A 69,893-nucleotide genomic window follows, 5' to 3' on the forward strand; every position below is an offset into this window, starting at 1 on the left:
TTTTAAATCACAACCATGTGGTGCCACAGTCTGCTCAGTGATGTCACAACCCACTAAGTGATATCACCCAGACCACAATGTGATGTTATAAAGCCACACTGCAATGTCACACCCTGCTTTCACACATTCCTCTCTCTGATGCCATAGATGCTCAGTGACCTCACACAACAAACTCTGGGATGTCACAGCCCCATCTGTGACCTCACACAACCCACTCGGAGCTGTCACACAGCCCCTTTCTGACATCACAGCTGCTCTGGGGCTCCAGGACACAGCCACAGAGGTGCTGCTGTGACACAGCCCCCTCTGGCACATCCCACAGCCCCTGCCAGTGCTGAGCCCCTGGCAGCTCTGTCTGGGCCTGCTCTCTGTGTCCCTGAGCTGCCCTGGCAGGGCCCCAGACCTGCTGGGCTGTGCTCAGGAGCTGCTCCTGGCCAGAGCTGTCTCTCTGCAGCGCTGCCCTTGCCAGGAGCTGCCTCTGGGCCAGGAGCCCGGCCCAGCTCAGCAGCACAGACACAGCACCAGCACTTTCATCACCCTCTCGGGCCTTTGGGGCTCTTGGCATCACACTCAGTCCCTCAGAGTGTGCTCCAGAAACTCCTCAAGAGCTCCAAGTCAGATGGAAACACTGAAGTTTCTTGTAGTTGAAATGAGAGACACGAGTGAGAAAGCGTCCCCAGGTTCCAGGCAGAGCAGAAGACTGGAGGCCCTGATGGCAGCTGGGGACAAGCAAGGGAAAGGTGTCTGTGGTGCTGAGCAAAGCTGGATGTGTTTCAGGAATGGCAAGGGCCAAGGGCTGAGCCCCAGCCCCTGGCAAGGCAGATGCTGTCCCTCCCTCATTGCTCAGGGCTCTTCCCGGGCCACTGGCATGTGGGGATGTGCAATGCCAAGGGCAGCACCATGGGGCGGCCCCTGCCAGGCTGCTGGGCAGGGACAAGGAGGCAATGAGGCCCCAGGGCTGCCAGGGTCACTTGTCCCCTGCTGGCCTCAGGCCCAGGGCCAGCAGCCATGGCCAAAGGGCTGCACAAGTTGCCTCTGGCAGGGCCTTGCAGCTGCGCAGCCCAGAGCCCTCAGCCTCTACCTGCTGCTTATGTGATGAGGCCTCCAAACCCCATCCTGGGAGATTTTTGGGTCCTCTCCAAGGTCTGTGAAGATGGAAACACTGGTCAAAGTTATTTCCTCACAGATCTTGCAATGACACAACAAGGATCAATATCTTTAAAGTGATCTAGAGTGGATTTGGATTTGTTAGAAGGAGGAAATATTTTACAATGAGAGTGGCACAAAACAACAACTGCTTTTCCAGAGAAATGGATGCCCCATCCCAGAAATGCTCCAAGAGCAGGAGCTCTGTGCAACCTGACACAGTGAAAGCCCCTCCCCTCCCCAAGGATGGAATTGCTGTTGTGTGGGTTCTCTGATGTGCTGGGTGCCCTCACAACCCTCCTGGCCAGAATGTCTGCTGAGGGCCAGGCAGGCTGCTGCAGTGGCACTGACCTCACAGCCATCACCATTGCAGCCATGTCCCCTGGGCCTGGCTCTCCCCTTTCCTCTGCCCCTGCCTTGTCTCTGCTGCCATGAAGAGTTTGTTCATTATTATCTTGTCCCCAGGGTGCTGGGGCAAATTGCTTCCCAGTCAGGCTCCTGGAGCAGCAGTGGCTTTTCAGAGCCCAGCCAGAAATGAGCCCTGAAGCAGCAGCTCTGCAGTGCTGGCCACCAGGCCGGGGTGCCAAGGGAGCCTTCTGGCCATGGCCTGGAAGCAGCTGCTGCTGCCAAGGTGCCTTTGGTGCCTCAGGCTGTCCCTGGCACAGCTCCCAGCACGGCACTCTGCACTTGTGCCCGAGCCCTTCCCTGGCTTGGGGCTGGCCTGGGGCTTTTCCTGCAGCAGGATCTGCCCTGGCCATGGCACAGGAAAGGCAGTTCCTGCTGGAGCAGGAGGCTGTGCCTGGAATGGGCTCAAATAACTCCAGCAAAGCCCTGTTCACTTCAAAATTGTTTCCTAGAGCACTATAGTCTAATAATTGTTATAGCTCCTGTACTGTGGAGTAAATAACTCTTTTTCTTCTCTGTGGTGTAAATAAATCTGTCTAATCATGCCAGAATCAGTCACAGTGGCATTTGTATAAATATATCTGATATTCCATTGTTAATCCTGTGGGGAAAATTGCATTATGGTTCAATTCCACCTGTCCAATCAGCACACATAAACCTTTAACAAACTCTGGGGCTGGGATTGAATCCAGCTGCTCCCAGTCCCCTGCCTTAGAAGGAATTTAAAAGTCTAGGTGACCTGAAGGGGTTTGGGGATCCCTGGTGGCTGCTGGGTGTCATTTCTCCATCTCATGACTCAGCAGGAGTTTCTCCTATAAAGAAATAAAGCATTTGACTGAAGATCCCACTTAGCGCATGAAACAAAGCCCTGGGAGTGTCTGTGACATCCCAGCACTTTGGCAGCCTGGGGACTCCTGGGATGTCACCGTGGAGCCCCCGGGAGTGCCTGTGGCAGACGGTGCCTTTGCAGCCCAAGGTCCCCTGGGATGTCACCATGGAATTGCTGTGACTGTGTCTGACCACACGGCTCTTCAGCATCCCCAGAAATCCCTGGGAGGTCTCCATGGAACCTCTGTCTCTGCCTGTGACATTCTGGCTCTTGAACAGCTTGGAGTCTATTGGAATGTCTCCATGGAGCCCTTCTGAGGGTCTGTAACAAATCTGATCCTTAGCAGGCAACCATCACCAGCCCCCTGTTGCTATGGTCAGTCACTTGGCAGCTCCATGGAGACCCCATGCCAGGGGTGGTTGCCATGGACACCAGCGCAGGCCTGGAGCCTGAGCCCGTTGCCATGGCAACCATTTCCAGTCCCATCCCCAGGCTCATGGGATCCCAGAGCCACAGAATTGGCTGAGTTGGGAGGGAGCCATGGGGATCCTCCAGTGCAACTGCTGGCCCTGCACAGGACACCCCAACAATCCCAGCCTGGGCCTGGCAGCGCTGGCCAAACGCTGCTGGAGCTCAGCCAGCCCTGGAGCTGGGAGCCTTCCCTGGGGAGCCTGTTCAGTGCCCCAGCAGCCTCGCGGGAAAAACCTTTTCCTCACATCCAGCCTAAACCTGCCCGCCTCAGCTCCAGCCGCTCCCTCCACTCCTGTCCCTGGGCACCAGAGGGAAGAGGTTCCCGCAGCCCCCAGCCAGGGACCCGCTCCCAAGGCTGCTGCCATGGCAACCAGGCCTGGCACCAGCTGGGATGCTCGGTTTCCACAGGCTGGGCTTCAGGAATGGCATTCCTCAATTCCCTGCTCTCGTTAAAACTGCACCACCGCTCTCTTCCCTCCCATCTCCCATGGAAAGCACAAAAGGCAAAGATCCCATGCTGGGATAAGAACAATTTATTGAGAACAGCAATGGGATAAGGAACAAACAGACACAGAAACAATTCTGGTAAGAGAATAGATAAGAAAAACTATTACAGGGAAAAATAAACCACCACAGACTGTCTCTTCCTGGCCACATATTTCCTCCTGCCTGGAAAGGACACGGTCTCCACTGGTGAGAGAGAGGGAGTCCTTTTACTGCCCCTGGCAATGACCTGAGATGGGATTAAATATAATGACAAGGACATGGTCAGACTCTCATGTTCTTTGATCTCTCATCATGTCATTGCCATGGGCGGGAAAAGGTACAGGTGTCTTCCCAGCATGGATCCCAGGGAACATGGATCAACAGGTCTCTTCCTAACCTCGGCCCTCCAAGGCGGGATGAAGCTTTAGCAGTGCACAAAGCTCTTCATTTACTTGGGGCACTCGCAGGGCTTACCTTACCAGTGGCTCCGTTGATGTCTGCCAAAGTTAGACCTGTCTGAGAAGCTCTTCCCACACTGGGGACACTTGTAAGGCCTCTCTCCAGTGTGGATACGTTTGTGGATATTGAAGTTGGACCTGTGTCTGAAGCTCTTCCCACATTCCCCACACTCATAGGGCCTCTCCCCAGTGTGGATGCACTGGTGGATGATGAGTTTGGACCTGCAGCTGAAGCCCTTTCCATATTGCCCACACTCATAGGCCCATTCCCCAGTGTGGATCATCTGGTGGCGGATCAGGCTGAAGCTCTTCCCACACTCCAAGCACTTGTAGGGCTTCTCCCCATCCTGAGGCTGCTCATGGACCACCAGCTCAGAGCCCTGGCTGGATCTCTGCCCGCCTTCCCGGAACAGGGTGGGTCTTTCCTCCTCAGAGCACCCTGGGATGGGTTTGGAGCCCCTCCTCCTGCGGGATCTCTAGGGCTTTTCCTCCCTGTTGGATTCCTGTGCTGTGGAGCCGCTCAAAACAGCTTCTTCCATGAGGTTCTGCCGTGGGGATTTGTCCTCCCTGGTCTCCATCCTCAGCTCCTTGTCTGGGGGAGGAAGGACAAGGAGAGGATGGGATTTGCCTCCGTGCCAGAGGGAAGGGGAAGGAGATCCCCCCAGTGCGTCCCCGGCAGGACGGCGTCGGCAGCGGGGTTGTCCTGCAGCCGGGGGCCAGGCTGGGCTGGGAGATGGAGCAGGAGAGAGGGGGAAAGGGGCACTGACTTCCTCCTCACCTGCCTGGGTGTCCTGGAGCATCTTCCTCTTCCTCGCAGCCTTCTCATCCATCCAGCCAAAGTTTGGGATGGGGAAATCCTGGTTCGGGAGAGAACAAGGAATGAGCATCCTGAGTTTGAAGGTCCCTCTGTCCAAGTCCCTCTCTAGAAGTCACCCGGGCCTCTGGGGTGTCTTGGTTTGAAAGGAAAGGTGTTTACTAAGGAACGCAGAAACCCCCATTCAAATTGATAAAAATGTAAGTAACAGCCCTCTCCAAATTATTATAATCTTGAAATCAAAGTGCTCTCAGATAAAGATATAGGAATAGAAATAATAGTTCTTTACTAAAGGAAGACAAATGAAAATGCAGCAGTACAAAAGAAAAGAAACAACCAAAAAACAACACTCTGAGAGAGTCAGAATACAACCTGACACCCTGTTGGTCAGAGTGTTGGTAGTAGTCTGATTAAATGGTGGCTGCAGTCCTCCTGGAGTGACTGATGTGGTTCTCTTGAAGCAATGATCCCATAGAAGATTGTAGCTTACCTCTGAAGTTCTGGTGCTGTAGATGGGTCTGGTCTCTCCTCTGGGAATCCAGTGGAGAAAGACTGCCTGTGGTGCTTTGATGCTCTGATTATATTCATGCAGGAATGCTTGGTTCCTCCCCCTGGGTGGAGCATCTCACAATGGGATGATGTCATTTTATCAGTCCTGCAGTGAGACTCAATGGCCCATTAACAGAAGATATCCCCCTGGAGGAAGGATGGGTGGTGGAAGAGATAAAGAACACTGCCTCACCTGGTTTTAACAGCTGGCCCATTAACAGATGACATCCCCCCAGTTATGAGGGATGGGTGATGAAAGAGATAAAGAAAACTGCTCCTCTGGTTTTTAACAGATGGTGAGAGAATACATACTTTTGGTTACATCTTGCATTGCAACCCAGGACATGGGGCACGTAAAAATTTTACACCACCAAAATCTGGCCCTGAAAATGCCTCCCAGGAGTTCTAGTTCCATCTCTGTTCTCTCCCTTTTGGTGTTCAGGCTTTCACCCCTGTCCCAGCTGCTGGGGGTCACACTTGTACTGTGGGTCCCCTGTCCACTCGGTCCCTGACCTCTTCTTGCTGCTGTGAGTGCCAGGAATTTCAAAACTTCCTCCCATTTCCATCTCCCCACTTAGGGATGCAGGAAGTTTTTGGGGTCCCAGGGTCCCTGCTCCCCTTATTCCCTTCTTGGGGGTGCAGGGGGACCAAGGAGTCCCCCCTGCCCCTCTCTATTTAATTGAGGGTTCCTCGAATCATGGCGCTCCTCCTCTCTGGGCTCCCCACTTTGGGGTCCTGGGGGACACAGGGCTCTGCTCCTCTAGGCTGCCTCTGCCAGCAGCTGCCACTGGGAACCCCAAATGTCCCCCCAAAGGGCATTTTCTTTTCAGCTTTGGTTTTCTTCATTCTCCAAACATCACCCCCAGAAACCATACCCAGGGACCCCCCCAGGATATCTGGGCCGGGCTCCCCCTCCCTGGTAACCTGTGGGATGGGGGGGTGATGATCCCACGGGTGGGAGGGGGCTGTGAATTCAGGGACGGAATCCCAGTTCGACTGGGATATACTGGGCCTGACATAATAGTGGGATAACAAGCACCTAACTGGGATTACTAGGAGTGTCTGGGAATGGCTATGGACATGTTGAGGGCAGCTGGGATATACTGGGAGTGTCTGTGATCATATTGGGGATGACTGGGAACACACTGGGAACAATGGGAACCATGCTGGGGACAACTGGGAGCAACTGGGAGTGACTGGGTCTGCACTGGGGGCAGCTGGGAATGACTGCAACCTTGCTGGGAGCAGCTGGGATAATCTGGGGAGCGACTGAGACTATACTAGGGGCAACTGGGTGCAACTGGAATCACACTGGGAGGAACAGGGAGCAACTGGAACCATCCTGAGGGAAACTGGCATCCTACTGGGATCACAGTGGGAGCAGTTGGGCCATGCTGGGCAAGACTGGGACCATACTGGCAGCAACTGGGACTGCACTCAGGGTGACTGGGAGTGTCTGGGAGCAACTGGGATCAGGCTGGAAACACCTGAGGAGTGATTGAGAGCAACTGGGATATACTGGGAGAGACTGAAACCACAGTGCAGGTAAATGGGAACAACTGGAAGCACACTGGATAATCCTGGGAGCAGCTGTGCCCATGCTGGGGTCATACTGGGATCCTACTGGAACTAGCTGGGATCATACTGGGAGTGCCTGAAAAGGGGCTGGCTGTGACTGGAACCATACTGGAGGTGACTGGGAACAACTGGGCCCATCCTGGGAGTGACAGGGAGTCACTCTGGCCATGACTGGAATCATACTGGGAGGATCTGGGAGTGACTGGAACCATACTGGGGGTGGCTGGGTGCACCAGCTCATACTGGGGGTGACTGAGATTGTAGTGGAAGTGACTGGGATCATTCTGGAAGTGTTTTTCTGTAGATCTTACGTGTCCTTCTGTTTTCTATTTCTTCTCCTTTTAATCCTATGTATCTGGAACATTTTTGGATAGATAACATCTTAAGGGTTAACACTTTTTAGGTTAAATGAGCTAAGTTTGCAAAGTTAATGCTATGGTAAGAGTTTTATGTTCAGTTGGATGTTGTATTAAACCCTTTGCCAAAATTTCTTGACTGTCTATATTTTGCCAGTAGAATTTTGTGTCATTTTGACTTCTTAGCTCAGTTGGTCAGAGCATGGTGCCAGTATTACCGAGTTTGTGGGTTCAGTCCTTGTGTGGGCCATTATCTTAAGAGCTGGACTTGATGGTCCTTGTGGGTCCCTTCCTACCAAGAATATTCTTTGTATCTGTCCATGCTGAGAAGATCTGGCTGTTGTTTCTCCTGTGCACCAAATTCAATCACAGGAACCTTTGGTTACCACCAGCATTGAAGTGTTCTGGGGTGTTACAGCCCTGCAGGCTCACAGTGGCCTCTTGTTTCCATAAGGCTTCAGACTGTCCCACTGGTCCCTTGGTTCCATGGGCCCAAGAGTGCCACAATGATCCCCTTGGTTCCACAACTTCCCATGGTGTCACACTGGCCCCTTGGTTCCATAAGGATCTGGAGTGTCACACAGGTTTATGGCATTTGTCCTTCCTGCCCCTCACATCCCACTGCCCCACAAAGAGCCCCAAGCCACCCGTGAGGGACAGGCCCTGCTGGGCCAGGCCTGGGCTCAGGGCTTGGCCTTTCTGCTTCCTCCAACCCAGCCAGGGCTGGCTCAGCATTGCAGTTCCCTGCTCAGAGCCTTTGGCTCCCGGCAATCCTGGCCTCCAGGATCTGTTCTCACCAGTGCCTGGGGAGCCTTTGGCAGTCCCTGCCCTCAGCTGGGCTGATTGAAGCTCCAAGGGACTTGGAGTTTTGCTTCTGACTCCTTGAGCATCTTCTTCAGCCTGAAGGAGGGACAAAGGAAGATCAGAGAAAGGAGAAGGAATCACGAGGTCAAGCACTCCCTGAATTCACAGCCCCCCCACCTATGGGACCATCACCCCCATGCCACAGGTGACCGGGGAGGGGGAGCTCAGCCGAGATATCCTGAGGGGTTGGGTTTTTTGGGGGGGATGTTTGAAGAATGAAGAACTCCAAAGCTGAGTGGGAAATTCCCCTTGAGGGGCTACTGGGGTGTCCCAGCATCCCTAAGTGGGGAGATGGAAACAGGGGGAACTTTTCAGATTCCTGGCACTCCCAGCACACTGGGCAGGGGAGGGACCCAGTAGACAGGGGACTCCCAGTACAAGTGTGACCCCCAGCAGCTGAGACAGGGGGGAAACGCTGAACATCAATAGGGAGAGAACAGAGATGGAGAACTCCTGGAAGGCATTTTCAGTGCTGAATTTTGGTGGTCTAAAATTTTTATGGACCACATGTCTTCGGTTGCAATGCAAGATGTAACCAAAAGTATGTATTCTATCACCATTTGTTAAAACCAGGTAGAGCAGTTTTCTTTATTTCTTTCATCACCCATTCCCTCATAACTGGGGGATATCTCCTGTTAATGGACCAACCGTTAAAACCAGGTGGGGCAGTGTTCTTTATCTCTTCCACCACCCATCCTTCCTCCAGGGGGATATCTTCTGTTAATGGGCCATTGAGTCTCACTGCAGGACTGATAAAATGACATCATCCCATTGTGAGATGCTGCACCCAGGGGGAGGAGCCAAGCATTCCTGACTGGATAAAATCTGGGAATCAGAACACCACAGGCAGTCTTTGTCCACTGGATTCCCTGTGGAGAGACCAGACCCATCTACAGCACCAGAACTTCAGAGGTAAGTTACAATCTTCAACAGGATCATTGCTTCAACAGAACCACATCTGTGTCTCCAGGAGTACTGCAGCCACCGTTTAATCAGACTGCTACCAGCACCCTGACCAACGGGGTGTAAGGTTCTGACTCTGTCGGTGGGTTGCTTTTTGTTGTGTTTTTTTTTTTTTTTTGTACTGCTGCATTTTCATTTTCCTTTCTTTAGTAAAGAATTTATATTCCTTTTCCCATATTGTTACCTGACTGCACTTTGGTTTCAAGATTATAATAATTCGGAGGGGATGGGATGCTTATATTTTTTATCCATTTCAGTGGTGATTTCTGCCTTCCTTAGCAAACTCCTTTCAAACTAAGTCACGTCAGAGGCCCGGGTGACTTCTAGAGATGGGCTTGGTAAGAGGGACCATCAAACTCAATGTGCTCATTCCTTGTTTTCTGCCAAACCAGGAGTTTCCAATCCCAAACTTTGGCTGGATGGAGAAGCAGGCTGTGAGGAAGAGGAAGATGCTCCAGGACACCCAGGCAGGTGAGGAGGAAGTCAGTGCCCCTTTCCCCCTCTCTCCTGCTCCATCTCCCAGCCCAGCCTGGCCCCCGGCTGCAGGACAACCCCGCTGCCGACGCCGTCCTGCCGGGGACGCACTGGGGGGATCTCCTTCCCCTTCCCTCTGGCACGGAGGCAAATCCCATCCTCTCCTTGTCCTTCCTCCCCCAGACAAGGAGCTGAGGATGGAGACCAGGGAGGACAAATCCTCACAGCAGAACCTGGTGGAAGAGGCCATTGTGAGCAGCTCCACAGTGGAGGAATCCAACAGGGAGGAAAATCCCTGGAGATCCTGCAGTAGGAGGGGCTCCAAACCCATCCCAGGGTGCTCTAAGGAGGAAAGACCCACCCTGTTCCGGGAAGGCGGCCGGAGATCCAGCCAGGGCTCTGAGCTGGTGGTCCATGAGCAGCTTCAGGATGGGGAGAAGCGCTACAAGTGCTTGGAGTGTGGGAAGAGCTTCAGCCAGAGCTTCAGCCTGATCCGCCACCAGATGATCCACACTGGGGAATGGGCCTATGAGTGTGGGGAATGTGGGAAGGGCTTCAGCAGGAGCTCCCACCTCATCATCCACCAGCGCATCCACACTGGGGAGAGGCCCTATGAGTGTTCTGAGTGTGGGATGAGGTTTCAGAGGAGCTCCAATCTTGTCCTGCACCAGCGGATTCACACGGATGAGAGGCCCTTCCGCTGCCCTGACTGTGGGGAGGGCTTCAAGCAAAACTCCCACCTCATCAGGCACCAGCGCATCCACACTGGGGAGAGGCCCTACAAGTGTCCCCAGTGTGGGAAGAGCTTCTCAGACGGGTCTAACTTGACCAGGCACCAACGGAGGCACCAGTAAGGGAAGCCCTGCAAGTGCCTCAAAATACAGGAAGAGCTTTGTGCACTGCTCCAGCTTCATCCGCCCATGGAGGATCCACGTTGGAAAGAGACCTGGTGATCCATGTTCCCTGGGATCCATGCTGGGAAGACACCTGTACCTTTTCCTGCCCGTGGCAATGTCATGATGTGGGATCAAAGACTGTGAGACTGTGATCATGGTCCATTATATTCAATCCCATCTCAGGTCATTGCCAGGGGCAGGAAAAGGACTCCTTCTCTCTCACCAGAGAAGGGTGTCCTTTCTTGGCAGGAGGAAATACGTGGGCAGGAAAAGTCAGTTGGTGGTATTTTACTTTTCCCTGTGAATGGTTTGTCTTATCCTTTCTGTTACCAAAATTGTTTCTGTGTCTGTTTGTTCCTTATCCCATTGCTGTTATTCATAAATTATTCTTATCCCAGCCTGGGATCTTTGCCTTTTGTGCTTTCCATGGGAGGTGGGAGGGAAGCGAGCGGCAGCGCGGTTTCAGCAGGAGCAGGAAATTGGGGAATGCCATTCCTGAAGCCCAGCCCATGGAAACCGAGCATCCCAGCTGGTGCCAGGCCTGGTTGCCATGGCAGCAGCCTTAGGAGCGGGTCCCTGGCTGGGGGCTGCGGGAACCTCTTCCCTCTGGTGCCCAGGGACAGGAGTGGAGGGAGCGGCTGGAGCTGAGGCGGGCAGGTTTAGGCTGGATGTGAGGAAAAGGTTTTTCCCGCGAGGCTGCTGGGGCACTGAACAGGCTCCCCAAGGAAGGCTCCCAGCTCCAGGGCTGGCTGAGCTCCAGCAGCGTTTGGCCAGTGCTGCCAGGCCCAGGCTGGGCTTGTTGGGGTGTCCTGTGCAGGGCCAGCAGTTGGACTGGAGGATCCCCATGGCTCCCTCCCAACTCAGCCAATTCTGTGGCTCTGGGATCCCTTGAGCCTGGGGATGGGACTGCACATGGTTGCCATGGCAATGGGCTCTGGCTCCAGTCTGGTGTCCATGGCAACCACCCCTGGCATGGGGTCTCCATGGAGCTGCCATGGGACTGACCATAGCAACAGGGTGCTATGATGGTTGTCATGGAAACAGACAATGGCAACAGGTCCTGGTTATAGTTGCCATGGAATCAGACCATCGCTACATGGGGCTGGTGATGGTTGCCTACCAAGGATCAGATTTGTTACAGGCCCTCAGAAGGGCTCCATGGGGACATTCCAAGAGTCTCCAGGCTGTTCAAGAGCCAGAATGTCACAGGCAGAGACAGGGGTTCCATGGAAACCTCCCAGAAGTTTCTGGGGATGCTGAAGAGCCGTGTGCTCAGACACAGTCACAGCAATTCCATGGTGACATCCCAGGGGACCCTGGTCTGCAAAGGCACCGCTCTGTCACAGGCACTACCGGGGGCTCCGCGGTGACATCCCAGGAGTCCCCAGGCTGCCAAAGAGACGGGATGTCACAGACACTCCCAGGGCTTTCTGTCATGGGCAGAGTGGGAGCTTCAGGCAAAAGGTTTATTGCTTTATTGGAGAAACTTCTGCTGAGTCATGAGGTGGAGAAATGACACCCAACAGCCACCAGGGATCCTCAAACCCCTCCAGGCTGCCTAGACTTTTAAATTCTTTCTAAGAGAGGAGACTGGGAGCAGCTGGATCCAATCCAAGCTCCAGAGTTTGTTAAAGGTTTATGTGTAAAGACTGGACAGGTGGAACTGAACCGTAATGCAATTTTCCCCACAGGATTAACAATGGAATATCAGATATATTTATACAGATACTACTGTCACTGATTCTGGCATGATTAGACAGATTTATTTACACCACAGACTAAATAAAGAAAAATAGTTATTTACTCCACAGTATAAGAGCTATAACAATTATTAGACTATAGCGCCCTAGGAAACAATTTTGAAGTAAACACGGCTTTGCTGGAGTTGTTTGAGCCCATTCCAGGCACAGCCTCCTGCTCCAGCAGGAACTGCCTTTCCTGTGCCATGGCCAGGGCAGATCCTGCTGCAGGAAAAGCCCCAGGCCAGCCCCAAGCCAGGGAAGGGCTCGGGCACAAGTGCAGAGTGCCGTGCTGGGAGCTGTGCCAGGGACAGCCTGAGGCACCAAAGGCACCTTGGCAGCAGCAGCTGCTTCCAGGCCATGGCCAGAAGGCTCCCTTGGCACCCCGGCCTGGTGGCCAGCACTGCAGAGCTGCTGCTTCAGGGCTCATTTCTGGCTGGGCTCTGAAAAGCCACTGCTGCTCCAGGAGCCTGACTGGGAAGCAATTGACCCCAGCACCTTGGGGACAAGATAATAATGAAACAACTCTTCATGGCAGCAGAGACAAGGCAGGGGCAGAGGAAAGGGGAGAGCCAGGCCCAGGGGACATGGCTGCAGTGGTGATGGCTGTGAGGTCAGTGCCACTGCAGCAGCCTGGCTGGCCCTCAGCAGACATTCTGGCCAGGAGGGTTGTGAGGGCACCCAGCACATCAGAGAACCCACACAACAGCAATTCCATCCTTGGGGAGGGGAGGGGCTTTCACTGTGTCAGGTTGCACAGAGCTCCTGCTCTGGGAGCAGTCCTGGGATGTGGCATCCATTTCTCTGGAAAAGCAGTTACAGTTTCGTGCCATTCTCATTGTAAAATATTTCCTCCTTCTAACAAATCTAAATCCATTCTTGTTCACTTTAAAGATACTGATCCTTTTTCTGTCACTGGAAGATTTGGTAGAAAATAATTTTGACCAGTGTTTCCATTTTTACAAACCATGTAGAGAACCCAAAAATCTCCCAGGATGGGATTTGGAGGCCTCATCACATAAGCAGCAGGTAGAGGTTGAGGGCCCTGGACTGTGAAGCTGCAAGGCCCTGCCTGACGCAACTTGTGCAGCCCTTTGGCCATGGCTGCTGGCCCTGGGCCTGAGGCCAGCAGGGGACAAGTGACCCTGGCAGCCCTGGGGCCTCATTGCCTCCTTGTCCCTGCTCAGCAGCCTGGCAGGGGCCGCCCCATGGTGCTGCCCTTGGCATTGCACATCCCCACATGCCAGTGGCCCGGGAAGAGCCCTGAGCAATGAGGGAGGGACAGCATCTGCCTTGCCAGGGGCTGGGGCTCAGCCCTTGGCCCTTGCCATTCCTGAAACACATCCAGCTTTGCTCAGCACCACAGACACCTTTCCCTTGCTTGTCCCCAGCTGCCATCAGGGCCTCCAGTCTTCTGCTCTGCCTGGAACCTGGGGACGCTTTCTCACTCGTGTCTCTCATTTCAACTACAAGAAACTTCAGTGTTTCCATCTGACTTGGAGCTCTTGAGGAGTTTCTGGAGCACACTCTGAGGGACTGAGTGTGATGCCAAGAGCCCCAAAGGCCCGAGAGGGTGATGAAAGTGCTGGTGCTGTGTCTGTGCTGCTGAGCTGGGCCGGGCTCCTGGCCCAGAGGCAGCTCCTGGCAAGGGCAGCGCTGCAGAGAGACAGCTCTGGCCAGGAGCAGCTCCTGAGCACAGCCCAGCAGGGCTGGGGCCCTGCCAGGGCAGCTCAGGGACACAGAGAGCAGGCCCAGACAGAGCTGCCAGGGGCTCAGCACTGGCAGGGGCTGTGGGATGTGCCAGAGGGGGCTGTGTCCCAGCAGCACCTCTGTGGCTGTGTCCTGGAGCCCCAGAGCAGCTGTGATGTCAGAAAGGTGCTGTGTGACAGCTCTGAGTGGGCTGTGTGAGGTCACAGATGGGGCTGTGACATGACAGAGTTTGTTGTGTGAGGTCACTGAGCAACTACAGCGTCATAGAGGGGATTCTGTGACATCAGAAAGAGGTGTGTGATGTCACAGTGTGGCTGTATGACATCACAGAGTGGGCTGGGTGATGTTACTTAGTGGGTTGTGACATCAGAGACATGACTATGACATCAGAGGTCGAATGTACATCATTACAGAAAGGATTCTGACATCACAGAGCAGGTTGTGACATGACAGAGCCACCACAGGGTGGATTGTGATATCACTGGTTGGTTGTGAGACATCACAGAACAGGCTGTCAAGTCACATGGTGGTGATATGAAATCCTACAGTGGGCAGTGACATCATAGAAAAGCCATGTGACATCTCAGGACAGGTTGTATGACATCACAGTGCTGACTGTGACATCACAGAATGAACTATGACATCAAATGTGGCTGTGTGACATCACAGAACGCTGTGTGAAATCACGAGGTGATTTTGTGGCATATGGGAAGAGATGTGACTTCACAGAATGGTGGTGTGACATCCCAGGGCAGGTTGTGTGACACCACTGAGTGGGATGTGACATCCCAGGTGGCTGTGTGACATCTCGAGGTCACTGGGGAGGTCACTCTGCCCCGACCTCCCTCACAGTTCCCCCCAGAGAAGTCCAACCCTGCCCTTGCAGCAGCCTGTCTGCACAGAAACACTTCCAGGGCTCTCTGCATTTCCCTTCCCTCACTCTTGCCTCACTCACTCACCTCCCAACAACCCACTTGGTGCTTTCAGCTGCAAGGAGTTCAAAGCTTGTCTGTCCTTCAGCAGCTGCTCTAATTCTGCCTTCAGCCAACTCTGGGGCTGTGTTTATTGTAGAACTCCCTGTGTGTCTGAAACATTCCTTGTGTGGCTCTGCCTTGGGGAAGGGGAACCTCCTTGGTGGCACCTTGGGCTTGGCACACACTTGAGGAGGGTGTCTGTTTTCCATGGGGAAACTCAGCAGTTTTAGATTGCTAAAATCAAAGAAGGAAAACCCCTCTTTGCCTGAGTGCAGCCAGTTCTGTGAGCAAAGCAGGTCCCAGGAGAGTGAGGAGAGACAGGATGGGGCTGGGGAATGTGGAGCAAGGTTGTCCCCACTGGGTCAGACCTCAAGGCACAGCTTCTCTGACCTGGCCACACCTCCTTAGGAGAGACCCTGGATCAATATCCGTCACTGAATGCTGCAATCACCTCTGCTCTAAAGAGAACAGGAATAAAACATACCCTTTTAAATAGGAATACATATTTCTTAGAAGCTCTTTGAACTATTTCTCCAGAACTATTGTAGGAAACTTTCCCAAGAACTGCACCAGACCAGAGGGAAATCAAGGCACAGCCATGGTTTGTTAGGACTTGCTTGATCCTAATGAGCCCCGTGGTGCATTTGGAGCTGAGCCCTTGAACCTCAGGGCCTGAGAGGAGATTGCACAAACCTTTCCAGGAGTCAAAGTCAGAGGAAAAACCCAAAGTTTCTCGAGGCATTAATGGGTCCCACTGAGGCCCATCCCCAACACAGGCTCCTCAAGGACTCCTTGGAGGAGAGAACTGGAGGCCAGGATTGCACAAAAACCTCCCAGAGACTCAGTGTGGGAAGGAAAATCCAAAGTAGCTGAAAACTCCCTGAGTATCTCAAAGTATTGATGAGCCCCACTGAGTGTCAATGCAAAGCTCCCAAGGGACTCATTAAAGCAGATAATTGGGGCCAGGATTGCACAAACTTCTCAGAGACTCAGTGTGGGAAGGAAAAAGGAAAGTGCCTTAAGAACCTGAAGTACCTTGAAGCATTAATGAGCCCCACTGAGTGTTGTTACTGACAAAGGCTCTCAAGGGACTAATTACAGCAGATAATTGGAGGCCAGGATTGCACAAAGCTCTCAGAGACTCCAAGGCAAAAGCCAAAGTCCTTTGAAAAAGCTGCAGTCCCTGGGAGCATGAAGGAGCCCCCAGGGCCATTCCTGAGCAAGGCTCCCCAGGGACTCCTTCCAGCAGATCCCTGAGGCCACTGGCATGTGGGCTAGGGGGGATGCTGAGGGCAGGCCAAGGGGGTGACAGTGGCCAGCCTTGCTGGGGCTGTGCCAGGAGGCCCCAGGGCCTCAGGACAAGGTGTCTCCTCACAGCCCTTGCTGGCACAGCATTGGCTGCTGTGGCCCAGGGCACCAAGCCTTGGCTTCTCTTTGTCCCCAGCTGTCATCAGTGCCTCCAGTTCTCTGCTCTGCCTGGGGCCTGGGGACACTTTCTCAGTCACATCCCTCAGTGGGACCCATTAAAAGTGAAAGAAACTTTGGAGTTGGATTCTGACTTGGAGTTCTTGAGAGGTTTCTTCCCCCCCCTGTCAGGGACTGATGTTCAGGGCCTCAGCACAAAGCCCCAAGAGGCTCATTAAAGTCCTGCTGCTGTGTCTGTGCTGCTGAGCTGGGCCGGGCTCCTGGCACAGAGGCAGCTCCTGGAAACCAAGAAGAGCTTCAAAAGCACATTTCTCTTGCTGAGCAGCTCTTCTGCCAGCCCAGCAGGGCTGGGGCACTGCCTGCAGCCACCCTGGGCACAGCCCAGAGGCACAGAGAGCTTCAATCAGTCAGGGCTGGGAAGGGGCTGAGAAGTGCCTGGGGCAGAATCCCTGCCAGCCCTTGGCACAGGAAGCCTCTGGCTGCAGGACAATGCAGCTGCAGCTCCTGGAGGCATCTCCTAAAGCTGGAACATGCCAGTGCCTACAGACTCTGTGAGTACATTCTCTGCCTGTCCCTTGTGCAGAGCAGCCAGGGGTGCCCAGGGCTGTCCTGCAGAGCAGGGTCCTGCAGCCCAGGGCGCTGTGCTGGGGCAGGGACTCTGCTGCCTGCCAGGGACAGCTCTCAGCCGGCCCGGGGAGCTGCTCCCAGCGCTGGGGAGAAGCTGTGGGGGGAAGGAGCCACCCTGAGCAGGGCAGGGGCTGCTGCTGAGAGGGGCTGTGTGGGGCAGGGCTGCTCCCAGCTCCAGTCCTGCCTGGGCACAGGTCCAGAGGACACTTCCCAAAAGAAGGTGAGACTGGGATTGCTGTAAAGATCAGGAGCTTTCCTGAGACTATTTTCAATTTCTTTCTTCAAGCAGGGTGGAAAAGTTGAGATGATGACAAAAAGATTTTTGCTTTTTATATATGTTTAATGTATTTTTAGATCTGTAAACTATTATTATATAGTTGTAAAATTATAATCCTTAATTAACGCTATAAAACTTCTATTATATACTTATATATCTATTATCCCTAATTAAATCTAGTATGTTTCTTAACCTTTCTCTTAGATTTTAGAACAATAAACTCATCTTCTAATTAGATTTCTGAAATACCATATTGTCTTATCATTAGGGAGAGGAGCTACAAGAAGAACATTTTGTTTTGTAACCAGAATGTGAGCAGTCATAACAAAAACTGGGGCAAAGAAACCCTTGGACCTACTCCAATGGGTTGACCCAGGGGTGTGTAACTGGGGCAGCTGAATCTCCTATTGAATGTTTCTGTTAAATATCCTAATGAATTAATCTTAATAAATTGCTGAAATAAGGGGCTGGGTGTGCCTCATCCCTACTGGGACACCTGGAAGTTTCCAATAAAGCTGTTTTTTCTTTACTGTTCTAACACTCTTGCAGACAGTTATTTTTCTCTTTTGATTATAGGCAACAGGGGGATGAGAGAAGCAGAAGAGGAATTGTAATCCCAAAATCACAGAACATTCTGAGTTGAAAGGGACACACCAGGAACAGCAAAGTAATGTTGGAACATTTACAGAGATGCCAGAATTGTAAGTTTGGTGCTCAGTCTCTCTGCTGGGAGCCTCCTAAACAGCCTAAATGCACTGCTCTGATATTGTCATTGGTACCTGGGGCTCTCAGGGAGGCTCTGGCATCTGCAGCAGCTGAGTCAGGCCCTGCCCTTGGGATTGCTGCCAGGCAGGTGTGTCCATGGGAATGGGGTGTCCCAGCTTCCCTGTGACCTGTGGGGCTGTGGGCAAAGCAGTCTATGGGAAAGGGGAATGAGCTGAGCCCCCTCCCTGAGATCCCATCATGGGCACACCTGGGGATCTCCTTGCTGTGTCCTTCCAAGCTCTGAGCTGCCCTCCTGGCTGCAAATCTGTGCCAGAGCCTCTCAGAGTTCCCTGAATGTCCCACGGGGAAGGGCAGAGATGCCACAGCTGAGGAAATGCTGTTGGCTCTGCCAAGGGAGCCGTGAGTGTCCTTGGCAGAGGGGGGTGCTGAGCCCTTGCCCAGAGACCTTTAGAGAGGGTGAGACATTCAGGGATCCCTCTGCTCTGGGCAGGGTCTGGTTTATGCCAGGGTGACACAGGAGTGTGATTGTGCTCTGATTCCAGCCAAAGGTGCAAACCCAGGGCAGTTGGGAACAAGCCCATCCAGCCCCTCACCTTCCCTAAGCCACAGGGAATCCTTTGCCTCTCACATCTCTCAGTGGGAAATTCTGAGTGCAGCAGAAATGCTGGGGATTTCTGACCTCAGAGAACCAGGAATGATCTCTGGGCAGTAAAACAATTCCTAAAACCAACTCCTGCTATACTTTAGAAGTGTGTGTGCAGATGGCAACAAGCCCTTCTGCATTAGGAGTGATGCCCTTGACAAATCCTGAATTTCCAGCCTTGTCCCTCTCCTGCATGGCCACAAACCCAGGGCAGCAGGGCAGGGATGGCTCCTGGAGAGCCCCCAGGCACAGGCCTGGTTGCTCCTGGCACACTCAGACAGCACAGCTGGAGCTCAGTCAGGGACCTGGGTGAAGTTTTCCCAGAGCAGGAACAAGGGTGGGTGTGTCCCAGCCTCTCCTGATTTGTCACTGCTCTTTTTCTTCATGAACAGGTCCCCATGTGCAGCCACAGCAAATGTCCAACAGCAGCTCCATCAGCCACTTCCTCCTGCTGGCATTGGCAGACACGCGGCAGCTGCAGCTCCTGCACTTCTGCCTCTTCCTGGGCATCTCCCTGGCTGCCCTCCTGGGCAACGGCCTCATCATCAGCGCCGTAGCCTGCAGCCACCACCTGCACAGCCCCATGTTCTTCTTCCTGCTCAACCTGGCCCTCACTGACCTGGGCTCCATCTGCACCACTGTGCCCAAAGCCATGCACAATTCCCTCTGGGACACCAGGACCATCTCCTACACAGGATGTATTGCACAGGTCTTTTGTTTTGTGTTCTTCATCTCAGCAGAGCTTTCCCTGCTGACCATCATGTGCTACGACCGCTACGTGTCCATATGCAAACCCCTGCACTACGGGACCCTCCTGGGCAGCAGAGCTTGTGCCCACATGGCAGCAGCTGCCTGGGCCAGTGGCTTTCTCAATGCTCTCATGCACACGGCCAATACATTTTCCCTGCCCCTGTGCCAGGGCAATGACCTGGGCCAGTTCTTCTGTGAAATACCACATATCCTCAAACTGTCCTGCTCCAAATCCCACCTCAGGGAAATTGAGTTTCTTGTGGTTACTGGCAGTTTATTATTGTGATGTTTTGTGTTCATTGTTTTCTCCTATGTGCAGATCTTCAGGGCTGTGCTGAGGATCCCCTCTGAGCAGGGACGGCACAAAGCCTTTTCCACCTGCCTCCCTCACCTGGCTGTGGTCTCCCTGTTCATCAGCACTGGTACATTTGCCTACCTGAAGCCTCCCTCCATCTCTTCCCCATCCCTGGATTTGGCCCTATCTGTTCTGTACTCAGTGGTGCCTCCAGTCCTGAACCCCCTCATCTACAGCCTGAGGAACCAGGAGCTCAAGGCTGTAGTGTGGACACTGATGACTGGATGGTTTAAAAAAACATTAAACTGCTGCCCAATTTCTCCAAATCACATGTAATAAAAGTCATGTTTGATAGTTCTGGCAGGTTGGTTTAATTTTGAAGGTTCTTTTTCTTTGTTTTAGGTTTTTAAAACTGTCTTCAATAAAATGTCATTGTCCGCACCATTTCTCATTTTGTTTCTTTCTACCTTCCCCAGGGCAACACACTGTATCAATGAGGGCCTGTGCTCTTGGTGGTTTTAAATGAACTAAAGGATCTCCCAGCAAAGTTTTCTCCAGAGATTCCTCTTTTGTTCCCTTCTCTGGAGCTGCAGCAGCAGTGTCTGTGTGCAGAGCTGGGGGCAGATCAGTGCTGGCACAGCAGCTGTGGCCAGGAGCAGCAGCACTTGGTGTTGCCAGTGCTGCTCCCGTGCCACTGCCCCGCTGCCCTCCTGGCCCTGGTGTTGCTGCAGGGCCTGAGTGCTCTCGGGGCCGGGCACAGCCCTGGGGGTGGCAGTGCCGGGGCTGCAGCAGGGACAGGCCATGGGCACTGCTGGGGCAGCGCTGACGCCTCAGGGCAGGGCCTGGGGGCTCCAGGCTCCTTGCCCAGGCTCTCTCAAGAACACGGCCAGGCCAAAGCTCAGCACAGAAAACCCCCGTGAGCAGCCCCAGGCTGGCCGTGGGCAGGCTGGGGGCAAACAGCATGGCTGGGGCTCTGCAAGGTCCCTGGGGGAGATGGGAAGGAGCAGCAGAGCAGGGGCTGATCCATCCCCACTGCGCTGGACACCCCAGGGCAGCGTCCCAGAGCGTCCTCATGGAGCTGCCAACAACATCCCCCTGTGCAGCCCTGGCCGCTCCCCCAGCTCAGAGAGGTGCTGCATCCTTGCAGGCACATGTCATGAATAAAATCTCTCAAGAAATCCACCCCGGATAAAATACTGTGTTTAGTTATGTACAGTTAATGTTCTTATCCCATTTGTAAACCTTGTACCCCTTGTTTACTCTGATGGTTATTAGTAATGTTAATTACTTACCAGTTTCTGAAGTGTTTTAAGGTTCTTAGGAGACATTCCTGTACCCTTTCCCCTTACTTCCCTGCTGCCTTGTAACAGAGCTGCTCCCATGGGGGCTAAATCCAACTAACAAAAGCAACCCATTAGAAAGGTGTGCCACAGAAGAGGCAACTCCCATGGTCCCTGTGCCACACTAGAACAAAGAAACTCCCAGGAAGCTGTGTAACCCAGTAATATACAAACTAAGGCATGCAGGACACCAAAACAACGAGCTAACAGAGGAATAAAAGGACAAGGAAATGTATTTGAGCAAGCTATGATGCAAGATCATCTCCCTGCATCACCTAAACCTGCTTAGAAACCATCTTCCTGCATCACCATGACCTAAAGAGGACAGGAAAGGACTGACAGCCCTAGACAGCAAACCAGGACGACAGGTCCCTGGCTACTCTCATGAGGGTGGAAGCCCCAGCTCTGCAGTGTGTGCTGCAAAGCTGAATTGTGTCTCCTCCTTAGAGCTGACAGTGTGGGAATGGCCGTGATGCAAACAACCCCTTGGGCCCCCCCCACCCCAAGAGCTGAATCCTAATAAAGGCATCAAACCGGAGTCTTGTCTCCTGGCCAATTTCTTTCAATTACCATGTGCTGCACGGGCCGTGGCCGAGGGGGCCTGGACCCACCCGGAGCTCCTCCCGGAGCCCAGCGGACTCCAGCTCAGCGGGGGCCGGCAGCGGGGCACGGCTTAGGCTCGGCAAGGTGTGAGCAGCCGTGGTCCGGCCCGGCCTCGACCGGGGTCCCGCAGCCTCCCGTCCCAACCCGGTCACTGCTGGGGCCAGCCCGGCCCCGCCAGGCCGAGCCTGTGCGATTCAGCCCTTCTGGGACACAGGGCCAGAAAGACTTCAGCCCTGAAGCAGCAGGCTTTAAATTCAAACCTTGGGAAGCACTTGCCAAAGGCTTGATGGCAATTCATGTGTTCATCAAGTCACCCCACTGAAAGTTATGTTTCTAGAATCTTCCCATGTCTCTCCCCCAATTGGTTGCAATTTGTCACAGTATTTTGCATCTTTCTAACCCCAGTCTGTGTCTGGACCCATGCCCTCAGACTGCGCCCTCACACCTCCCCTAGATATTGTTGTGTCTGCCCCTAGGCCTGGTCTTTGCACTTTGCTCCTGTGCTGAGCAGGCTTTATGGGCCTCATCCCTACTTGATTTTCCTATTCCAGTTGGTTTTGGGGACTCCAGCGAACCCCCTCCTTTAATTTCCTCCTCGGTTGCCCGGGTGTCAGGGGACCCTGAAGCTTTAAGGATTGTTGTGGCCACTGTCAGCACGACTGCAAGGGCCGCAGTGCAGCGGGGCCCGGCCCGACCGGCAGCCGGGTACCTCCTCAAAGGTGGAAGCAAGAGAGAGATTTCCCGGGCTTGCCTGTCTGCAAAATGTCAATCTCACCGAGGTGGATCCAGCTTTTTAAATGCTTTAATAGGTAGTCAGTTCCCACAGCTAGCCAGCTCTTGGATTTTGCTTGGCACAGGGGCAGCTCTCGCTTAGCAGCTCCTCTCAGGAAAATCATTTCCATGGGGGGCTTCTTCCCTGCTCACCAAATAGCAATTCATGCAAAAGCAGCACAAACTGTTCTTCCTGTCCTCCTATCTTTGCCAGAGAGTGCCTTTCAAAGGGATAATAATTGGGAGGGAGGGGGTTTACATTTTCCATTGCAAAGGAGCCTCCTGCCTCCCTTAGCAGGCCCCTGTCTTTCAAATGAAGACACACACGGTCTCCTTTTGCACCTTCACTTGGCCCCAGCCACTCCTGATCATTTGAAGGAGCGGCTCAGAAGAAGGGGCTGCAATCCCCCAAGGCCTGGGCTGCTCCAGGCCGCTCCTGGTGCCTTGGGCTGTTGAAGGGGTGCCGGGGTGGCCTTTGTGACACAGGCACGGGGTGCCGGGGTGGCCTTTGTGACACAGGCACAGGGTGCCGGGGTGGCCTTTGTGACACAGGCACGGGGTGCCGGGGTGGCCTTTGTGACACAGGCACAGGGTGCCGGGGTGGCCTTTGTGACACAGGCACGGTGCGTCAGGGGCCGTGGTGACGCGGGACCTTGCGGTGCCCAAAGTCCATTGTGACATGGCAGAGCCCCGCCCCGGCTGGGGGGTATATAGAGGGCTTGTGGGGCCCGGGTCAGTCCCAGGACAGTGGCTGTGTCCAGGTACCTGTGTGCGCCAGAGGACTGCAGGCACAGAGGAGGAGAAGGCGAAGCCCAAGTCCCAGCCCCCCAGGCCCTGGCCCGGCTCACAGAGAGCCCAGGCCTTGAGGGAGCAGCAGGAGGAGGCTGAGAGGGCAAGCAGAGGGAGGAGAGGAGCCGTGGAGTCCTGCGCTGAGGAAGAGACAGAGCTCTGCCGAGGAGAAATGAACAAGTTCCAGCAAGGGACGCCAGGGGAAGCCTGCACTGAGCCACAGCTGTCCCCAGGAGAAGCCCAGAGCTGCCAGGAGCTCTCTGAGTGGGATGAAGGCCTTGAGCAAGAGCTGGTCCAAGTATGGGGGAGCTACTGGCATTTCTGGGACTGGGATGAGGGCAGGGAGCAAGAGCCCTCCCCAGTTGTCTCCGAGTGGGATGAGTGCAGGGAGCAGGAGCCGTGGCAGGCGGACAGCGATCACTGTCAGGAATTCTCAGATTGGGAAGAATCTCCTGAGCAGCGGCTGTCCCCAGGAGAAGGCACGAGCCACGGGGCACTCTTGGGCTGGGAAGCTTGCCGCAAGCAAGAGCTGTGCCAGGATGGCCAGGAGGTGCCTGGAGGCAAAGCAAAGAGAAAATCCTCCAGGTCCAGCTGGGATGATGACAGTGATGGAGAGCTGGCTCAGGACAGCAGGGAATACTGCGACATCCTGTGCAGCCAGCTCAAGGCCTGGCAGCGGGAGGACGATGACTGGGATGAGGTGAGCGTCCTGGAGCTGCACGAGGAAGGAGAAGAGGCCAGGCAGCAGAGACTGGCAGATTTAGCCCAAGAGGGAATCCTGCTGCCTGTCCCTCGAGAAGCTTGGGTGGAGTGCCAGGAGCCCGAGCTGTGCCCGCAAGAGCAACTCTGTGCCGGGCCTGGCCCTCTGGCAGTTCAAGCCACGGTGGAAGATGTCTCTTCTCCTGGGCAGCTGCTTCCCCACAGGAAAGGCCGCTCGCTCTTGAGGCGGGCACTGCGGGTACTGCGGGGGCTGCGGGGGCTGTGGGTGCTGCAGGGGCTACAGGGGCTGTTCCACTGCCCCTGCCTGGCGGCACAGCCACAGGATCAGCGCCCGCTGCCAGCAGCACCGGGCTGCAGATGGCGGCTGCCCCGCGGCCTGCCCGGCGCCCCGAGGGAGCCGCACGGGCTGCCCCGGCCTGCGCTGGCCCTGCGTGCTGAGCCGGCCCCGGCCGCTCTGCAGCACCCCTGGGGCGGCTCCCCGAGGGCACACGGCAGCCCAAAGCGGCACCCGAAGGGGGACCCTCACTGCCGGGGCTCAGCGCCGCATCCCGGCCCATCGTCCGGCCGGGAAGGCACCTGGAAAGTCATCGGCTCCCAGCGGCAGCCTGGCACCGCCAGCGGCACCCCTGCACCGGGTCCCCGAGGGCCACAGCCACACGGCTCTTGGCCCTTTGCAGGGACACTGGCTCCAGCTCCTCCCTGCTGGACTCCAAGGCCATTTCCTCTCCTCCGGAAAGGACTCCATGCTGATCCTGGGGCACTTTGGCCATGAGGAATGGACACAGACAGGAGGTGTTGCTCCCAGGACACGACGGCGGCCTGCTGGACTGCAACACACACAATTCTAACGAAAGAAAAGAAAGTTGTGTTTAGGAAGTAGTTGTAGGAAAGAAAAAAACCCCAACCCCCCCCCCCCCGCCAAACCTGCATAAGACCCTCCAGAAACCAAAAAATGATAAAGAATAAGAATAGGAATATTAGGAAGAAGAGGTAGAAGCTGAAGTAGATGAAGACGTAGTAGTACTTAAAACATGGAAAATTAAGAATAAGAATAAAATGTTGGAGTCTGGAATACAGAGTGTGTGCCCTTGTTTCTGACACTTAGTTATAAGATCCAGGTGTAAGTTCCCCCAGGCAGGGCAGGTCCCTGGGTGCTGCCCCTGGCCCAGATATTTTTCAGATGGAAAAACTATCAGAGCTAAGGTTTTAGAAGACAAAATGTCTTCCCTGCTGACAGCACCGTAAGGAATAGCCGCAGGGCAGAGTTTTAAAAACAGAGGTTGTCTTGACCTCTCTACAGCCTTGCATGGTGCTCAGCATGATAGATCAGGGGAAAAATATTATAGTGGGTCAGACACATCGCAACAGCACCCCTGATTTTTCCATGGTTCTGGATGACAAGAACTAGGATACTGCATTTAATGTGACTACAAGAAGGGTTTGGAAAGACAGAGCTCAGAAAAGAGCAACAAAATAATTAAGGGACTAGAGGAATTTACCCATGAGAAAGATTAAAAGAACTAAATCAATATGTCTAGTTTGGCTAAGTGATAACTAAGGAGAGGCATTTCAACCATCTACAGATGTTTGACTGACACACACACACCCTAGGGAAGGAAAGGAATTACTTAGCAGGAAACAAGCAGGCATATCAGGGAGTAATGGAATGAAATTAAGAAAGAGAAAACTGCGGAATTTAAGGCAAATCCTCCTGACAATGGGTTCTAATAGTCTGTAGAAAACATACCAGCATATGTGCAACATATGGGAACAGTCTTGAATTGATAAGGAGGGGGACTTAACTGATTTGATGGGCCTTTCCAGTCTCAAATATTTATGATTCTATAATTAAGCATTATTAAATTTAATGACATGTGCCATTTTGTTTTCAGCAAGTTCTGACTGTTGCCTCAGGTCATAAGTGTGCAATTATTTCCTAACTAAAGGTCTTACTTTTTTACTCATGAATCCTTATGAAATTAACTAGGCTGGTCTGCTATTTCTTTTTTTTCTTAAATTGAATTTCTATTAATGCATTTTCTCTTATTTCCAAGCAGCAGCTCTCTCCCTCAGTTAACAACTCACAATTCCCTCTTTATGCAAGGCAAGCCTGCACACTTACAGCTTCGTGGCTCGGTGCCTGAACCTGCTCAGCCTCAGGTTGAATGCCTGCTGTGTTCAAGGGAGCTGCTGCTCCCAAGCCCAGATGAGCACAGGGGCTCTTCTTCCTCTGAGGATGAACTGCGTGCAACAAAGGGGAAAAAAAAAAAAAAAAAAAAGTTAGATGATATTTTCAGCTAAGAGCTGTTTACAGAGCTTTGAAAGCAGATCACGGCCAGGTGAAAAGCTTCATGTCACCGCTCACCCCTGTGTCACAGCACCACTCAGCAAATGAAAACAGGTGTTTATGTGCTATTGCCCAAGCTCCTGGCCAGGATCACAGCTGGTGGGTAGCAAGTTTCCTCTATTTCTCTTTGGCAAACTCCTTGGTTTTGATGCACATGCCTGCTTGTGCCAAGATATATTCCAAAATATCCCCCCAAATGGGTACAAACCTAGGGAGTGATCAGGAGGTTGTGGTCTCATGTGAGCAGTCATTTTGGGGATCCAAATGGTTTGTTCTGCTCTGTCTCAGACAGTGTCTGCTGCCTGAGTGTGCTGCAGCTTTTGCTGATATTTTACCATTGCCCGTGTTACAAGCACAGCTCCTCAGGAAGGTTGATACAGCCTAATTCTTTATTACCTAATCTCTTATTAGGTGAATTATTACCTAAATCTATCTTTTGTCCAGGAAAGAGTGAAAGGCCATCTGTGATGCCTGCTGCTTTTGTGATACTTTCTTTCGGTTTCCCCCAGTAGTGCAGCTGCAGACTGGGCACGCTGTATCATCAATATCTGACACTCACACTCCCTTCACTCTTGACTACTTGCTTAAAGCTCCTCTCTTATTATGTGTGCTGGACCCCAGCCTCAGCCAAGGCAGTAAATGGCAGCAGTTTCACATCAGGATGTGGTGACAGCAGTGCCTGCAAACACTCTGCTGTAGCACTGGCAGCGTGGGCTCCCTCCTGAAGGACGAGATGGATCTTCCCCAGCCCCGACAGACAGAGTCCCCTCTTTGCTACCTGCCCCTGATCCTGAGCCCAGAGATGCTGTCTGCCAGCACGTGTGAGAGCTGGTTCTCTGAGGAGATCAGAGGATGTGAGAGCCTGGCAATTTCATCCCAGAGAAGTAAATCCTCGGTGAAAGAGGCTGCTGGCATTACAATATTCTCAGTGCTAATTACCAGAAATCTAGTTTCCAAATCTTTTCACTTTTAAGATACCACTGCAGCAATCAGGCTGAAGTGGGATAATTAAACGAAGCACTGTCTCCTCTCCCCTCCTCCCCCCATCACTCTGCAGCCCTGTCTGTCATTTCCCAGCACGGAATGGCTGAGATGTGGGAGGCTGATAGGAAAGCTCAGTATGTAAAATGCTGAGTGCATTTTACAGGAGGTGTGGCTTCAGCACAGCTTCCTCACTAGGAAAGAGCCACAAGGAGCCCTGGCTGCTCCTGTGGATGGTTTATCACTGAGCTGAGTCCAATCAAAAGTCAGTGAAAAAGATGTAGGCAAAGAAAGAGAAGAAGGAATGAGAATATTTTCCCCTTTTCCCAAAGCAAGAACAGGCAAAATCTCGCTCTCCTTTTGAAACCCACAGGTTGTGAATCCAGTTTTGGCAGCTGTGATAAATGTCCTGAAGCATCCAAATACTTGGGGCATAAGGAAAGGATTACTGCTTGTCAGAAGTTGTCTATCTTTTGAATATTCTGCCCAAAGCAGCAAAAAATTGAGTAACAACTTGGCACTGACAGCTCTTCCTTAAGATACAGCAACCTCAGCCATTGCCTTAGTCCACAGTCTTCTCTCTGTCTCCACGGCTTAATAAAACAACTTTAAATGTTGCAGTTTTGGTCTTAAACCAAGAAGAGGAATTGTTCTTTCACATTGTCGTGGTTTTAAAGCAGTAACTAAAAAATTACTAGAAAACTTCCTTATTTCTTGCTGTGAGATATGGGTTAGAGCAAGAGCAAAACAGGCTTAAAACTTAAAAGGAAATAAAGGAAGTTTATTAACAAAACTACAAGAATAGGAACACCAGAATAAACTTCCAGAAAACCCTTTTATCCCCCACTACCCAACCATTCCCTTGTTCACATGACAACATAGAGACAAAAAACTTTGGAACTTTGGTGTTTAAAACAGTCCCAATTCCTGCTAGAGTCTTTTCATCAGTCTTTGTAGAGAAACAGAAGTTTTCTTCTGCTAATCTATGGAGTTTCTCACAAGAAAACTATTTCTGTTACAGCTTTCTATTTCTCTGATGTCAGCTGCCCGGAAATCTGTCATCAGTTCTCTCCTCCCATTTGACATTGCTCTGAGGTGTGTTATGGGTCAAATGAGTCTAGGGATGTCATTTTTAAGGATTCAAAGGCAAAAGTTCTCTTCATGGGTTTTTGTGAGCCTCCCTGGAAACAGATTTTTTCCTCTTTGCCTCTCAAGGCTCCAAATCTTCAACTATTACTTCTCCCCTCTGTTCCAGCACCTCACTGTATCACAATTACTCTACCTTTTGCTCAAAATCCACACTTTGAACCACTCTATTCCTTCCAATATACTCTGAATTAAACAAGCTCTTTTTCAGAACACTATTGTCCATCTCCATAGCTTTAACAGAAAAATATTTCAGCTTAATTAAAGCATCTCTTTATTCTCTCTTCCCCATCTAAAACTTAACTCTTTTCTTCACTGTCTTTGATGGTTTTATGATGTCTTCTTCATGTTATGTCTCTCTTTCTCCTCCTTCTCTCTCTCTGGGAAAAAGGAGTAATCTGTCAGTCTCATCCAGGTAGTAAAAGAGTTAAAGTCTTGGAAAGCTGCAGATGTTCATGGTGTCAGGTTTCAGTTCAGCAGCAGAAACTGCAAACCAAGCCAGGCCGGCTCCGTTTCCCCCCTCCCCACCCTTTTTGCCCTTGTCCAGCCTGGAGGGGAGGGAGGAGGCTGAGACAGAGCCCTGTGACCTCGTCAGAAGCCAGAAACCAAAGAGAACAAAAGAACCCTGGCTTTACATCTTAAGGTGGTGTTCACAAGTTGATCTCACTTCTCAGTGGTTAAAACCACCACCAATTCTCAGAAATGACCAATAATTGGTCAGAGGAAAAACTCTTATCAGCCTCTCCCAGCTTCAACTTCCTCCCAGCTCCCGAACATATCTTAAAGGTAAAATCACCCCAGGACAACTGTGCATCTCAATACCCAGTTCCTGTAACTCTGCCCCTCTCTCGGAACCTTCATTAACAATCCAACAGAAAAATTCTCCGGACCGTGCATCTCAGTACTCAGCTCTCATAAAATCTACTCAGACTTTTCCTCCCTTCTCGGAAACTTAGTTAAAAAACCAACAGAAAATATGAATATGCAACAAACTTCAGAAGAAAGAAAAAACTGAGACTACACAGCCTCAAGCTGTAAAAACTGTATCAAAACTCATCTCTCCAAAAGACAGGCAGTGAACTTGGGGGAATCAGTGTGACAAAGGCTGGTTCAGAGTTCACCCAGCGCCGATCCTGAGCTCAAAGCTGACCGTGATTGTAGCTGTTTTCATAATTTGATTTTGCAAATTTTTCAATAAAATTGTTATTGATAAATTTGGCTGAATTTCATTTATTACAGTGTACATGCACCTCAGCTGGGTGTCATGGAGTTACTTTAAGGGAGTTGGAGTTGCTGGGAAGTGCTTGGAGTCTTTTCTCCTGACCAATTATCGGTCATTGCTGGGAATTGACAGCAGTTTAGGCCATTGAAAAGTGGGATCAACTTGTGAACCCTACCTTAAAATGTAAAAGCAGAGCTCTCTGGGTGCTCTTTGTTTTCTGGCTGTGGAGGGTGGCGGAGCTCCAGGCCTCCCGTCCCTGCCCAGGCCATGCGGCCGGGCGGGGATGGGGCCGGGCCTGCCCCGTCTCCCGGCCGGGAGATGGGGGGGCCTGGGGAAGGTTTTCCTCGGGCCGGGCCGGGCCGAGCCGATCTCTGGCTCGGCTGCAGGTTTTGCTGTAACTAATTCACTAGAAACTGCCCAGTGAAGAAGGAGAGAGGCCCTGGACTTGCAGCGGGTTGGAGCAGAGACCACACGCTCCAGAGCAGCCATGAGGAACCTTCCATCACAGACGGCTCCAGCTCCTGTTCGGCAGAGATCCCCAAACCATCTACAAAAGCCTGGGCAAGATTTTAACTCTTTCATTACCCAGATGAGACTTGCGGATTAATCTTTTTATCCAGAGAGAGAGAGAGAGAGAGATCAACATGAAAAGAGACTTTATAAACTACCAGTGACAGGAAAGAAAAGAAGCTTCAAGAAAGGTAGAGAATTAAGAAGATGCTTTAATTAAGCTGAAATATCTCCCTGTTAAAACTATGGAGATGGACAATGAAGTCTTGAAAAGAACTCCTTTAATTCATGATATAAGATCTAGAGAGGAATAGTGTTCGAAGTGTAAATTTGAGTAAAGAGTAATTATAGTATAGTGAAGTACTGGGAGATTAAAAGCCTTGAGAGGCCATGAGAAAACTGTTGAGAGATTTGAAGCCCTGAGAGGCCATGAGAAAACTGTTTTCTGGTGAAGCTCACAGAAACAGATGAAGAAGACTTTTTTTGCCTTTGAATAACTTATCCTTAAAAATGCTATCTCTAGACTCATGGCCCATACATACTTCAGAGTGATGTGAAAATGGGAGGAGTGAACTCTAATAATAGCAGCTCTGAGCAGCTAACATTAGGGCAATAGAAAACTATAACAAAAATAGTTTTCTTGTGAGAAACTCCATAAATTAACAGGAAGAAACTTCTGTTTCTCTATAAAGATTGGTAAAAAGACTAGCAAGAATTAGGACTGTTTTAACCATCAGAGTTCCAGAGTTTTTGTCTCTGTTGTCATGTGAACAAGGGAATAGTGGGTAGATAGGGGATGGAAAGGTTTTTCTAGAAGTTTATTCTGGTGTTCTTATTATTGTGGTTTGTCAATAAACTTTCTTTTTTTTCCCTTTTAAGTTGTATGCCTGTTTTGCTCTTATTCTAATCCGTATCTCACAGCAAGAAGTAAGTAATTTTCTTAGTTAGTGGTTTAAAACCACGACATATAGTTATATTCTGTTTTAATCAAAGGTCTTATTTGGGAGCAATAGTTCTCGCCACAATTTTTTACCAAATGTAATTCTGCTTGAGGATATATGTGATTTATCTGAGGAGTTTCTTTTTCCAACGACTCCTTAAAGGAATCAGCAGACTGTGAATTTTTGGCACACTCCTCACTCAGAGCAGTTCGTAAGAAATTAATTTCATTTTTCAAACTTTCAACTAAATTTTGTAGGTATTGTATAATTACATTCTCTTCCTGCCTTCGTCTCGTGCGAGCCTCTACAGCTGACGTAAGGCAAGCTCCCAATACAGAACAAATTATGGTTTTATTACGGCCAAATTTGAACTTTGCCTCATGTTGCAGGGAGCAAATTCTATCAGTTACATTTTCCAGGTTGAACCAATTATTTTGAGCCCATTCTTCCCCAGCTGGGGAGGGCTTAGCATTGTGTTTTGCTAACAAAGCAATGAATGCAGCTTTATCTTTTATACTAGAGTTTTCAGAGTGTTCACTCATGTTTGTGTGTGTGAAGGGTTCAGTACCACTACAGGGAGGTAAGACTTAAGTTACGCACAGACGCAGCCTTTGCCATGTCACCCTTCGCGTCCCTGTATGGATGAAGAGACCAAATCTGCTTGGGAGGAACCCCTTTATGTTAAAATTCAAGTTGTCTCTTCACTACACCAAGCAGTCAAAATTCATCAAAAACACATAACAGTACACAGAACCACCACAGGGAGGTAAAACTCAGTCACACTACATCAGACACAGCCAACGCTGCGTTCCCTCCTGCCGTGGGTGGAGAGACCAAATCTGCTTGGGAGGCACCCCTTTATGTCAAAATTCAGGTTGTCTCTCCGCTACACCAAGCAGTCAGCATATAAAAAACCAGTAAGTCCCACCTTTTGTACTCAAAGATCCCGTGTAAAATTCTGAAGACAGAGCCCTCAAATGAGTGTAGGGGTGCTTTTCACCTGGGCGTGTGCAGTTTGCGAGAAATTCGAGTCGCCTCCCTTGCTTTCTAGACACTGCTCACCAGCGTGGCAGGCTAGGGGCGGCCGAAGCAAAACGTCCTTCCCCTGATACAGACTGCACAACAACCTGCAACCCCTTCTGTCTCTCAGAATCCTGTCCGTGACGCCAATTTATGTCACGATCCGCAAGGTGGGATTCGTGATGTGGTTCTTTTAGCCGGTCTTAGAGTACAAAAGATTATCAGCAAACCAAGGACTTAAACAAGAAAACACAGTTTATTGAGTGCTCATCAGCACTAATATGCGATAGAGGGAAAGAGAAGAGAAAGCAAGGCATAAGGAAAAGAGAGTAAGGGGATTATAGCTACCAACGTCGAAGTCCACTCAGCTGTCCAACGACGCAGAGTCTTCTGTCTGTTGGGGAGATCTCAAAGGAAGGTGAGTTTGGGGTATAATTTTATAGTCTTTTGCAAAGCGAGGGGTGCAGGGCCAAAACCAGATGAGATTGATGATCATTGTAATGAAATTCCATTGCGCAGGGAGCAGGTGTAGGGTACAGAGCGATCCATGTCTTGCAAGTCTTTGCTCACCAGCAGGAACAAGGACAAGGTGTTGTGGAAAACCCATTGCACAGGGTACCAGGCACAAACCTCTGCTCACCAGCAGGAATGAGAGCCATGAGTCGTGGAAAACCCGTTGTTCAGGTTACCAAGCCTCTGCTCACCAGCAGGAACAAGAGCAGTGTACCGTGCAACCACCTGCAAACAATCACTTGGCAAACATCCATCTCAGCTAGGCCCAAACCCCCAAACCAAGTCTCTTGTGATATTCAGGGTCTCAGTCTCTGTCCTTGAGACGGTTGTGAGACAGATGAGGGAATCTTGGACGGTCTCTTACAACAGGTCAGGTAGATAGACTAGCAAGAGTCACCCGGGAAAGATTTAAAGAACTAAACATACAATTACAATTTATTACTCTTGAAAGAGCATGGAGTGTATGAGTTTTTTTAAGGGGACAGATTGATCGTTGCTGCATCCACATCCCAAATGTGACTGCAGATGTAGAATATGACATCAATTAGTTGCAACAAATAGAGCATGAAGCATAGGAAGAGCAAAATGATTTAACTATAAATTGGTTAGGCAAAATCTTCAAAGGGTTAGGGTGGAATGTGAGTTCATGGATTAAATCTATCATTGAGAGTGTGATAATCTTAATAATAGTATTCTTAGCAATTTGGTTAGTTTACAGCATCTTAAAGGAGAAATACAGAAGAAAACGTCCTGGAACCAGAAAATAATAAAGGCAGTGACATGAGATCCACACCCACCATCTTCTGGTTCTCCAGTTCCTGACAGCATCCAGGATAACGTTTACATCAATCAAGGATTTGAAGAACACCAAGTATAAACTCAGAAACAAAGGACTGTATTGAGTGATAATATTTGCACTTATGGTGAAGTGAAAATGCTTTCAAAGGGGGGAATGATAGTAAAAGGTTCTAAAATCTTAGAAAATTTGGGGACTTAGAAAGAAAGTTAGGTTTGGTAAGCCCTGGGAAAAGTAGGCCCTGAGAAATGTTAGGCCTTGTGCTTGCTAAAGATCAGGTCAAACTGCACCTGTCTAATCAGTAGATGATAAATGATACAATTGTTAGATGTGATTAGATATAATTATTGTTTAAAGATCATGAGGAACAATGTTGGGGGGCTAAGGGTGGATCACGAGAAATCCATGCCTGGGTAAAAACAATGCTTACAATAGAACAATGTAAGTTTAATAATTAATATGTAAGTTGCATAACGATAGAGTATAAAATATGTTCAACTCAAAACCAAATTGGGTCAGATTTGGGTATGTGTAACCCTGATACCCAGAGCTCTTCAATAAAGCACCTTCATATAATCATTCGCGATTATGTGTGTTCCTGAACGCTAACAGGATGGCAGAAAGACACCGGGGTGACAGGGAGTTGGCAGCAGCCCTGAGCCATCTTGGCTTTTTTCACCCTTTGTCCTGCCCTTGGGAACAGGGGAAAGGGGAAGGTACAGGGAGGTATACACCAAAAAAAAAAAAAGGAACTTCACAGAAGACAAAAACAGTCCACCGGAAGAGCCATACCGTCCATAATTGTCCATAATGTTAATATAATCGTTCATAATGTTAATATCGTCCATAATATGTCTCGTTGGGTGATGTAAGGTGTCCCAGTGTCTGGTCTCGGCTCCCACACCTCCGTAAGCCCTTTTCTTCCCCATGCCCGAGGCACTCCCAACCCAGCCTTCCTGCCAGGTACTCTCGAGTCCTCATTTCTTAGGCGGGGTCTCGCTGGCTCTCAGGCCATCAGCCGGTGACTTACGAGGTGTCCATGGAGCTGGGTCCTGCTGTTCCCTTGCTTTGCTGGATGCCACGCAATCTCTCACCATATGTTGCAATCAGCAACCTCAGGATCTCGTCCAGGGAAGCAGCAGGATTCTGGGGACCAGCATCAAACACCGAGACGGGCTCCCAGTTCACGAAACCATTTATTCAGCATGGGAACAAAGTCAGGTCCAGAACAGAGAGCCCTGAACAGAGGCACAGCAGGGGTTTTTGAGGGACAGAACCCCCGAGGGTTTCCACCTTTGAGGGTGGAGTTCAGGGTCAGGGAGCAGTAGAAGCACAGCAAGGGAGAACCCCTCAGGGACTCAAACCCAATCAGAACACCTGGGCTGCCCTTCTCAAGGGGTTTGGGGTGGGACAATGTTAACTCTTTGCCTCCCTGAGGCTGCTACCACACCACTATAATATTTTTTCCCCTGATCTATCATGCTGAGCACCATGCAAGGCTGTAGAGAGGTCAAGACAACCTCTGTTTTTAAAACTCTGCCCTGCAGCTATTCCTTATGGTGCTGTCAGCAGGGAAGACATTTTGTCTTCTAAAACCTTACTTCTGATAGTTTTTCCATTTGAAAACTATCTGGGCCAGGGGCAGCACCCAGGGACCTGCCCTGCCTGGGGGAACTTATACCTGGATCTTATAACTAAGTATCAGAAACAAGGGCACACACTCTGTATTCCAGACTCCAACATTTTATTCTTATTCTTAATTTTCCATGTTTTAAGTACTACTACGTCTTCATCTACTTCAGCTTCTACCTCTTCTTCCTAATATTCCTATTCTTATTCTTTGTCATTTTTTGGTTTCTGGAGGGTCTTATGCAGGTTTTCGTTGGGGGGGAGGTGGGTTTGGGGTTTTTTTCTTTTCTACTACTACTTCCTAAAAACAACTTTCTTTTCTTTTGTTAGAATTGTGTGTGTTGCAGTCCAGCAGGCTGCCATCGTGTCCTGGGAGCAACACCTCCTGTCTGTGTCCATTCCTCATGGCCAAAGTGCCCCAGGATCAGCATGGAGTCCTTTCCGGAGGAGAGGAAATGGCCTTGGAGTCCAGCAGGGAGGAGCTGGAGCCAGTGTCCCTGCAAAGGGCCAAGAGCCGTGTGGCTGTGGCCCTCGGGGACCCGGTGCAGGGGTGCCGCTGGCGGTGCCAGGCTGCCGCTGGGAGCCGATGACTTTCCAGGTGCCTTCCCGGCCGGACGATGGGCCGGGATGCGGCGCTGAGTCCCGGCAGCGAGGGTCCCCCTTCGGGTGCCGCTTTGGGCTGCCGTGTGCCCTCGGGGAGCTGCCCCAGGGGTGCCACAGAGCGGCCGGGGCCGACTCGGCCTGCAGGGCCAGCGCAGGCCGGGGCAGCCCGTGCGGCTCCCTCGGGGCGCCGGGCAGGCCGCGGGGCAGCCGCCATCTGCAGCCCAGCACTGCTGGCAGCGGGCGCTGATCCTGTGGCTGTGCCGCCAGGCAGGGGCAGCGGAACAGCCCACGCAGCCCCCGCAGCGCCTGCAGTGCCCACAGGCCCTGCAGCTCCCGCAGCGCCAGCAGCATCCGCAGTGCCCGCCTCAAGAGCGAGCGGCCTTTCCTGTGGGGAAGCGGATGCCCAGGAGAAGAGACATCTTCCACCGTGGCTTGGGCTGCCAGAGGGCCAGGCCCGGCACAGAGTTGCTCTTGCGGGCACAGCTCAGGCTCCTGGCACTCCACCCAAGCTTCTCGAGGGACAGGCAGCAGGATTCCCTCTCGGGCTAAATCTGCCAGGCTCTCCTGCCTGGCCTCTTCTCCTTCCTCGTGCAGCTCCAGGACGCTCACCTCATCCCAGTCATCGTCCTCCCGCTGCCAGGCCTTGAGCTGGCTGCACAGGATGTCGCAGTCCCTGCTGTCCTGAGCCAGCTCTCCATCACTGTCATCATCCCAGCTGGACCTGGAGGATTTTCTCTTTGCTTTGCCTCCAGTCACCTCCTGGCCATCCTGGCACAGCTCTTGCTTGCGGCAAGCTTCCCAGTCCAAGAGTGCCTGGCGGCTCGTGCCTTCTCCTGGGGACAGCCGCTGCTCAGGAGATTCTTCCCAATCTGAGAATTCCTGACAGTGATCGCTGTCCGCCTGCCACGGCTCCTGCTCCCTGCACTCGCCCCACTCGGAGACAACTGGGGAGGGCTCTTGCTCCCTGCCCTCATCCCAGTCCCAGAAATGCCAGTAGCTCCCCCATACTTGGACCAGCTCTTGCTCAAGGCCTTCATCCCACTCAGAGAGCTCCTGGCAGCTCTGCGCTTCTCCTGGGGACAGCTGTGGCTCAGTGCAGGCTTCCCCTGGAGTCCCTTGCTGGAACTTGTTCATTTCTCCTCGGCAGAGCTCTGGCTCTTCCTCAGCGCAGGACTCCACGGCTCCTCTCCTCCCTCTGCTTGCCCTCTCAGCCTCCTCCTGCTGCTCCCTCAAGGCCTGGGCTCTCTGTGAGCCGGGCCAGGGCCTGGGGGGCTGGGACTTGGGCTTCGCCTTCTCCTCCTCCATGCCTGCAGTCCTCTGGCACACACAGGTACCTGGACACAGCCACTGTCCTGGGACTGACCCAGGCCCCACAAGCCCTTTATATACCCCCCAGCCGGGGTGGGGCTCTGCCATGTCACAATGGACTTTGGGCACCGCAAGGTCCCGCGTCACCACGGGCCCTGACACACCGTGCCTGTGTCACAAAGGGCACCCCAGCACCCCGTGCCTGTGTCACAAAGGCCACCCCGGCACCCCGTGCCTGTGTCACAAAGGCCACCCCGGCACCCCGTGCCTGTGTCACAAAGGCCACCCTGACACACCGTGCCTGTGTCACAAAGGGCACCCTGGCACCCTGTGCCTGTGTCACAAAGGCCACCCCAGCACCCCGTGCCTGTGTCACAAAGGGCACCCCGGCACCCCGTGCCTGTGTCACAAAGGCCATCCCAGCACCCCGTGCCTGTGTCACAAAGGGCACCCCGGGACCCCGTGCCTGTGTCACAAAGGCCACCCCGGCACACCGTGCCTGTGTCACAAAGGCCACCCCGGCACCCCGTGCCTGTGTCACAAAGGCCAACCTGGCACCCCGTGCCTGTGTCACAAAGGCCACCCCGGCACCCCGTGCCTGTGTCACAAAGCCCACCCCGGCACCCCTTCAACAGCCCAAGGCACCAGGAGCGGCCTGGAGCAGCCCAGGCCTTGGGGGATTGCAGCCCCTTCTTCTGAGCCGCTCCTTCAAATGATCAGGAGTGGCTGGGGCCAAGTGAAGGTGCAAAAGGAGACCGTGTGTGTCTTCGTTTGAAAGACAGGGGCCTGCTAAGGGAGGCAGGAGGCTCCTTTGCAATGGAAAATGTAAACCCCCTCGCTCCCAATTATTATTACTTTGAAAGGCGCTCTCTGGCAAAGATAGGAGGACAGGAAGAACAGTTTGTGCTGCTTTTGCATGAATTGCTATTTGGTGAGCAGGGAAGAAGCCCCCCATGGAAATGATTTTACTGAGAGGAGCTGCTAAGCAAGAGCTGCCCCTGTGCCAAGCAAAATCCAAGAGCTGGCTAGCTGTGGGAACTGACTACCTATTAAAGCATTTAAAAAGCTGGATCCACCTCGGTGAGATTGACATTTTGCAGACAGGCAAGCCCGGGAAATCTCTCTCTTGCTTCCACCTTTGAGGAGGTACCCGGCTGCCGGTCGGGCCGGGCCCCGCTGCACTGCGGCCCTTGCAGTCGTGCTGACAGTGGCCGCAACAATCCTTAAAGCTTCAGGGTCCCCTGACACCCGGGCAACCGAGGAGGAAATTAAAGGAGCGGGTTCGCTGGAGTCCCCAAAACCAACTGGAATAGGAAAATCAAGTAGGGATGAGGCCCATAAAGCCTGCGCAGCACAGGAGCAAAGTGCAAAGACCAGGCCTAGGGGCAGACACAACAATATCTAGGGGAGGTGTGAGGGCGCAGTCGGAGGGCATGGGTCCAGACACAGACTGGGGTTAGAAAGATGCAAAATACTGCGACGAATTGCAACCAATCAAGGGAGAGATACGGGAAGATTCTAGAAACATAACTTTGAGTGGGGTGACTTGATGAACGTATGAATTGCCATCAAGCCTTTGGCAAGTGCTTCCCAAGGCTTGAACTCAAAGCCTGCTGCTTCAGGGCTGAAGTCTTTCTGGCCCTGTGTCCCAGAAGGGCTGAATCGCACAGGCTCGGCCTGGCGGGGCCGGGCTGGCCCCAGCAGTGACCGGGTGGGGACGGGAGGCTGCGGGACCCCGGCTGAGGCTGGGCCGGACCACGGCTGCTCACACCTTGCCGAGCCTAAGCCGTGCCCCGCTGCCGGCCCCCGCTGAGCTGGAGTCCGCTGGGCTCCGGAGGAGCTCCGGGTGGGTCCAGGCCCCCTCGGCCATGGCCCGTACGGCACATGGTAATTGAAAGAAATTGGCCAGGAGACAAAACTCCTGTTTGATGCCTTTATTAGGATTCAGCTCTTGGGGTGCAGGGGCCCAAGGGGTTGTTTGCACCACGGCCATTCCCACACTGTCAGCTCCAAAGAGGAGACACAATTCAGCTTTGCAGCACACACTGCAGAGCTGGGGCTTCCATCCTCATGAGAGTAGCCAGGGACCTGTCGTCCTGGTTCGCTCTCTAGGGCTGTCAGTCCTTTCCAGTCCTCTTAGGTCATGGTGATGCAGGAAGGTGGTTTCTAAGCAGGTTTAGGTGATGCAGGGAGATGATCTCGCATCATAGCTTGCTCGAATATGTTTCCTTGTCCTTTTATTCCTCTGTTAGCTCGTTGTTTTGGTGTCCTGCATGCCTTAGTTTGCATTTTACTCGGTTACACAGCTTCCTGGGAGTTTCTTTGTTCTAGTGTGGCACAGCGACCATGGGAGATGCCTCGTCCTGTGGCACACCTTTCTAATGGGTTGCTTTTGTTAGTTTGATTTAGCCCCCATGGGAGCAGCTCTGTTACAAGGCAGCAGGGAAGTAAGGGGAAAGGGTACAGGAATGCCTCATAAGAACCTTTAAAACACTTCAGAAACTGGTAAGTAATTAACATTACTAACAACCATCGGAGTAAACAAGGGGTACAAGGTTTACAAATGGGATAAGAACATTAACTGTACCTAACTAAACACCGTATTTTATCCGGGGTGGATTTCTTGAGAGATTTTATTCATGACATGTGCCTGCAAGGATGCGGCACCTCTCTGAGCTGGGGGAGAGGCCAGGGCTGCACAGGGGGGATGCTGTTGGCAGCTCCATGAGGACGCTCTGGGATGCTGCCCTGGGGTGTCCAGTGCAGTGGGGATGGATCAGCCCCTGCTCTGCTGCTCCTTCCCATCTCCCCCAGGGACCTTGCAGAGCCCCAGCCATGCTGTTTGCCCCCAGCCTGCCCACGGCCAGCCTGGGGCTGCTCACGGGGGTTTTCTGTGCTGAGCTTTGGCCTGGCCGTGTTCTTGAGAGAGCCTGGGCAAGGAGCCTGGAGCCCCCAGGCCCTGCCCTGAGGCGTCAGCGCTGCCCCAGCAGTGCCCATGGCCTGTCCCTGCTGCAGCCCCGGCACTGCCACCCCCAGGGCTGTGCCCGGCCCCGAGAGCACTCAGGCCGTGCAGCAACACCAGGGCCAGGAGGGCAGCGGGGCAGTGGCACGGGAGCAGCACTGGCAACACCAAGTGCTGCTGCTCCTGGGCACAGCTGCTGTGCCAGCACTGATCTGCCCCCAGCTCTGCACACAGACACTGCTGCTGCAGCTCCAGAGAAGGGAACAAAAGGGGCATCTCTGGAGAAAACTTTGCTGGGAGATCCTCTAGTTCCTTTAAAGCCATCAAGAGCACAGCCCCTCATTGGCACAGTGTGTGACCATAAGGAAGGTGGAGGGAGAAACAAAATGAGAAAGGGCACAAATAATGACATTTTATTGTGGATATATTTACTTATATTGATAAGTAAAACAACAGAAAAGATCCTCCAAAATTAAACCAATAAGAAATATCAAAGGTGGCTTTTATTACAAGTGATTTGCAGAAATTGGCCAGCAGTTCAATGTTTCTGAAACCATCCAGTCATCAGTGTCCACACTGCAGCCTTGAGCTCCTGGTTCCTCAGGCTGTAGATGAGGGGGTTCAGGGCTGGAGGCACCAACGAGTACAGAACTGACACTGCCAGATCCAGGGATGGGGAGGAGATGGAGGGGGCCTTCAGGTGAGCAAACGTGACAGTACTGAGGAACAGAGAGACCACAGCCAGGTGGGGGAGGCAGGTGGAAAAGGCTTTGTGCCGTCCCTGCTCAGAGGGGATCCTCAGCACAGCCCTGAAGATCTGCACATAGGAGAAAACAATGAACACAAAACAGCCAAGTACCACACAGACACTGACTGCAATGAGCCCAAGTTCTCTAGTGTAGGAATTGGAGCAGGAGAGCTTGAGGATCTGAGGGATTTCACAGAAGAACTGGCCCAGGGCATTGCCATGGCACAGGGGCAGGGAAAATGTATTGGCTGTGTGCAGCAGTGAATAGAGAAAGGCACTGGCCCAGGCAGCTGCTGCCATGTGGGCACAAGCTCTGCTGCCCAGGAGGGTCCCGTAGTGCAGGGGTTTGCAGATGGACACGTAGCGGTCGTAGCACATGATGGTCAGGAGGGAAAGCTCTGCTGAGATGAAGAACAAAAAGAAAAAGACTTGTGCAGCACATCCTGTGTAGGAGATGTGTCTGGTGTCCCAGAGGGAATTGTGCATGGCTTTGGGCACAGTGGTGCAGATGGAGCCCAGGTCAGTGAGGGCCAGGTTGAGCAGGAAGAAGAACATGGGGCTGTGCAGGTGGTGGCTGCAGGCTACGGCGCTGATGATGAGGCCGTTGCCCAGGAGGGCAGCCAGGGAGATGCCCAGGAAGAGGCAGAAGTGCAGGAGCTGCAGCTGCCGCGTGTCTGCCAATGCCAGCAGGAGGAAGTGGCTGATGGAGCTGCTGTTGGACATCTGCTGTGGCTGCACATGGGGACCTGTTCATGAAGAAAAATAATAGTGACAAATCAGGAGAGACTGGGATCACCCACCTTTGTTCCTGCTCTGGGAAAATCTTCACCCAGGTCCCTGACTGAGCTCCAGCTGTGCTGTCTGTGTGTTCCAGGAACAGCCAGGCCTGTGCCTGGGCACTCTCCAGGAGCCATCCCTGACCTGCCGCCCTGGGTTTGTGGCCATGCAGGAGAGGGACAAGGCTGGAAATTCAGGATTTGTCAGGGGAATCACTCCTAATGCAGGAAGGTTTGTTGCCATCTGCACACACTTCTAAAATATGGCAGGAATTGGTTTTAGGAATTGTCTTCCTACCCACAAATCGTTCCTGCTTCTCTGAGGTCAGAAATCCCCAGCATTTCTGCTGCACTCAGAATTTCCCACTGAGAGATGTGAGAGGCAAAGGATTCCCTGTGGCTTAGGGAAGGTGAGGGGCTGGATGGGCTTGTTCCCAACTGCCCTGGGTTTGCACCTTTGGCTGGAATCAGAGCACAATCACACTCCTGTGTCACCCTGGCATAAACCAGACCCTGCCCAGAGCAGAGGGATCCCTGAATGTCTCACCCTCTCTAAAGGTCTCTGGGCAAGGGCTCAGCACCTCCTCTGCCAAGGACACTCACGGCTCCCTTGGCAGAGCCAACAGCATTTCCTCAGCTGTGGCATCTCTGCCCTTCCCCGTGGGACATTCAGGGAACTCTGAGAGGCTCTGGCACAGATTTGCAGCCAGGAGGGCAGCTCAGAGCTTGGAAGGACTCAGCAAGGAGATCTCCAGGTGTGCCCATGATGGGATCTCAGGGAGGGGGCTCAGCTCATTCCCCTTTGCCATGGACTGCTTTGCCCACAGCCCCACAGGTCACAGGGAAGCTGGGACACCCCATTCCCATGGACACACCTGCCTGGCAGCAATCCCAAGGGCAGGGCCTGACTCAGCTGCTGCAGATGCCAGAGCCTCCCTGAGAGCCCCAGATACCAATGACAATATCAGAGCAGTGCATTTAGGCTGTTTAGGAGCCTCCCAGCAGAGAGACTGAGCACCCAAACTTACAATTCTGGCATCTCTGTAAATGTTCCAACATTACTTTGCTGTTCCTGGTGTGTCCCCTTCAACTCAGAATGTTCTGTGATTCTGTGATTACAATTCCTCTTCTGCTTCTCTCATCCTCCTCTTGTCTATAATCAAAAGAGAAAAATAACCGTCTGCAAGAGTGTTAGAAGAGTAAAGAAAAAACAGCTTTATTGGAAACTTCCAGGTGTCCCAGTGGGGTTGAGGCACACCCGGCCCCTTATTTCAACAATTTATTAAGGTTGATTAATTAGGATATTTAACAGAAACATTCAATAGGAGATTCAGCTGCCCCAGTTACACACCCCAGGGTCAACCCACTGGAGTAGGTCCAAGGGTTTCTTTGCCCCACTTTTTGTTATGACTGCTCACATTCTGGTTACAAAACAAAATGTTCTTCTTGTAGCTCCTCTTTCTGATGATAAGACCATTTAGTATTTTAGAAATATATTTAGAAAATCATATTATTGTTCTAAAATCTAAGAGAAAGGTTAAGAAACATACTAGATTTAATTAAGGATAATAGTTATATAAGTATATAATAGTAGTTTAATAGTGTTAATTAAGGATTATAATTTTACAACTATATAATAATAGTTTATAGATCTAAAAATACATTAAACATATATAAAAAGCAAAAATATTTTTGTCATCATCACAACTTTCCCGCCCTGCTTAAAGAAAGAAATTGAAAACAGTCTCAGGAAAGCTCCTGATCTTTACAGCAATTCCAGTCTCACCTTCTTTTGGGAAGTGTCCTCTGGAGCTGTGTCCAGGCAGGTCTGGAGCTGGGAGCAGCCCTGCCCCACACAGCCCCTCTCAGCAGCAGCCCCTGCCCTGCTCAGGGTGGCTCCTTCCCCCCACAGCTTCTCCCCAGCGCTGGGAGCAGCTCCCCGGGCCGGCTGAGAGCTGTCCCTGGCAGGCAGCAGAGTCCCTGCCCCAGCACAGCGCCCTGGGCTGCAGGACCCTGCTCTGCAGGACAGCTCTGGGCACCCCTGGCTGCTCTGCACAAGGGACAGGCAGAGAATGTACTCACAGGGTCTGTAGGCACTGGCATGTTCCAGCTTTAGGAGATGCCTCCAGGAGCTGCAGCTGCATTGTCCTGCAGCCAGAGGCTTCCTGTGCCAAGGGCTGGCAGGGATTCTGCCCCAGGCACTTCTCAGCCCCTTCCCAGCCCTGACTGATTGAAGCTCTCTGTGCCTCTGGGCTGTGCCCAGGGTGGCTGCAGGCAGTGCCCCAGCCCTGCTGGGCTGGCAGAAGAGCTGCTCAGCAAGAGAAATGTGCTTTTGAAGCTCTTCTTGGTTTCCAGGAGCTGCCTCTGTGCCAGGAGCCCGGCCCAGCTCAGCAGCACAGACACAGCAGCAGGACTTTAATGAGCCTCTTGGGGCTTTGTGCTGAGGCCCTGAACATCAGCCCCTGACAGGGAGGGGAAGAAACCTCTCAAGAACTCCAAGTCAGAATCCAACTCCAAAGTTTCTTTCACTTTTAATGGGTCCCACTGAGGGATGTGACTGAGAAAGTGTCCCCAGGCCCCAGGCAGAGCAGAGAACTGGAGGCACTGATGACAGCTGGGGACAAAGAGAAGCCAAGGCTTGGTGCCCTGGGCCACAGCAGCCAATGCTGTGCCAGCAAGGGCTGTGAGGAGACACCTTGTCCTGAGGCCCTGGGGCCTCCTGGCACAGCCCCAGCAAGGCTGGCCACTGTCACCCCCTTGGCCTGCCCTCAGCATCCCCCCTAGCCCACATGCCAGTGGCCTCAGGGATCTGCTGGAAGGAGTCCCTGGGGAGCCTTGCTCAGGAATGGCCCTGGGGGCTCCTTCATGCTCCCAGGGACTGCAGCTTTTTCAAAGGACTTTGGCTTTTGCCTTGGAGTCTCTGAGAGCTTTGTGCAATCCTGGCCTCCAATTATCTGCTGTAATTAGTCCCTTGAGAGGCTTTGTCAGTAACAACACTCAGTGGGGCTCATTAATGCTTCAAGGTACTTCAGGTTCTTAAGGCACTTTCCTTTTTCCTTCCCACACTGAGTCTCTGAGAAGTTTGTGCAATCCTGGCCCCAATTATCTGCTTTAACGAGTCCCTTGGGAGCTTTGCATTGACACTCAGTGGGGCTCATCAATACTTTGAGATACTCAGGGCTTTTTCAGCTACTTTGGATTTTCCTTCCCACACTGAGTCTCTGGGAGGTTTTTGTGCAATCCTGGCCTCCAGTTCTCTCCTCCAAGGAGTCCATGAGGAGCCTGTGCTGGGGATGGACCTCAGTGGCACCCATTAATGCCTGGAGACACTTTGGGTCTTTCCTTGACCTTGACTCTTGGAAAGGTTTGTGCAATCTCCTCTCAGGCCCTGAGGTTCAAGGGCTCAGCTCCAAATGCACCACGGGGCTCATTAGGATCAAGCAAATCCTAACAAACCATGGCTGTGCCTTGATTTCCCTCTGGTCTGGTGCAGTTCCTAGGAAAGTTTCCTTCAACAGTTATGGAAAAATAGTTCAAAGAGCTTCTAGGAAATATGTATTCCTGTTTCAAAGAGTGTCTTTTATTCCTGTTCTCTTTAGAGCAGAGGTGATTGCAGCATTCAGTGATGGATATTGATCCAGGGTCTCTCCTAAGGAGGACTGGCCAGGTCAGAGAAGCTGTGCCTTGAGGTCTGACCCAGTGGGGACAACCTTGCTCCACATTCCCCAGCCCCATCCTGTCTCTCCTCACTCTCCTGGGACCTGCTTTGCTCACAGAACTGGCTGCACTCAGGCAAAGAGGGGTTTTCCTTCTTTGATTTTAGCAATCTAAAACTGCTGAGTTTCCCCATGGAAAACAGACACCCTCCTCAAGTGTGTGCCAAGCCCAAGGAGGTTCCCCTTCCCCAAGGCAGAACCACACAAGGAATGTTTCAGACACACAGGGAGTTCTACAATGAACACAACCCCAGAGTTGTCTGAAGGCAGAATTAGAGCAGCTGCTGAAGGACAGACAAGCTTTGAACTCCTTGCAGCTGAAAGCACCAAGTGGGTTGTTGGGAGGTGTGTGAGTGAGGCAAGAGTGAGGGAAGGGAAATGCAGAGAGCCCTGGAAGTGTTTCTGTGCAGACAGACTGCTGTACAAGCAGCTTTGGAGTTCTCTGGGGGGAACTGTGAGGGGGTGTCGGTGTGACACCCTGTGATGTCACACAGCCACCTGTGATGTCACATCCCACTCGCTGATGCCACACAACCTGCTCTGGGATGTCAAACCACCATTCTGTGATGTCACAGCCCCCCTCATATGACACAAACCCACCTTGTGAGGTCACATTTTCTCCAGTGATGTCACACAGCAACATATGATGTCATTGTTCACTCTATGATCTCACAGTCAGCACTGTGATGTCATACAACCTGTCCTGAGATGTCACATGGCTTTTCTATGATGTCACTGCCCACTCTAGGATTTCATATCACCACCATGTGGCTTCACAGCCTGGTCTGTGATGTCACACAATCAATCAGTGATGGCACAGCCTTCTCTGTGATGTCATATATCTAATGTCTAATGTCACAGTCACATCTGTGATGTCACAGTCAGATCTGTGATGTCACACAGTCCCCTCTATGATGCTGTAGTTGCTCAGTGACCTCACACAACAAACTCTGTGATGTCACAGCCCCATCTGTGACCTCACACAACCCACTCGGAGCCGTCACACAGCCCCTTTCTGACATCACAGCTGCTCTGGGGCTCCAGGACACAGCCACAGAGGTGCTGCTGGGACACAGCCCCCTCTGGCACATCCCACAGCCCCTGCCAGTGCTGAGCCCCTGGCAGCTCTGTCTGGGCCTGCTCTCTGTGTCCCTGAGCTGCCCTGGCAGGGCCCCAGCCCTGCTGGGCTGTGCTCAGGAGCTGCTCCTGGCCAGAGCTGTCTCTCTGCAGCGCTGCCCTTGCCAGGAGCTGCCTCTGGGCCAGGAGCCCGGCCCAGCTCAGCAGCACAGACACAGCACCAGCACTTTCATCACCCTCTCGGGCCTTTGGGGCTCTTGGCATCACACTCAGTCCCTCAGAGTATGCTCCAGAAACTTCTCAAGAGCTCCAGGTCAGATGGAAACACTGAAGTTTCTTGTAGTTGAAATGAGAGACACGAGTGAGAAAGCGTCCCCAGGTTCCAGGCAGAGCAGAAGACTGGAGGCCCTGATGGCAGCTGGGGACAAGCAAGGGAAAGGTGTCTGTGGTGCTGAGCAAAGCTGGATGTGTTTCAGGAATGCCAAGGGCCAAGGGCTGAGCCCCAGCCCCTGGCAAGGCAGATGCTGTCCCTCCCTCATTGCTCAGGGCTCTTCCCGGGCCACTGGCATGTGGGGATGTGCAATGCCAAGGGCAGCACCATGGGGCAGCCCCTGCCAGGCTGCTGAGCAGGGACAAGGAGGCAATGAGGCCCCAGGGCTGCCAGGGTCACTTGTCCCCTGCTGGCCTCAGGCCCAGGGCCAGCAGCCATGGCCAAAGGGCTGCACAAGTTGCCTCTGGCAGGACCTTGCAGCTGCACAGCCCAGGGCCCTCAGCCTCTACCTGCTGCTTATGTGATGAGGCCTCCAAATCCCATCCTGGGAGATTTTTGGGTCCTCTCCATGGTCTGTGAAGATGGAAACACTGGTCAAAGTTATTTCCTCCCAGATCTTGCAATGACACAACAAGGATCAATATCTTTAAAGAGATCTAGAGTGGATTTGGATTTGTTAGAAGGAGGAAATATTTTACAATGAGAGTGGCACAAAACTGCAGCTGCTTTTCCAGAGAAATGGATGCCCCATCCCAGAAATGCTCCAAGAGCAGGAGCTCTGTGCAACCTGACACAGTGAAAGCCCCTCCCCAAAGATGGAATTGCTGTTGTGGGGGTTCTCTGATGTGCTGGGTGCCCTCACAACCCTCCTGGCCAGAATGTCTGCTGAGGGCCAGCCAGGCTGCTGCAGTGGCACTGACTTCACAGCCATCACCATTGCAGCCATGTCCCCTGGGCCTGGCTCTCCCCTTTCCTCTGTCCCTGCCTTGTCTCTGCTGGCATGAAGAGTTGTTTCATTATTATCTTGTCCCCAAGGTGCTGGGGCCAATTGCTTCCCAGTCAGGCTCCTGGAGCAGCAGTGGCTTTTCAGAGCCCAGCCAGAAATGAGCCCTGAAGCAGCAGCTCTGCAGTGCTGGCCACCAGGTCGGGGTGCCAAGGGAGCCTTCTGGCCATGGCCTGGAAGCAGCTGCTGCTGCCAAGGTGCCTTTGGTGCCTCAGGCTGTCCCTGGCACAGCTCCCAGCACGGCACTCTGCACTTGTGCCCGAGCCCTTCCCTGGGTTGGGGCTGGCCTGGGGCTTTTCCTGCAGCAGGATCTGCCCTGGCCATGGCACAGGAAAGGCAGTTCCTGCTGGAGCAGGAGGCTGTGCCTGGAATGGGCTCAAACAACTCCAGCAAAGCCTGTTTACTTCAAAATTGCTTCCTAGAGCACTATAGTCTAATAATTGTTATAGCTCCTCTACTCCGGAGTAAATAACTCTTTTTTTATTTGCTCTGTGATCGAAATAAATCCTTCTCTCTAATCATGATCAGAATCAATTGTAGCTGTATTTATATCAATATCTCTGGTATAACATTGTTAATCGTGTGGGACAAATTGCATTATGTTTCACTTCCACCTGTCTAATATTCACACATAAACCTTTAACATAGTCTGGGGCCGGGATTGGATCCAGCCACTCCCAGTCTCCTGTCTTTGAAAGAATTTAAAAGTGTAGGTGACCTGGAGGGGTTTGATCATATCTGGTGGCTGCTGGGTGTCATTTCTCCACCTCATGACTCAGCAGGAGTTTCTCCAATAAAGAAATAAACCTTTTGCCAGAAGCTCCCACTCTGCCCATGACAGGAAGCGCTGGGAGTGTCTGTGACATCCCAGCACTTTGGCAGCCTGGGGACTCCTGGGATGTCACCGTGGAGCCCCCGGGAGTGCCTGTGACAGAGCGGTGCCTTTACAGCCCATGAGGCCCTGGGATGTCACCATGGAATTGCTGGGACAGCGTCTGAGCACACGGCTCTTCAGCATCCCCAGAAATCCCTGGGAGGTCTCTGTGGAGCCCCTGTCTCTGCCTGTGATATTCCAGCTCCTGAACAGCCTGGAGACTCTTGGAATGTCCCCATGGAGCCCTCCTGAGGGCCTGTAACAAATCTCATCCTTGGTAGGCAACCATCCCTACCCCCATGTAGCGATGGTCTGATTCCATGGCAACTATCACCAGGACCTGTTGCCATTGTCTGTTTCCATGGCAACCATCACAGCTCCTGTTGCTATGGTCAGTCCCTTGGCAGCTCCATGGAGACCCCATGCCAGGGGTGGTTGCCATGGACACCAGCTCAGGCCTGGAGCCAGAGCCCATTGCCATGGCAACCATTTGCAGTCCCATCCCCAGGCTCATGGGATCCCAGAGCCACAGAATTGGCTGAGTTGGGAGGGAGCCATGGGGATCCTCCAGTCCAACTGCTGGCCCTGCACAGGACACCCCAACAATCCCAGCCTGGGCCTGGCAGCGCTGGCCAAACGCTGCTGGAGCTCAGCCAGCCCTGGAGCTGGGAGCCTTCCCTGGGGAGCCTGTTCAGTGCCCCAGCAGCCTCGCGGGAAAAACCTTTTCCTCACATCCAGCCTAAACCTGCCCGCCTCAGCTCCAGCCGCTCCCTCCACTCCTGTCCCTGGGCACCAGAGGGAAGAGGTTCCCGCAGCCCCCAGCCAGGGACCCGCTCCCAAGGCTGCTGCCATGGCAACCAGGCCTGGCACCAGCTGGGATGCTCGGTTTCCACGGGCTGGGCTTCAGGAATGGCATTCCCCAATTTCCTGCTCCTGCTGAAACCGCGCTGCTGCTCGCTTCCCTCCCGCCTGCCATGGAAAGCACAAAAGGCAAAGATCCCAGGCTGGGATAAGAACAATTTATTGAGAACAGCCATGAGATGAGGAATTAACATGAACAGAAATAATTTTGATAACAGAAGGGGTAAGACAAATTATTTACAGGGAAAACTAATAAACAACCTATTGGCTCTTCCTGGCCACGTATTTCCTCCTGCCAAGAAAGGACACTCTTCTCCTCTGGTGAGAGAGAGGTAGTCCTTTTCCAGCCCCTGGCAATGACCTGAGATGGGATTGAATATAATGCCAGGGACATGGTCAGACTCTCATGTTCTTTGATCTCACATTATGTCATTGCCATGGGCAGGAAAAGGTACAGGTGTCCTCCCAGCATGGATCCCAGGGAACATGGATCACCAGGTCTCTTCCCAATGTGGATTCTCCATGGGCGGATGAAGCTGGAGCAGTGCACAAAGCTCTTCATGTATTTTGAGGCACTTGTAGGGCTTCCCTTACCGGTGCCTCCGTTGGTGTCTGCCAAAGTTAGACCTGTCTGAGAAGCTCTTCCCACACTGGGTACACTTGTAAGGCCTCTCCCCAGTGTGGATGTGTTTGTGGGTATTGAGGTTGGATCTGTGGCTGAAGCTCTTCCCACATTGCCCACACTCGTAGGGCCTCTCCCCAGTGTGGATGCGCCGGTGGGTGATGAGGTGGGAGTTTTGCTTGAAGCCCTCCCCACAGTCAGGGCAGCGGAAGGGCCTCTCATCCGTGTGAATTCGCTGGTGCAGGAGGAGATTGGAGCTGCTCTGAAACCTCTTCCCACACTCGAGACACTCGTAGGGCCTCTCCCCAGTGTGGATGTGCTGGTGGATGATGAGTTGGGAGCTGCAGCTGAAGCCCTTCCCACATTCCCCACACTCATAGGCCCATTCCCCAGTGTGGATCATCTGGTGGCAGATCAGTTGGTTGCTCCGTCTGAAGCTCTTCCCACACTCCAAGCACTTGTAGCGCTTCTCCCCATCCTGAAGCTGCTCATGGACCACCAGCTCAGAGCCATGGCTGGATCTCCGGCCGCCTTCCCGGCACAGGGTGGGTCTTTCCTCCTCAGAGCACCCTGGGATGGGTTTGGAGCCCCTCCTCCTGCGGGATCTCGGAAGCTTTTCCTCCCCGTTGGATTCCTGTGCCGTGGAGCTGCTCAGAACGGCCTCTCTCACGAGGTTCTGCCGCGGGGATTTGTCCTCCCTGGTCTCCATCCTCAGCTCCTTGTCTGGGGGAGGAAGGACAAGGAGAGGATGGGATTTGCCTCCGTGCCAGAGGGAAAGGGAAGGAGATCCCCCCAGTGCGTCCCCGGCAGGACGGCGTCGGCAGCGGGGTTGTCCTGCAGCCGGGGGCCAGGCTGGGCTGGGAGATGGAGCAGGAGAGAGGGGGAAAGGGGCACTGACTTCCTCCTCACCTGCCTGGGTGTCCTGGGGCATCTTCCTCTTCCTCGCAGCCTCCTTCTCCATCTGGCCAAAGTTTAGGAATGACAAATCCTGGTTTCAGAAAATGCAACGGATGAGCACTTTGGGTTAGGGGTTTCCTACTCTCCAAGTCCATCCCTAGAAGTCACCGGGCATCTGGTGCCCATATAAACCAACAAAACACTAATATTCAGTCCCCTAAAATACACAAATGACCCAGATTCACCAAAAACACCCATCCATGCGTTTACCCTCTCTGGTCTCTCCACTGTGGGGTCCTGGAAGCCCCCCCTGTCTGGATTGCTGCGGGTCAAGTTTGTATTGCTGCTCCCCGTCTCTGTCTGCCGCTCCCCTCTGTTAAGAATAATATGTTACAGTTGCTGTTTGTAAACTCCTTACTTACCTTGCACCCCTGTCCCAGGTTTACTTACCTTGTACCCCTGTCACAAATTGCTGTACCCCATGTTTTTGTTTCTTGTTCAGCCAGGCCCTGCCCCCTCTCCCAAGTTGCTGTACCTGTGTTTCTTGTTCTGTGTTCAGCCAGGCACTGCCCCCACTGCTCCTAGACTCCCACATGGCAACACTGTATCCCTTTCCCGAGTTGCTGTACCGCTCTGAGGAGGAAGATGACATACTGACTTTTATGCAAACGAGAGAGACCAGAGACTTATGGGATGCACCCAGACTGGAAAAGACCCCAAAACAACGAGCCACGCAAAAGGGAAGGAATAGAACCAGCACCATCTAACAAGGAAGACCCAGAGGAGTCCCCTGGCTTCTTTCCAGAGGCCGACATAACCTCGAGGAGACTCGACTGGGATGACAGCCTAGAATACGAGCCTGAAAGAACGAGTCTTCCCAGGGACTCCCGTGAAGAAGGAAGGCCCAGCTCTGCCCTAGTGACAGAGCTGCACGGATCCTCCTCTTCTGCGGTGTCCAGTGGGAGCAGTGGCGGTGTGCGCAACCCCTCGGGCCCCCACCCCAGAGCTGTGCTGCTTAATAGAGGCCTTTTAAAAAGGAGCTGGTCTCCTGGCCCGTTTATCACAGCTTGGGGGCTCGTCCGGGGTAGCCACGCCCTGAAGAGGACAAGGGACGGGACGGCCACCCACCCTATTGGGCCTCCAAGGGACAGCTGGCTATACCGGACCCAGAAGAACAGCCTGGGATCGACATCGCAGAAGAGCACCGGATTGGGTAAGCCACCAGTGGCGCGAGTAGGAGGCGAGTGAGTGGATGTGTGAGTGAGACGGGGGCTGGCAGCTCAGACCCCCGGGGCGTGCGGACTGCCCAGTACCGCGGTTCCGGAGTCCCGCGAGGGGGCCGGCCGGGAACGGCAGGAAGCGAAAGAGGCTCACTTGGGCCCAGAGAAACGAGTGAGGCGTCTCCTGGGGATAAAAGCCCCCCCTCTGAGTGCGCAGAGGGTACCTAAGAGAGTGAGTGGCGCACATAGGGGTAGGCCCCTCTACTGAAAAGGGCTAAACGGCCTAGGCTGCTCCGGGCGTGTGGAAGGCCTAGGTGAGTGAGAGTCACACGCAGGCAATCTAGGTAACTCCCGGGGTGGTGTGTGGGGGTGCCTAGGTTCGGTGTGAGTGAACACACCCCCCCCGCTTGGGTACTCAGACGACCTGACCGGGGAATTGGAATTGGGGGTCCCCAGGCCCTACCGGCACCAGGCGGTCAGCAAAGGGCCCTCGCTTCCCAGGGTCTGTGACACAGGACGTGCTGAAAGACTCTAGTTGTCGCGGCTCAGTCTCGGCTCAGGGGGTTCCTGAGAAGGGAGGTCGTTAACCTGCTGCCGGAGAGCACAGGGGCAGGTAGTCTGCGCGGGCGGGCAAGGCAGCTAGAGTAATACACTCACGCATCCCTTAGCCGAAGCCATTCCCTGGTGGGCGGAGCGGCTAGGAGGCAAGGGGGAATTCTCCCACCACTCACTTACAGTCAGCCCTCGCGCAGAAGCTATTCTCACTGGGGAAGGGGGATAGTCACGGAGCGGAGGGGCAGGGGGTTCCGGGGTGAGCCCTGCTGACCAAATCTTGTGGACGGCACTGAGACAGGGACGGGGGAAGGTCCCAGGAGCGTCTAGTGCTAGGGTCCCCTCGACGTTGACCCAGGAGTGCTCATAGTCTTCGCTGGCAAGGGGGTCAGGGAGGCGAGGCGCGAGGGGAACGGGATTGGGGTGTAGGGAGGGGCAAGCGGAACCTGCAAGCCCCGCTGGGACCTAACCCCCGGGGCAAGCGGAGACTGCAAGCCCCAGAAAATTCAAAGTGTGAGTGGAAGGCCGGCCGAGTGTAAGAAAGGGTGTGGATTCTTGTGTGAGAAGATTGAGTGCATTCCCTAGTGTGAAAGGAGGAGAGAGTGAGTTCCTAGAGTGTGAGTTTTTGTTGAGGTTTGAAAGGTCAGTTGTCCGTCATTAGAAATTTTCAGTTTGAGTAAGAGCACCTTTATAAAGTTTAATTTAAGTAAGAGCCAGTTTTAAGTTGGTTAGAAGTTGTGTTGTCTGTCAGTTCCAGTTTTATTCAGGAAAAGGCACCGTAAGTTTTAAGTGAAGGTCCAGAGGTAGGAGGAGCAATGGGACAGTGTTTAAGTAAGAGAGTAGGTCCCAAGGGGAATGAAGAGGCCACCAGAACCATTCCCCCCGATAGCCCACTAGGGCAAATGTTAAATTGCTGGGATGCACAAGAGGCCACCAAGGGCCTAGACCGGATCAAGATGATCCATTACTGTATAGAGGTCTGGCCCAAACTAGAGATACAAGGACAGTGGCCTTGGTATGGTACTAAAGATCCTTGGATGTGCTCCCAACTGTACCAGCATCTGAAAACCAGAAGAGGCTCAAGTCCAGAAGAGATCAGTTATGCAGCCTTGTGGCTGAAACAAAGAGCAGACACAGAGATGGTGAAAGTATGTAAGTTGAAGGAAGAGAAGGGGGAAGGGAAAGAAAGTAAGAAGCAAGAAAAAGAAGCTAGCGAAACAGGTAGTAAATGGGACCCCCTAGATCATCTACCCCCTCCTCCTACATACCCAACAGCACCCCAGACTTCTTCACCCAATTCCCCGACCTTTTCCCCTTCTGCATCACCCCCACAAAACCCTTGTACACCCGATTCAAACCCTTTCTGCCCAAACCAATCCCCCTCCACATCTTCAGCTTCCTCTACTATCCCGATACCCTTTTCCTCAACCCCACCACCGTTGGTGGCCCCAGTCCTTTCTAATCTACTTCCTACCTCCCCCTTACCTCCAGAAACCCCTACATCAGACCAAGTTTCTTCTCCCTTGCCTAGTACTGTCCCTTTGCCCCCTCCCAACCGGGAGCTGAGTACCCCTAAATTTAATACCAATTCTCCTCCTCCTAACAACCAGCAGCTCCCTAGGACTCCCACCCCTAGTCAAGAACAAGATTTTGGAGAGGGACCCTACTGTCACACACGATCTAAGACAACTAAGCTCCTTCCCCTGAGAGAAGTCCCTATGGGAGGAGTAGCTGGAGGGGTAGGGTTTGTCAATGCCCCATTGACAGCTTCAGAAGTCCGGGGATTCAAGAAAGAGCTAGGGAACTTAGTTGAAGACCCAGTAGGGATAGCCAACCAGGTAGACCAGTTCCTGGGTCCAAATACTTACACCTGGGGGGAGTTAAACTCTATTTTAAACATCTTATTTAACCCTGAAGAGGTAGCCATGATCCGTACTGCGGGGATACGAATCTGGGAAAGGGAGAATAGATCAGGACTCCCAGGAGAGTATAAACTCCCACAAGTAGATCCAGGGTGGGATCCTAACAGGGAGGAGGGAAGGCGGAACATGAGGGACTACAGGTCCCTAATAGTGAAGGGTATTAAGGAATCAGTTCCCTGGGGTAATAACACAAAACTAGCCTTTGATGGGACCCAGGAGAAGGACGAGACTCCAGCCACCTGGTTGAATAGGTTGAGGAGAAATTTTCAGCTGTATTCAAACATAGACCCTGACAGCCCTGAGGGCCAGGTGTTACTAAAAGTGCAGTTTGTGACTAAGTCCTGGCCTGATATCAGGAGGAAGCTTGAAAAACTAGAGGACTGGCAAGAAAAGGGGATCAATGAGCTATTAAAAGAAGCTCTAAAAGTCTACTTGAGGAGAGAAGAGGAGAAGACGAAGACAAGGACAAAGCTCATGGTGGCGGTGGCCCGGGAGATTGTTAGGGCAGACAAGGATCAGACAGATAGGAATCAACAAAGTGATGGAAAGCCAAAGTCCCAGTTTGAGGGAGATAGGAAGAAATCGGTTATGTCTCCATGGACCAACCCTAGGAACTCTCGAGTGAGTGGGAGGTGTTACTACTGTGGAGAGACTGGACATCTCAAAAGAGACTGCAAGAAATTATCCCTGGATGAGGAAATAGCTAGAGAGCAGGATGTCATGGAGAAAATCTTAAGGGGAGAGGAAAGTCGTGATTAGGGGTGTCAGGGGCTATATGTAATAGGGGACCCGATGAAACACCGAGAAGAGCCCCTGGTAAACCTTGAGGTAGGTCCCCAGAGTGAGGAAGTAGAATTTTTAGCAGACACGGGAGCAGACCGTTCAAGTTTGAACAAGCTCCCAACTGGAATGTTTTTAAGCAACAAAGTTTGTGAAGTGTCAGGAGCTGAGGGAAAACCCTTCATGGCTCCTGTGATAAAAAATGTTGAAGTGAAAGGAAATTCTCGGCAGTGCTATGCAGACTTTGTGTACCTACCAGACTTAGAGACTAACTTGCTGGGAAGAGACTTGCAGGTACAACTGGGAGTGGGAGTAATACCAGTGAACGGAAAAATGGTGGTCCATATGATGAAGCTAACAACCAAAGATATAGAAGAGATTAACTCTGAGGTTTGGGCGGAAGAAGGGAAGTTTGGATATTTAGATATTTCCCCAATAAAGATTGAAATCCAGAAGAAAACCCCTCCTATCAGGATCAGGCAGTACCCAATGTCCCTAGAGAGCAGAAAAGGATTGGCCCCAGTTATTGATCACCTGCTGGCAGAAGGCATTTTAGAGCCATGCATGTCCCCCCATAACACCCCGATTTTGGCTGTTAAAAAAAGCAGAAGGGAAGTACCGGTTAGTCCAAGACCTGAGGGAAGTGAATAAGAGGACTGTTACCAGGCACCCAGTGGTGTCGAATCCATACACCCTCCTGAGTCAAGTACCCAATGAACATGTTTGGTTCACAGTTATCGATCTAAAGGATGCATTCTGGGCATGTCCCCTAGCAGAAGAATGCCGTGATTGGTTTGCCTTTGAATGGGAATATCCTGAAAAGAAAAGAAAACAACAGCTAAGGTGGACTCGGTTGCCTCAAGGCTTTACAGAGTCTCCGAACCTTTTTGGGCAAGCGTTAGAAGAATTACTGAGCCAATTTGATCCCGAAGGTGACATCCAAATTTTACAATATGTTGATGATCTCTTGATATCAGGGGAAGATCAAGACAGGGTAAGAAAAACCAGTGTGCGGCTGTTAAACTTCTTGGGGACCAAAGGGTTAAGGGTGTCCCGGAATAAATTACAGTTTGTAGAGCCCAAAGTCATTTACTTGGGACACATAATAAGACAGGGCAGTAAGGAACTGAGCCCAGAGAGAGTATCAGGCATTCTAGCCATACCTGCACCAAAAACAAAGAGAGACATAAGAAAACTCTTAGGCCTTTTTAGATATTGCAAACTATGGATAGAACAATATACCCAGAGCGTCAAGTTTCTTTATGAAAAGCTGGTTGATTGTGAACCCATAAAGTGGACAGCTGAAGATGAAGCGCAATTAAATCAGCTAAAGGTTAAGCTGTCCACAGCACCAGTTTTAAGCCTGCCTGACCTAAAGAAAGAATTTGATTTGTTTGTCAACTCTGAAGAAGGGACTGCATATGGGGTTCTGACCCAGGAATGGGGAGGATGTCGTAAGCCCATAGCCTATCTATCCAAACTGCTGGACCCAGTAGCTCGTGGGTGGCCCACCTGCGTGCAATCAATAGCTGCTGCTGCCATTTTAATAGAAGAGGCCCAAAAGCTAACCCTACAGGGTAAGATCAGAGTCCACACACCACATGATTTAAAAACAATCTTGAGCCAAAAGGCTCAGCAGTGGCTGACAGATGCCAGGATATTAAAATATGAAGTCATCCTAATGGATACTAGCAATTTGGAGCTAGTAACCTCCAAGGGCCTGAACCCGGCACAATTTTTGTCAGGGGAGCCTCTGCCTGAATTAGAACATGACTGCTTAGAATTGGTAAATCTCCAAACCAAAGTGAGGGAGGATCTGGGAGATGTACCCCTGCCCTATGGGAAGGTACTATTTACTGATGGTTCATCCAGGGTGGTGGAGGGGAAAAGATATTCAGGGTATGCAGTGGTCATAGAGGTAGGGGAAGGAAAACTAGAAGTCCTAGAAAAAGGGAGACTACCCCCCAGTTGGTCAGCTCAGTGCTGTGAGGTTCATGCTCTAAAGAGGGGTCTGGACTTGCTAGAGAGAGAAAAAGGAACCATCTATACAGATTCAAAGTATGCCTTTGGGATAGTCCATACCTTTGGTAAGATCTGGGAGGAGAGAGGCTACCTGAACTCCAAAGGGAAGAACCTGGCACATGAAGGGCTGATTAAATCAGTATTAGAGTCCTTGGCCAAACCCACAGAGATTGCAGTGGTCCACATGAAGGGGCATCAGAAGGGAGACTCCTTAGAAAGCAGAGGGAACCGACTTGCTGACCAAGCAGCTAAAGAAGTGGCCTTAGATCCAAAGGAATCGGTGAAAATTTTTAAACTGGATGAGGTAGCAACTGAAGAGGACGGAAAGAAGGAACCAATATTTACCAAGAAAGAGTGGGAAGTAATAAAAAAAATTAGAATTGTCTCAAGGGGAACAAGGGGAATGGTTAACCTCAGATGGGCAAAAGTTTCTGAACAAGGCTTTAGCCCGGAAAATATTAAATGAGATACATGAACTGACTCATTGGGGAACCCAAGGGTTGTGTGATCATTTTCTGAGGGAAAACTTATGCTTGGGAGTTTATGATCTAGCAAAGGCCATAACAAAGGGGTGTGTAATATGCCAGAAGGTAAACCAGAAAGTAATGAGAAAGGCTGAACCTGGGGGAAGAGAGTTAGCCATGAGACCATTCCAGAGTGTGCAAGTAGACTTCACGGAAATGCCTCCTATACAAGGATATAAACACCTATTGGTGATAGTTGACCATCTAACCCATTGGGTAGAGGCATTCCCCACAAAAAAAGAGACAGCAGAAGAAGTCGCCCGGGTAATACTGGAAAGTATTATCCCCAGATATGGGCTAGTGAATGCCATTGACTCAGACAGGGGATCCCATTTCACCTCCCAAGCCTTACAGGCCATTGTAAAGGCTCTAGGAATAAAGTGGAGACTGCACACTCCATGGCACCCCCAGAGTTCGGGTTGGGTGGAACGTATGAACAAGACATTGAAAAATGTGTTAACAAAACTAATAGCTGAGACCCAGATGAACTGGTTAAAGTGTTTGCCTCTCGCCCTCCTGAGAATCAGAACCAGGCCACGATCTGACCTTGGTGCCTCCCCATATGAAATGATGTTTGGGCTCCCCTTTCTAATGACCCCTTACAGCACTGGAGATTACATAGAAGGGGAAGAAATAGCTAAAAAGTACCTAGAGACAATTGGGAGGACCCTAAATAACCTAAGAAAGAGAGGATATCTCCCCCAAACCTTCCCACTTGACACAAACATTCACCAGATCAATCCGGGGGATTGGGTATTGATTAAATCCTGGAAAGACACCCCCTTAACCCCGAAATTTGAAGGTCCCTTCCAGGTTCTGCTGGTGACCCACGCTGCTATTCGGACCCAAGAAAAGGGGTGGACTCACGTCTCACGTGTAAAAGGACCGGTATCGCCTCCTCCTGACTGTGGACAAGGCACAGAAAAATCCCCCACGAATTCTCCCAAGTGGACTGCCATTACAGATCCTACCAGTCTAAGAGTGACTCTTAAGAGGCAGCCAGAAACAGACTGAGACAGAAAGAATATAAACAAAGACTGCAGAACTCTGCTGAGTGAGTTGGTTTAAGTGGGAGTGTTCTCAAAGTTCTTGTGGTTGTTGCTGTAAAATATTTTGATGTTAGCAAAGTTGGTTGAATGAAAACCCCACCCATTAACTTCTCCCACAGGACATTCTCCAAAAAGGCAACTAAATTAAAGAAGAAGGTGGGAGGAGAAGGACCATACCATCTCTCCTGATCCCCCAAAAAAAACCTAAGAGGCAAGACCGGGTGAGGCTAACAGGGAAGGTGAGCCATGAAGCTCCCTAAACTAGCTCATACCGGACTCTTAGGTGGACTGATGTTGGTCCAGCTGGTGAGCCTTGGGATGGGGGACAGTGGAGAAGCATGTATCCCCTATATGATGGAGAGGATCTAAGATCACTGATGAGGGTCCACACAAACATCAATCCCACCTGTTTTGATCACACCAAATTGGAAACCTGTCAGGAGGAAGGAAAGACATACTGGATTACTAGAAATACTGCCTCATTTAGGCAAGGTCTGCTTGGAGAATGCCCTGTAGGAGAATCCTGGCTCTGCTTTGAACAGGAGGGACTGAATGATGTAATAAAAGAAAAACAATTGAAGATAAAGAAAGGTGATCTGGATGAAACACGAGGTAAGAACCTATTCATTGACCTGATGGAGAGAATCAGCAGAGAGTTAAACTTAACCAATTGTTGGGTATGTGGGAACACCCAGATGTCAGATATTTGGCCCTGGGAAGGGATCAGCCTGGCACCTTTAGACATTCTAAGGTGGAAATTAACTGAGCAAAAACCCCAGACAGGGAACAGGGGACGGGAACAATGGGATCTGAAAGCAAGAGTGATTGGGGAAGAATGCATTAAAAGGACAGGAAGAAGATACTAAACCCCTGTGGGAAAAATGGCCTGCAAAAGATACCTGACGGTGAAAGACTCAGGTAGCAGGTGGATCCCCCAAGAACCAAACAGGTATTGGGCCACTGGGAGAAAGGAAAGGGGGTGTATTTATCATGAGGGGTACAAACTGCATGGGTGTGCAGAAAAAGGAATAAACCCTTTTTGGGGGTTAAGAGAACTCTCAAAATACTGGGAACATCCTACAGACACACAGGACACTTTCTGGAAGGCCCCTGAGTATTTATTTTGGATTTGTGGGAGCACTGCCTATACCCACCTCCCAGGGGATTGGGCAGGAAGCTGCACAATTGGGATAATAAAGCCTGCTTTTTTCCTCCTACCTAAGAAATCAGGGTCATACTTGGGAGTCCCCTTGTATGATGACTTAAAAAAAGGCAGTCGAAAGAAGAGGCATGTAATGGACCTAGGAAGCAATCAGAAATGGAAGGGGAAGATCTGGACCCCTGAAGAAATAATTAAGACATATGGACCGGCCATGTGGGCCCAGGATGGATCCTGGGGGTATCGTACCCCAGTCTATATGTTAAACCGAATCATCCGTCTCCAGGCAGTATTGGAAGTGGTGTCAAACAGAACTGCCCTTGCTTTAGACCACATTAGCACACAATTGGCACAAACCAGGGCTGTAGTCTATCAGATTCGGCTGGCGGTGGACTACCTATTGGCAGATGAAGGAGGCATTTGTGGAAAGTTTAATTCCTCTGAATGTTGCCTGGAGATAGATGATAAGAGTGAGGTAATCAAAAACATCTCAAAAGAAATACGAAAGATAGCTTATGTGGGCACCCAGGAATGGACTCCTCTGGTGAACTCAGACTGGTAGAATGACCTTTGGTCCTTCAAGGGAGGGTGGTGGAAAAAAATAGTCTTTATTGCTGTCTGTGCATTTGCAAGTTTCTTGTTCCTACCCTGTTTACTCCCCTGCCTAATCAAGACAGTGACTACCACAGTACAAGCAAGCATCCAGATCCCTGAAATAAAAGATAAGAAGCAGGCCAGGATCATGTTAATGGAGACTCAAAGTCAGGATCGAGAGCACAAAACTGCCAGGGAAATATATGAGCAATATCGAGAATTAAGAGATAAATATTCTCAAGAGCCAGAAGTTAATGGTTGATGCGGGCTAGAGCCCGATCAAAATATAAGAGGGGGGATATTGTTAAGAATAATATGTTACAGTTGCTGTTTGTAAACTCCTCACTTACCTTGTACCCCAGTCCCAGGATATTGTTAAGAATAATACGTTCCAGTTGCTGTTTGTAAACTCCTTACTTACCTTGTACCCCTGTCCCAGGTTTACTTACCTTGTACCCCTGTCACAAATTGCTGTACCCCATGTTTTTGTTCCTTGTTCAGCCAGGCCCTGCCCCCTCTCCCAAGTTGCTGTACCCTGTGTTTCTTGTTCTGTGTTCAGCCAGGCACTGCCCCCACTGCTCCGAGACTCCCACATGGCAACACTGTATCCCTTTCCCGAGTTGCTGAACCGTCCTGAGGAGGAAGATGACATACTGACTTTTATGCAAACGAGAGAGACCAGAGACTTATGGGATGCACCCAGACTGGAAAAGACCCCAAAACAACGAGCCACGCAAAAGGGAAGGAATAGAACCAGCACCATCTAACAAGGAAGACCCAGAGGAGTCCCCTGGCTTCTTTCCAGAGGCCGACATAACTTCAAGGAGACTCGACTGGGATGACAGCCTAGACTACGAGCCCTAAAGAAGGAGTCTTCCCGGGGACTCCCGTGAGGAAGGAAGGCCCAGCTCTGCCCTAGTGACAGAGCTGCACGGATCCTCCTCTTCTGCGGTGTCCAGTGGGAGCAGTGGCAGTGTGCGCGACCCCTCGGGCCCCCACCCCAGAGCTGTGCTGCTTAATAACGGGCTTTTTAAAAGGAGCTGGTCTCCTGGCCCGTTTATCACACCTGGCAGCGCTGGCCAAAGGCTCCTGGAGCTGCGGCAGCCTCGGGGCCGTGCCCATTCCCTGGGGAGCCTGGGCACTGCCCCAGCCCCCTGTGCGGGAAGAAGCTTTTGCTCATCTCCAGCCCAGCCCTGCCCTGGCCCAGCTCCAGCCGTTCCCTCGGCTCCTGTCCCTGCTCACCTGGGCAGAGATCAGAGCTTGCCCACAGAAGCTGTGGCTGCCCCTGGATCCCTGGAAGTGTCCAAGGCCAGGTTGGATGGGGCTTGGAGCAGCCTGGGATAGTGGAAGGTGTCCCTGCCATGGCAGGGGGTGGAATGAGATGAACTTTAAGGTCTCTTCCAAGCCAAGGCATTCTGTGATTCTGTGATTTTGGGGGAGATGCTGAAGCTCTGGTTCAGCTTTATCTCAGCAAATGTCTGGAGCCAGCAGCAGCCATGGGTGGGATCATCTCCTCCTCCCTCTCGCTGTGGCTGTAACTCACCCAAGGGCAGTGGTATAAATGAAATTGAAATTTGGACAGCTAGGGTTATTGAGTTAACAGCAGTGTAATAACAAGAAAAAAATTATACCATTTAGTGAATTGAATACAAGAATCCAATTTAATAAAAGAATATAATTTAGTGGATTAAGTAGCAATTTGATATAGAAGGAATACAATTTCTTAAAAGAGTACAATTTAGTGAATATATTCATATATATATACATATGTGTATATATATATGAATATATATATGAATATAGCTTGCCAGTAATTATGATTAAAGCATAAGCAAAACTGACTGGGGTACGGAGAGGGCTTCTCAAGCCCCTTACATATGAAATAAAGCAATTCAAACTAAACTTATATACTGTATACTTATACATATTCATTCATGTTTCCAGTAAGTCTCATGTTACTTCTGATTCTTTAATTTTACATCACAATTCTTCATGGTGCATGCTTCACTTGTTGCTACGGGGTCTTCAGTCTTCTTTTGGTGGTCTTTTGGACGAAGGCTTACACTCATCCTCATTGTTCTTTTGATAACCTCACAGGCTGTGTGTGCATACTAAGCATTGTGTTATGTAAGTAAGCATTGTGCTCCACTAATTAGTCTTATATTTTATAATTTTCAGGCCCTATGCCTAAAGTTGTTCCAACTTTATCCATCTCAAGGTCGATTTTGTCTTAGGATATTTCTTATCTCAAATCTACATCCTCTATCTTAATTTTAACATGTAACATCTGTACAGGGGTACATCTGCCTTGTAACACCAATTCCCTTGATTGCTCCTAATAATAACTTTCCAAATAGTTACAATTTAGATAGGACAAATCATTTCCATTTACTACAGGAGGGTGTGAAAACAGGAGCATTGTTTGGTGTGGCCTCCTCTCTGCCTTTCACACCTTTCAGTGCTTTCAGCCAGCCAAGAGCTTTCTCCAGGAGTGCAATGAAGCAGCTGTTGCTGCTCCCAGCTCTGGCTCTTCCCAGTCTCTGCCCCTGCCTGGTTTTGTCCCTCTTGCTGTGCCCTCTGTTCCCCCAGGGGGCTGCCCCAGGCTGAGGGATCAGATCCAGGCACTGCTGCTGCTCCCTGGGGACCAGCCCCAGTTTGGTTGTTGCTGTCAGTGCCAGCAGAAGCGGTGGCTGGAGCAGCGGGTGCTGACAGTGGCCCAAGGCCCGGGGCTGGAGGGGTCCCTGGGCTGGGGCTGGGAGGGAGCTGCCCCTTGTTCTCCCTCTGCCTCCCGCAGAGCTGGGCCGGGCACAAGTGGGGCAGCAGAGCCAACAGGGAGCCTGCGAGTCTCTTGCAGCCGTGCCTGCTCAGAGTTTGGCCTTGGAGCTTCAGGTGGGCAAAGGCAGCTGCTCTGCTCCCTCTGCGTGTGCCCGTGTTCAGCACTGCTGCTCCATCAGTCTGTGCCCAGCAACGGGGAAAAGCCTCAGCCCTGCAGGGCCAGGAGCTGCCGGGCTCTGCCTGAGCAGCTCAGCCAGCGGGAAGGGAGCTGCTCCACACGGGAACCAGGAGCAAAGGACGTGCCTTTTCTAGGACATGCTTTCTGTAAAAAAACAACAACAACAACAACAAAAAAAACCAAAACAAAAACCTAAAAACCAGAAAAGAAAACATAAAAAAGAAATGAAAGATAAAAATTACCCTCAAATGTGTAGTGAAAAATCATCTATAACTCTGGAGTAATAAAGAGGTAACTGATCTTCTGAAAAAGAGAACTCAGCTTTGATTTTAGTTCCTTAGTTTGTACACGTGCTAGTGGAAAGGATCCATTAGCTGCCTTCCTTGACAGATTTGATGGATGTTTTCCAATATGAAGATATTTTACACTGCAATTAAAGGAATAGGAAATTGAAATACGTGTTCTTCATGACTGTGTCTTGAGTGTCAAAATTTTGCAGTTTGAAACTTGGACCTAAAGTGTTGCAGATGGAAGTGATAAATCCCAATGGACTGAGGGAATGCAGCTTTTCCTATGGGATGTGCTGCACTCCAAGGACTTCCTCAGTGGGGCTGTGGCTGCTTGGAGCTTTGTCCTGTGCCACTCTGGGATGTCATGAAATGGGACTTCACCTGCCACCAGCCCAGGTCACGCTCTGCCACCCCAGCTCCTTGGACCTTGTGTTCCCAAAGAAGACACAAGATGTTTCTGCTGCTCCCCCTTTGCACAGATCCACAGAGAGCTGGGATTATCCCAAGTCTTGTGTCTCCATTGTGCCATATTCCTAAAGAACCAGCAGCCCATCCCGACGAATATGGTGAGTTATGTGGATGGTTGTCAGCTCCCTTTCCTGCCTAGAAATCCTGAAACTGCTTCTAAATGCTGTTCCCTTCAGCTCTTGGACACCTACTGACACAGAGCTGGGAAAAAAATGCCCTGGCCATGGCTTACAAGGTGAGTTCTGCCAAAGTTAGAGCTCTATCCATCCCTATCCTTTTAATATATCTGTACGTGGAGGTGTGCATGGATGTGTCTTGGATGGAAAGGAAGGAGTGTGCAAACAACGTGACTGACACTTTCACTCTCTGTGTTCATTCCATACTCATGGGTAGAAAGATATTATGGAAATCTTTGCAAGGACAGAGCTTCTGTCCATGGATACAGAGACATCCAAGAGCCCCTGGCACAGACAGACCCTTCTGTCCATGGATACAGAGACATCCAAGAGCCCCTGGCACAGACAGACCCTTCTGTCCATGGATACAGAGACATCCAAGAGCCCCTGGCACAGACAGACATTGCTGTTCTTCAGCCAGTGACAGGATGAGTCCCTGAGACTGGGGCTTGGCCTTCCTCGTGGTGAGGGGCATCAAGGAAGGCTGCAGTGTGATGGAGACTGTGATGGGCTGGGAACTCACTGGGGGAAAGGAGGGAGCAGTTGTGAAGTAAAAGGCAGGTGTGGGGGACAGAACTGTTCAGAGAAGGGCTGAGCTACAGCTTGAGCAAGCTGAAAAATGTCATTTGGGGTCATCCCAGATGGATTTCATTTCAGAAGTTATGGAACAAGTTTAATTTTTGGGGGGTGTCATGTTTTCCCTTGGAGGTGGACACTGCAGACTTGAGCTGCATTGCCAAAATGCTCAAGTCTCTGCTGCAGGTCACAGCGTTTCTTCTTTGGCTGATCCCAGCCCGGTGCTGAGCCCAGCAGAGCCCTGGCAGAGCCCAGAGCAGCCTCAGCATCCGCAGAGCCCGGCTGCAAGGAGAGAAAGCAGAAACCGCCCGTCAGCTGAAGGCTCCTGTCCCCTTGTCCCAGCCAGCCGCGGTGCCCAGGCCATGCTGGCCGTGCTCAGAGCTGGGCCCAAAGCTGCCCATCACTGCTGCCTTGGGGAGCAGAGCAGGAGGGCAGGACATGTGCCCAGCCTGCAGCCAGCCACGGCAGATCCAGCCCCTCAGCAGCTGCCCAGAGCGGGATGCTCCTGTGCCCGCTGCCATCTCCCAAAAGCTCTTGTCCCTCCCATGCCAAGGAGATGAGGACCCACCTCACACCATCCGCTGCCACAAGAAAAGCTGGTCCCAAACGATGTCCTCAGTCTTCTCCAAGGGCACGGCCCATCCACGCCACAGCTGGTCCCAAGCACTTCCTGATCCAGACTGGACCCCACCTGGAACGCTTCCTTTAGAAAAACAAACAACAAATTAATGAAAATAGGTCACAGACAAAAAGGGGAAACAAGAAAAATGGTAAAAAATCTTATCTCTGACTGGAGCTTGAGGTAGGCCCAAACCCTACATTCTGGGGAAAAACCCACCCATGGCTGAGGGAAGCCCATGCTTTCTCCCTTTCCCCCTGCACTGTCCCCCAAAATCACGGTGATCCCAAAGCAAAGCAGGGGAGTGGAGCAGCCCAAGCCCTTCCTTGCCTGCACAGCAAAGCAGCCGTGCTCAGGTTCTGGAGTCCCACCTGTGCTCCTGCCATGGGGGTTTGTTTGTGTCGGGCTGGCTGCCCCAGCCCCAGCCCGGGGCACGGTGGGTGCTGGGGGCTGTTGGCAGGGCCAGGATCCCACTCCCATTTCATAACCACCCCAGCCCACGTCCCCAGCCCTGCCAAAAACCAGCTGGGCAGCCACTGAGGAATCAGTTGCATCTGCCCCAGCAAAGGGGAAACCTTTGGTTCCCAGCCAATGCACAAATCTGGGAGCATCCCCCTGGGTCTGGACTTACCTGAAAATTCACTGTGGAGCCTGGCTTTGAAGAAGGTGCCAGAATCAAAGTCCATCATCGCCAGCTCCCACTGGCCAGGTGGAGGAAGAGGTTGTCATCCTTGCTGTTGTCCTCCATGTCTCCAGCAGCAGCAGCAGCAGCCCCACCTGGTACAGCTTCTCCAGGGGCTCCTTCTTCCCTGGGGTGACACCAGGCTGTCAGGGTTCTGCCCAGGGCCCGGCTGTCAGTGAAGCAGGACAGGCAAAACCAGCTCAGATGGTGCCCACCAGTGCTGGGCAGAGCAGCTCAGCTCCAGCACAAGGGCTGTGTGTTCCCATTCCATGACCCCAGTGCAGTGACACAGGCAGGACAAAAAAGTCTGGGTTTCTTTGCTGCTGATTGCCAGGGCATGTGTGGAGCTGTAACTTACCAGGTCCCTGCATCACTGTGCCTGTGGCTCTCTCCCTTCTTCTAGGGCTGATGAATATCCTGCATCCAGGGATCACAGGACAGGTCTTCTAATGAGGGCCTGTCCAAGGAGTTCAGGGATAAACACCACCTGATCAGAATCTGGCAGTCTGGGGAGAGAAACCACAAACCACTGGTCAGTTGGAGAAGGCTCCTGTCTGCTTTGCCCCACTATTCCCGTGCCCAGGCCACGCTGGATGTGCTCAGAGCTGGGCCTAAACTTTCCCATTAATTCTTTGTTTTGGAGGAGAGCAGGAGAGCAGGACATGTGCCACCTCCTCAGCAGCTGCCAGAGCGGGATGCTCACGAGCCCGCTGCTGTCTCCCAACACTGGTGTTCCCCCCGTGCCCAGAGATGAGGATCCACCTTGGGAGAGCCGTTGTGGCAGCGGGAGCTGGCCCCATCTGATGTTCCTGCCCCTCCTGAAAGGGTGCTCCCCGCAGACCATCTCGTGCAGCAGGATGCCCAGGGACCAGACGGTCGCTGCCTCGCCATGGTACCAGCCGAAGTCGTTCCATTCCGGGGGGCTGTATGACGGTGTTCCTATGGAATATGGATGGAGCTCATCAGGGGGATGCTGCTGCTCCCAGAGCCTGGCCCCAGCATCCCTGGGCATGTGGGGGCTGCCCCAGTGGCACACGGGGTGACCTGCTGCCCTCTCGCCAGCACCTGGGACTTGGGTACAAACCCGGGGTTGGAAAAGAAGCCACTGGTGCTGGAAGAGGGCAGCAGAAACCCTGGCAAGGCCCGACCATGACACACAAGGGGAAATACCCACTCAGTGCTGGGGAAAAACCATACCCACATCCTCCCTGCTGGCATTGCCCAAAAAATATCTTGAACCAAGGCAAACCAGGTGAGCAGAGCAGTCCAAGCCCATTCTCACCTGCACACCAAACCAGCAGGTGCACAGGTTCTGGCTCCCCCTCCCTGCTACTCCCATCCACGGGGGTTTTATCAGGCTGGGTGCCCCAGCCCCAGCCCCAGTCTTGGGAGAATCCCTGCTGCCACACCCAGGTTGGGCCAGGAGATGCCAGGACCAGGATCACCACCCCTGTGTGGGCTCACCTGCAAATTGAGTGTAGGCTGTGTCCTGCAGGTAGGTGCCACAGCCGAAGTCGATCAGTTTTGCCTGGCCGGTGTCCAGGTCTACCAAGACGTTCTCAGGTTTGATATCTCGGTGCAGGACCCCGCAGCTGGTGCAGTGCCGCACGGCCGCCAGCACCTGCTGGAACAGCTCCCGCGCCTCTTCCTCGGACAGGAACCTCCGTGCCCGAATGAAACGCCGCAGGTCCTGACACCGCTCCGGGCGCTCCAGCACCATCACGATGGTGTTGGGGAGCTCAAACCATTCCAGCAGCTGCACCACACCGGGGAAGCCTGTGGACACCTTGTCCAGCAGCACTATCTCCAGGGGTGCGCTGGTGCCGTCGGGCTGCGGGAGGAGCACGGTGCCGTCAGTGGGGCTGAGGCCGTGCCAGGGCTCGGGAAGCCCTCAGCCAGCCCGGGATGCTCTGTGCCCTCCGCTGGCCCCACGCCCGCTCTCCCTCCAGGTGTCCTGGCGGCTCCCACCCTGCCGGGCCCCGGCTCATCCCCGCCCGGCACGGCCCGGCTTCTGCCGCTGGCCCCGCTCACTCACCAGCTCGCCCCAGTGCCGGACGCGGTTCCGTGGCACCTTTTTGATGGCCACCTGCAAGCCAAAGGGAACAGCGGATTCAGCTCACCGCCCACCGTGTCCAGCCCCATCCTCCTCCTCCGCCCCCTCCTCCTCCTCCGCCCGCCGCCGGCCCCTCTGCTCACCGGGAGTCCGTCCGAGAGCCGAGTGGCCGCAAAAACTCTGCCAAAGCCGCCGCGCCCCAGCAGTGAACCCACTCGGTAGCGCTGCTGCAGGGCCTGCTGCGCCTTCCCTGGGGAAGAGACGCGGCCGTCAGTGCTCGGCCCGGGGCCAGGAACGGCCCCCGAGCGCTCCCCGAGCTCCCCGGGCCGGGCACCCGCAGGCGTTCCCTCATTGGAACGCGACAGCGGCGGAGCTCGGGCCGGGGAAGCCGCAGCGGAGGCGGCGGCAGCGGCCGCACCGCCTGTGTCCTCCGCGGGCCCCGGGAGGAGCCGGGGCCGGGGCCGGGGCCGGGGCCGGGGCCGGGGCCGGGGCCGGGGCCGGGGGCGGGGCCGGGGCCGGGGCCGGGGCCGGGGTCGGGGTCGGGCCAGGCGGAGCCAAAGGGCAGCGATGCCGCCCCAGCCCCGGCCACTGATGCCCGCCCAGCACAGCCAGAGCCAGGCGAAGAGGAGACCTCGGCGGGATGGGCGGGGCCGGGGCCGGGGCCGGGGCAGCCCCGCCCGGGGCCGGGGGCGGACCGGGGGCATGGCCCGGGCGGGCACGGGGAGAGGGAACTTGAAAGAGGAGGGGACACAGGAAAAGGGAGACCGGGAGAAGATGAGGGACAGTGGGAGAGGGAGAGGAGAGAGAGAGAATTGATAAATTTGCTGCTTTCGCTGCTTCTGCTGCTGCCGCCGCTGCTGCTGCCGCCGCTGCCGCTGCAGCTGAAGCAGCGGGGCCGTTTGTCCCCGTGTCCGTTTGTCCGTTGCCCGCTCGGCCCCGCGCCGAGCCCCGCGCTCCCCGGGCAGCCCCTGAGCCTGGCCAAACACGGCAACTTTGCCCTGCTGAGCCAAGAGCCAGAGTCTGGACTCCTGCACAGGGGCACAGCAATGCCCTTGGCTGCTGCTGTGCCTTGTCCCTGCTGAGGCTCAGACACCGTCTGAGCACATTCCCTGAATGCAGAATTTGTACCTGAGCCAAGCACTGCACTTGTGTCTCCAGCATTGCTGTCCAAGGAAAACAGGGCAAGGCAAACTGGCTATAGCTCAGGGTATTTTACAGTGTCTAAAACTTGCCAAGTCTCAGATCTTAGAGGTGAGATCCATTTGGAATGAATGGGATGGAGAAACAGCGCAAGATGGAAAAGGGAAACATAAAAATAGAGAATAGAGAGAAAAAAAATAGAGAAAAATAGAGAAAAACATATTGTTTGTTTCTTTGGATTTTATTTTCATTTCTTAAAAAAGCCGTTTCAATTTTCCCAGAATCTTCTCCCCAGTCCCGTCTGTTCTTTCCAAAAACCTGTCCTGGAGAACAAGGCGCAGCTCCTGTCACAAGATGTGCCCCCAGCTGCAGCTTCTCTTGGCTTCCCACACTGTGAGTGCAGCACAACTCTTGCAGCAAAGCAGGACAAATGTTTGAAGAACTTGACAACTTGTTCTTTCTTTTCCTTGTGCACAGGGGAGTTGTGCCATTGGTGAGGTTTTCATTGTTGCTCTTCTACCCAAAGAAAACATGATGGGCTACCAGGAATTGTTGGGGAATACAAGCCTGGCTGAATGTGGAGAAAGAATCTCCAGAGCCTGCAGCCAGCAGT

At 52.4% G+C, this 69,893-nt stretch overlaps 2 protein-coding genes and 1 long non-coding RNA gene across 3 annotated transcripts; 1 reads left to right on the top strand and 2 right to left on the bottom strand.

Moving 5' to 3' along the window:
• Positions 1 to 15,695: 15,695 nt before the first annotated feature.
• LOC147645338 (olfactory receptor 14C36-like) lies at positions 15,696 to 19,896 on the top strand. Its single transcript, XM_086874875.1, has 3 exons — positions 15,696 to 16,688; positions 17,618 to 17,742; positions 18,803 to 19,896. Exons 2-3 carry the CDS (start codon positions 17,712 to 17,714, stop codon positions 19,444 to 19,446), a joined length of 675 nt encoding a protein of 224 aa, XP_086731001.1. The 5' UTR covers positions 15,696 to 16,688; positions 17,618 to 17,711; the 3' UTR covers positions 19,447 to 19,896.
• A 20,086-nt stretch (positions 19,897 to 39,982) lies between these two features.
• Positions 39,983 to 44,102, bottom strand: LOC147645339 (olfactory receptor 14J1-like). The gene is made up of 3 exons (XM_086874847.1): positions 43,263 to 44,102; positions 42,209 to 42,333; positions 39,983 to 41,150 (listed from the first exon to the last, which is right to left on the bottom strand). The coding sequence occupies exons 2-3, from the start codon at positions 42,237 to 42,239 to the stop codon at positions 40,195 to 40,197; spliced, it is 987 nt and encodes a 328-aa protein (XP_086730973.1). The 5' UTR covers positions 42,240 to 42,333; positions 43,263 to 44,102; the 3' UTR covers positions 39,983 to 40,194.
• A 20,768-nt stretch (positions 44,103 to 64,870) lies between these two features.
• On the bottom strand, positions 64,871 to 66,984 carry LOC147645340 (uncharacterized). Its single transcript, XR_015282427.1, has 5 exons — positions 66,850 to 66,984; positions 66,446 to 66,593; positions 66,037 to 66,256; positions 65,355 to 65,489; positions 64,871 to 65,068 (listed from the first exon to the last, which is right to left on the bottom strand). It is a non-coding gene; the product is annotated as an uncharacterized LOC147645340 (long non-coding RNA).
• Positions 66,985 to 69,893: the final 2,909 nt, after the last annotated feature.

This window comes from Cyanistes caeruleus, unplaced genomic scaffold (assembly GCF_971803275.1).
Source record: "Cyanistes caeruleus unplaced genomic scaffold, bCyaCae1.hap1.1 HAP1_SUPER_30, whole genome shotgun sequence".
Classification (NCBI taxonomy): Eukaryota; Metazoa; Chordata; class Aves; order Passeriformes; family Paridae; genus Cyanistes; species Cyanistes caeruleus.

Coding starts and splice junctions, on each gene's coding strand:
- LOC147645339 (XM_086874847.1), bottom strand. CDS start 42,239: ATGTTGGAACATTTACAGAGATGCCAGAATT. Junction 41,151..42,208: donor TTTACAGAGATGCCAGAATT/GTAAGTTTGGGT, acceptor CTTCATGAACAG/GTCCCCATGTGCAGCCACAG.
- LOC147645338 (XM_086874875.1), top strand. CDS start 17,712: ATGTTGGAACATTTACAGAGATGCCAGAATT. Junction 17,743..18,802: donor TTTACAGAGATGCCAGAATT/GTAAGTTTGGTG, acceptor CTTCATGAACAG/GTCCCCATGTGCAGCCACAG.